Source organism: Salvelinus sp. IW2-2015, linkage group LG4q.1:29, assembly GCF_002910315.2.
Source record: "Salvelinus sp. IW2-2015 linkage group LG4q.1:29, ASM291031v2, whole genome shotgun sequence".
Lineage (NCBI taxonomy): Eukaryota > Metazoa > Chordata > Actinopteri > Salmoniformes > Salmonidae > Salvelinus > Salvelinus sp. IW2-2015.
The window spans coordinates 60,486,056-60,547,003 of record NC_036842.1 but is presented as its reverse complement, the minus strand read 5'-3'; the positions used below and the strand labels follow the sequence as shown (position 1 = coordinate 60,547,003).

At 43.0% G+C, this 60,948-nt stretch overlaps 2 protein-coding genes across 2 annotated transcripts in view; both read left to right on the top strand.

Moving 5' to 3' along the window:
* The first annotated feature begins 7,949 nt into the window (after positions 1–7,949).
* Positions 7,950–38,348, top strand: slc7a5 (solute carrier family 7 member 5). The gene is made up of 10 exons (XM_023985230.2): positions 7,950–8,865; positions 17,289–17,414; positions 31,656–31,761; positions 32,891–32,935; positions 33,172–33,295; positions 33,465–33,568; positions 33,682–33,778; positions 34,002–34,151; positions 35,184–35,361; positions 35,478–38,348. The coding sequence occupies exons 1-10, from the start codon at positions 8,286–8,288 to the stop codon at positions 35,531–35,533; spliced, it is 1,566 nt and encodes a 521-aa protein (XP_023840998.1). The 5' UTR covers positions 7,950–8,285; the 3' UTR covers positions 35,534–38,348.
* A 15,690-nt stretch (positions 38,349–54,038) lies between these two features.
* klhdc4 (kelch domain containing 4) overlaps positions 54,039–60,948 on the top strand; it is a 7,174-nt gene continuing 264 nt past the window's right edge. Inside the window, exons 1-12 of the mRNA XM_023985229.2 lie at positions 54,039–54,259; positions 54,511–54,602; positions 54,929–55,007; positions 56,516–56,614; positions 58,590–58,726; positions 58,846–58,938; positions 59,144–59,306; positions 59,413–59,491; positions 59,629–59,837; positions 59,956–60,370; positions 60,462–60,608; positions 60,946–60,948. The exon at positions 60,946–60,948 is cut by the window's right edge and continues 264 nt beyond it. Of these exons, the coding sequence (XP_023840997.1) occupies positions 54,158–54,259; positions 54,511–54,602; positions 54,929–55,007; positions 56,516–56,614; positions 58,590–58,726; positions 58,846–58,938; positions 59,144–59,306; positions 59,413–59,491; positions 59,629–59,837; positions 59,956–60,370; positions 60,462–60,608; positions 60,946–60,948 (1,618 nt within the window). The 5' untranslated portion in view covers positions 54,039–54,157. The remainder of the gene's footprint in view (positions 54,260–54,510; positions 54,603–54,928; positions 55,008–56,515; positions 56,615–58,589; positions 58,727–58,845; positions 58,939–59,143; positions 59,307–59,412; positions 59,492–59,628; positions 59,838–59,955; positions 60,371–60,461; positions 60,609–60,945) is intronic.

Sequence of the window (60,948 nt, the reverse complement as noted above, 5' to 3'; positions counted from 1 at the left end):
ATAAGGTCCCACAGTTGACAGTGCATGTTAGAGCAAAAACCAAGCCATGAAGTCGAAGGAATTGTCCGTAGAGCTCCGAGACAGGATCGTGTCGAGGCACAGATCTGGGGAAGGTGTACCAAAACATTTCTGAAGCATTGAAGGTTCCTAAGAACACAGTGGCCTCCATCATTCTTAAATGGAAGAAGTTTGGAACCACCAAGACTTCTTGCTAGGGCTGGCCGCCGCCAAACTGAGCAATCGGGGGAGAAGGGCCTTGGTCAGGGAGGTGACCAAGAACCCAATGGTCACTCTGACAGAACTCCAGAGTTTCTCTATGGAGATGGGATAACCTTCCAGAAGGACAACCATCTCTGCAGCACTCCATCAATCAGGCCTTTATGGTAGACTGTCCAGACATAAGCCACTCCTCAGTAAAAGGCACATGACAGGCTGTTTGGAGTTTGCCAAAAGGCACCTAAAGGACTCTCAGACCATGAGAAACAAGATTCTCTAGTCTGATTAAACCAAGATTGAACTCTTTGGCCTGAACAGCAAGCATCACGTCTGGAGGAAACCAGGTAAAGATCAAATCAAATCAAATTTTATTTGTCACATACACATGGTTAGCAGATGTTAATGCGAGTGTAGCGAAATGCTTGTGCTTCTAGTTCCGACAATGCAGTAATAACCAACAGTAATCTAATCTAACAATTCCACAACTACTACCTTATACACACAAGTGTAAAGGGATAAAGAATATGTACATAAGATATATGAATGAGTGATGGTACAGACAGGCATAGGCAAGATGCAGTAGATGGTATAAGTGTACAGTCTATACATATGAGATGAGTAATGTAGGGTATGTAAACATAAAGTGGCATAGTTTAAAGTGGCTAGTGATACATGTATTACATAAAGATGGCAAGATGCAGTGGATGATATACAGTACAGTATATACATATACATATGAGATGAGTAATGTAGGGTATGTAAACATTATATTAAGTGGCATTGTTTAAGTGGCTAGTGATACATTTTTACATAATTTCCATCAATTCCCATTATTAAAGTGGCTGGAGTTGAGTCAGTATGTTGGCAGCGGCCACTAAATGTTAGTGGTGGCTGTTTAACAGTCTGATGGCCTTGAGATAGAAGCTGTTTTTCAGTCTCTCGGTCCCTGCTTTGATGCACCTGTACTGACCTCGCCTTCTGGATGAATGCGGGGTGAACAGGCAGTGGCTCGGGTGGTTGTTGTCCTTGATGATCTTTATGGCCTTCCTGTGAAATCGGGTGGTGTAGGTGTCCTGGAGGGCAGGTAGTTTGCCCCCGGTGATGCGTTGTGCAGACCTCACTACCCTCTGGAGAGCCTTACGGTTGTGGGCGGAGCAGTTGCCGTACCAGGCGGTGATACAGCCCGACAGGATGCTCTCGATTGTGCATCTGTAGAAGTTTGTGAGTGCTTTTGGTGCAAGCCGAATTTCTTCAGCCTCCTGAGGTTGAAGAGGCGCTGCTGCGCCTTCTTCACAACGCTGTCTGTGTGGGTGGACCAATTCAGTTTGTCCGTGATGTGTACACCGAGGAACTTAAAACTTTCCACCTTCTCCACTACTGTCAAGTCGATGTGGATAGGGGGGTGCTCTCTCTGCTGTTTCCTGAAGTTCATCATCTCCTTTGTTTTGTTGACGTTGAGTGTGAGGTTATTTTCCTGACACCACACTCCGAGGGCCCTCACCTCCTCCCTGTAGGCCGTCTCGTCGTTGTTGGTAATCAAGCCTACCACTGTAGTGTCGTCCACAACTTGATGATTGAGTTGGAGGCGTGCATGGCCACGCAGTCGTGGGTGAACAGGGAGTACAGGAGAGGGCTCAGAACGCACCCTTGTGGGGCCCCAGTGTTGAGGATCAGCGGGGTGGAGATGTTGTTACCTACCCTCACCACCTGGGGGTGGCCCGTCAGGAAGTCCAGGCCCCAGTTGCACAGGGCGGGGTCGAGACCCAGGGTCTCGAGCTTGATGACGAGTTTGGAGGGTACTATGGTGTTAAATGCTGAGCTGTAGTCGATGAACAGCATTTCTCACATAGGTATTCCTCTTGTCCAGATGGGTTAGGGCAGTGTACAGTGTGGTTGCGATTGCGTCGTCTGTGGACCTATTGGGTCGGTAAGCAAATTGGAGTGGGTCTAGGGTGTCAGGTAGGGTGGAGGTGATATGGTCCTTGACTAGTCTCTCAAAGCACTTCATGATGACGGAAGTGAGTGCTACGGGGCGGTAGTCGTTTAGCCTTCAGTTTACCTTAGCTTTCTTGGGAACAGGAACAATGTGGTCCTCTTGAAGCATGTGGGAACAGCAGACTGGGATAAGGATTGATTGAATATGTCCGTAAACACACCAGCCAGCTGGTCTGCGCATGCTCTGAGGACGCATGCTCTGAGATCATCACCTGGCCAATACCATCCCTACGGTGAAGCATGGTGGTGGCAGCATCATGCTGTGGGGATGTTTTTCAGGACTGGGGCGAAGGTTCGCCTTCCAACAGGACAACGACCCTAAACACACAGCCAAGACAACGCAGGAGTGGTTTCGGGACAAGTTTCTGAATGTCCTTGAGTGGCCCAGCCAGAGCCCAGACTTGAAGCCAATCGAACATCTCTGGAGAGTGATGAAAATAGCTGTGCAGCGACGTTCCCCATCCAACCTGACATAGCTTGTGAGGATCTGCAGAGAAGAATGGAAGAAACTCCCCAAATACAGGTGTGCCAAGCTTGTAGCGTCATACCCAAGAATACTCGAGGCTGTAATCGCTGCCAAAGGTGCTTCAACAAAGTACTGAGAAAAGGTTCTGGATACTTATGTAAATGTGATATTTCAGTTTTTATTTTTAATACATTTGAAAAAAAATGGAAAAAAACTTTGGGCTTTGTCATTATGGGGTATTGTGTGTAGATTGATAAGGGGAAAAAAACATTTAATCCATTTTAGAATAAGGCTGTAATGTTATAAAATGTGGAAAATGTGAAGGGGTCTGAATACTTTCCAAATGCATTCAATGGATTTATTAAAATAGACTCCCACTAACAACGGAACACCCGACACCGCTACTCCCACTAACAACGGAACACCCGACACCGCTACTCCCACTAACAACGGAACACCCGACACCGTTACTCCCACTAACAACGGAACACCCGACACCGCTACTCCCACTAACAACGGAACACCCGACACCGCTACTCCCACTAACAACGGAACACCCGCTACTCCCACTCACTAACAGTGCTGGCATGCGCACGGATATAGAAAAGCCTTATGCCGGAAAGAATGGGATAAAAAAGGGGGTCATAAAAACATTGCCTTTTTTTACAGGCAACATACTGTAATTCCTGGGTGAATTAGGTGAGAATTAAAAAAACTGGACCTCATGATAGCACAAAAAGAGAAGCGGGCAAGAAATTTGGACAAATGAGTCTTCCCAAAGAATGTGGAATGTCATATTGTGCAATAGGAGATCATAGGTCCTGCCTCTAAAAAAATATGATCTGCAATTACACAAGTAGAGGGCAAACATCAGACTCCAATGTATTTCTTCAACTTTCTGCAGTGACCTGACATGGTATTTAGGAAGGGGAAAACTACTCAGACTATATATGAAATGCTAAGCCTGCATCTGTCTGTCTTTTTGCTGTGTTAAATGAGGAGCCAATAACTTGAAGACCTTAGGGGTAAATCTGGCCACTATTATTTAACTATGTCCTCCTCTTCTGAGGACACAACAGGAAATTGTCTGAGTGGGGCAATATTTGTCTGTCTGAGCTCCAGATGCAATTATGGCAAGGGTCTGTCTGTGGGTCTGTGTGTCTGGGTGAGGGAACTCCAGGGCACATCTCTGCAAAGCCCTCATAGTGGGGCTTGTTTCATCTCATTTTCTTAACCCTTCCTGTTCACTGGTAGGCCGTCATTGTAAATAAGAATTTGTTATTTTCTGACTTGCCTAGTTAATTTTATTAACCCCTATGGGGTAGCGTGGTGGGGCACAGAGATATCAATATAAAAGTATTTCTAGGTAATAATGAAGTACCTTACCATAGGCGGTGCGTGACTTTCAAGTTTGGGGAAGTTAATTTTCTCCATAAAAATGCACCTTTATAATAAAGCATTCCATGCATCATTGTATTTGCAGACTTATGTATGATAGCATACTATTCCTAATGTAATGAGTAGATTGAATAGTAAGAATTTAGGCTAATAATATACATAAACTCAATCACTGTTCACAAAAAAGACTGTTCAATGCATGGCTGAGCGAGTAGAGTAGGCCTAGGCTATAGGCTGCAGTCGCCCTACTGAACTGAGCTGCAGAACAGGAAGGAAACTGCTTAGGGATGTCACCATGAGGCCATTGGTGATTTAAAACAGCTACAGAGTTCAATGGCTGTGATGGGAGAAAACTGAGGATGAATAAACAACACTGTAGGGACTCCACAATAATGAGCTAAATGACAAGAGTGAAAAGAAGAATACAAATATACATAATATGCAACAAGGCACTGAAGTAATACTGGAAAAAAAACAGCAAAGGAATACACTTTTTGGTCTAAATGCAAAGCCTTATATTTGGAGCAAATCCAACACAACACATCACTGAGTAACTGCCTCATTTTCAAGTGGCTGCATCAAATCAAACTTTATTTGTCATATGCGCCGAACACAACGTGTGACCATACCGTGAAAAGCGTACTTACAAGCCCTTAACCAACAGTGCAGTTCTAGAAAGAGTTAAGAAAATATTTACCAAATAAACAAAAGTAAAAAATTATAAAAAGTAACACAATAAAATAACAATAACGAGGCTGTATACAGAGGGTACCGGTACTGAGTAAATTTGCTGGGGTACAGCTTAGTCGAGGGTAAATTTGTACATGTAGGTAAGGGTGAAGTGACTTCCCGTGTGGCTCAGTTGGTAGAGCATGGCGCTTGCAACGCCAGGGTTGTGGGTTCATTCCCCACGGGGGGACCAGGATGAATATGTATGAACTTTCCAAATTGTAAGTCGCTCTGGATAAGAGCGTCAGCTAAATGACTTAAATGTAAAAATGTAAAAAATGTGACTATGCATAGATAATAAACAGCGAGTAGCAGCAGTGTAAAAAACAAATGGGGTGGTGCCAATGTAAATAATCTGGTGGCCATTTGATAAATTGTTCAGCAGTCTTATGGCTTGGGGGTAGAAGCTGTTAAGACGCCTTTGCCGCTCCGGTACCTCTTGCCGTGTGGTAGCAGAGAAAACAGTCTATGACTTCGATGACTGGAGTCTTTGACAATTTTTTGGGCCTTCCTCTGACACTGCCTAGTATATAGGTGCTGGATGGCAGGAAGCTTGGCCCCAGTGACGTACTGGGCCGTACGTACTACCCTCTGTAGTGCCTTACGGTCAGATGCCGAGCAGTTACCATACCAGGCGGTGATGCAACCGGTCAGGATGCTCTCGATGGTGCAGCTGTAGAACTTTTTGAGGATCCGGGGACCCATGCCAAATCTTTTCAGTCTCCTGAGTGGGAATAGGCATTGTCGTACCCTCCTCAAAACTGTCTTGGTGTGTTTGGACCATGATAGTTCGTTGGTGATGTGGACACTGTCACGGCTCCTCCTCTGCAGTGCAGGGGGCGGTTCCTCCTGCAGGCAGAGGAGGGTCGTTAGTGATTGGAGCCACCTGGGCTCAGGGTATAAAACTGCTTCACTAATCACCTCTCTCTCTCTCTGCTCCTCCATGTATGATCATGTTTTGCTTGTTCCTTTGTAGTTTTGCATAGTTTTCACTCAGTCATGTTCACACACACATATTCACGCATCCATGCACTTTACATACACCTTACATTATGATACTTCCACACCTCATTCCTTTTCCTTAGTTTAAAGTTAATAGTTTTGTTTATAATAAAGAACACTTTTAATTGGCCTATACCTGTTGTTGGTGTCCCCTCATTTTTGTCACAGGCTATGAGCCGGCTTGTGACAACACTAAGGAACTTGAAACTCTCGACCCGCTCCACTACAGCCCTGTCGATGTTAATGGAGGCCTGTTCGGCCCACCTTTTCCTGTAGTCCACGATCAGCTCCTTTGTCTTGCTCACATTGAGGGAGAGATTGTTGTCTTGGCACCACACTGCCAGGTCTCTGATCTCCTCCCTATAGGCTGTCTCATCATTAGGTGATCAAGCCTACCACTGTTGTGTCGTCAGCAAACTTAATGATTTACATTTACATTTACATTTAAGTCATTTAGCAGACGCTCTTATCCAGAGCGACTTACATAATGATGGTGTTGGAGTTGTGTTTGGCCACTCAGTCGTGGGTGAACAGAGAGTACAGGAGGGGACTAAGCACACAGTGTTGAGGATCAGTGTAGCAGACGTGTTGTTGCCTACCCTTACCACCTGGGAGCGGCCCGTCAGGAAGTCCAGGATCCAGTTGCAGAGGGAGGTGTTTAGTCCCAGGGTCCTTAGTTTAGTGATGAGCCGTGTGGGCACTATGGTGTTGAACGCTGAGCTCTAGTCAATGAACAGTATTCTCACATAGGTGTTCCTTTTGTCCAGGTGGGAAGTGGGAAAGGGCAGTGTGGAGTGCGATTGAGATTGCGTCATCTGTGGATCGGTTGGGGCGGTATGTGAATTGGAGTGGGTCTAGGGTATCCGGGAGGATGCTGTTGATGTGAGCCATGACCAGCCTTTAAAGGAAATTCATGGCTACCGACGTGTGTACTATGTGGCGGTAATCATTTAGACAGGCTATCTTCGCTTCTTTGGGCACAGGGACTATGGTGGTCTGCTTGAAACATGTAGATATTACAGACTTGGTCAGGGAGAAGTTGAAAATGTCAGTGAAGATACTTGCCAGTTGGTCCGTGCATGCTTTGAGTACACGTCCTGGTAATCTGTCTGGCCCCGCAGATTTGTGAATGTTGACCTGTTTAAAGGTCTTGCTCACATCGGCTACCGAGAGTGTTATCACACAGTCGTCCAGAACCGCTGGTGCTCTCATGCATGCTTCAGTGTTGCTTGCCTCAAAGTGAGCATAAATGGCATTTAGCTCGTCTAGTAGGCTCACATCACTGGGCAGCTCGCGGCTGGGTTTCCCTTTGTAGTCCATAATAGTTTTCAAGCCCTGCCACATCCGACGAGCTTCAGAGCCGGTGTAGTAGGATTCAATCTTAACCCTGTATTGACGCTTTGCTTGTTTGATGGTTCGTAAGAGGGCATAGTGGGATTTCTTATAAGCGTCCGGATTAGTCTCCCGCTCCTTGAAAGCGGCAGCTCTAGCCTAGGTACTTTTATGTGCGCCCGTTCACACATAATGCATAGGCTTACATGAAGCGCTCCAGACAACAGACAATTAAGAAATTGACATAAAACATGTAAATGGAATTTAATGAACCAAAACGAATTCCACATAAGTGTAGGCAGCGCAGTTTGTGAGCTCTTCAAGCTACGTGTCCACTTGTAGAATGAAAGCGGTAGGCTAAATTAATGTATACCCCAATAATATATTGAGTAAACTAACAGGAATTACCATAAACAAACATTCTAGATTATTTGAAATGTCAAGGATTAAAGTTAAATATATCACAAGTAGTCCAGTTAACGTGGCACTGAGAAACAAAGGCCAACATGTCACATTATGAAAGGAATGCGCATGGATTGGCAACTAGTGCGTCTTTACCAAAATTGCATTTTTGTAGTTTGTAATTTCCTTAAAATTCTCAGTTTTCACTCTTCAACTGCCTAACAGAGAATGCCAACAAAAGCATTTCAACTAGTCTGGCAGTTTGGCCCCTTAAACAGATTGTCTCAGCGAAAACATCACTAGAGGGCGTAAAAGCTTCGGTCTCGCATTTAGCAACTCAGCAGCATCATTTTGGGTGGATTTGTGACGCTGTCATGACAGGCAAAAAAGGAAGCTGGCTCATATGACAATTTCAATTGCTTTGTCGTCGCGTCCTCAAACAGTTTGAATGAGAAAGCCAGAGGTCCCGCCCCTCTGACCTTTTCAAATGGGAAGGAGGTGAGGGGAGAGCACGCAACTGGGCACTTGAGATTCTTCCCTTGATGCTTTCTACTCGAGTCCTTTATACACAGAGTTGCGTTGACACAGTACAGAGCAAGCACGTTTTTCCGTGTCAGCCAAGGCAGCATCGTGTCTTTGTGCTACAGGAGCGACTCAGACAGAATCATAGACATTGAATAGAAAAAACAACGCAAGGAGAGACACAGACAACAAGCTAAAATCTGTGTCCCCACAGGATCGAGCAATGTCTAGTTTAAAGAAAAGAAATTCGAATTCGTCAGTCGACCGGGATGTGGAAGACAAGGAGGTTACGGAGAAGATGCTCTCTCCGGCCGGAGGGGAGAATGGAAACTCGAGCCGAACGGGAGGCGCACCAGGAAGCCCGGACAAGGTATCTGTACCCGGCAAAGATAAGGTTGTCCTAGAGAGAACCATTACCCTGGTGAACGGCGTAGCTATCATTGTGGGTACCATTATCGGCTCGGGTATCTTTGTGACCCCGACTGGAGTGGTAAAGGAAGCCGGGTCAGTCGGACTGTCCCTTGTTGTTTGGGCAGTGTGTGGAGTGTTCTCAACCATAGGTGCCCTGTGCTATGCTGAGCTGGGCACCACTATTTCCAAATCAGGTGGAGACTATGCGTACATCCTTGAAGTGTATGGTTCCCTGCCGGCTTTCCTGAAATTGTGGATCGAGTTGCTCATCATCCGGCCATCATCGCAGTACATTGTCGCGTACGTCTTCGCTACCTACCTCCTCAAGCCCATTTTCCCTGACTGCCCAGTGCCCGAGAATGGGGCGAAGCTGATAGCCTGTCTTTGTATCTGTAAGTATCCAAGCCGATGCAATTCACTATTGCCACACTTATCACGATTAGAAGTTGGAACTGTTGTAGCCTACACGTTGCATCCCACTGGGCACACACTGGTTGAATAAACGTTTGTTTAAATGAAATGACGTTGAACCAACTCGGAATAGACGTTGAATTGACGTTTGTGTCCAGTGGGATTGCGCAACATAAGGATATCGTTCTCTGTTCTCTTGGCAGCTGCACGAGACTCACCCAAACGGAAACACTGGGTGTACTAGGATACTGTTGAAAAAATACCGCGTTATTTCATCATCTTTGGTTAGTACGCCTATAGAGCCAGCATCACCCACGCGCCATGTCTCATCAAGCTCAAATGGAAATTGTATTTATCTTTTAGATAAGATAATAAATTATTAATAATGACAATAATAAGAAAAATAATACCCCCAAAAAATAAATTCTACAATAGATTGCAAATTCAATTAATTCAGACTTTTGTCTCATGCACATTGCGTTACACTATTGCGCGTGCAATACACATATCATTTCCATGTAAAAGGACCCATGAGCACCAACGTGAAGTTCTTAGCAGCATGTTAAATTGGGTGTTAAATGAAGCTAAGTCTATATTTTTGGGCAATTAAGCCATAGATACATTTTTCAACAATTTTCCATCATAAAAATTAAGAATAGGTATTGGCTTTGATTTCTGGTCAAACAGATGGAAAAGGGGTCTTAGAAAACATCTAGACTACCAGAAATAGTATTTATGTCAACAATCGTGTTGAAGTAAAGACCCCTGCCATCTCATATCAACACTTGAAATGACTTGCCTTCTGTAAGTTTAAGAAACATTGCCTTGTGCCTTTTAATGCCATTAACAAAAACCCACATATTCAAATTTCTCTCCGATAATGAACGTTCACAGAAGTAACACGTAAAGGGTAGACCTATCAATTAGTTATAGTGTTTTTACTGATATCATTTTTGTTACCAAATTGGTAACAGAATTACAGAAAAATCAGCAATGGAATTACTGCAATTGAATTGGTTACAATGACAAATCACAGTAGTCACAAACCACAGGGTCACCCTCTACTGTCCTCCCTTCCACTGGCACACTTATGTTCAGCTCATAACTGTTTTCTTTCTGTGTCTTGTGGTCAAAGCGAGAGTGTGGAGCAGTCTGGACAACCCCTCCCTCTTTCTCTCTTTCTGTCTCTTCTTTCTCTCTAGTTAAAGATGCAGTCTGGGATCTTAAGCACAAACAAATTCATAACATATTGTATGAATTGGATTCGTAACATAGCATACGAATTGCACCCGAAAAAAAGGACGTAACATATCATACGAATTGGATGATGCAGTACACAAATGTCGGTGCAGTAGCCCTGGTCTGGGGTGTTATATTATTGCGTTAGTATTGCAGTGGTCAAACTTAGGAGAGTTAGCTGGCTAGCACTACAACCAAGAAATCCCAGTTGCTTGTGCTTTAGCTGTCACCTTGATTGGCTACAATGGCAATTTGTCACCTACAAATTGGCTACAATGGCTAGCTAGCTTAGAAGCATCCAGCTGTGATTATGAACGCTGACGGCGCCTGGTCTGCGAAACTCAAAGTGCATAAGCGTGCGTCTTAGATGGTATTTTGCATCTCAGATGGTACTGTATGTGCGCATGCAACCTGTAGATGTTTGTTGGTCGTGTACAATGCTTGAGGCAGTGGCTTTGTTCCAGGGCGTCAAATGAAATCAAATTTTATTGGTCGCATACACATTTAGCAGATGTTATTGCCGGTTTAGCGAAATGCTTGTGTTCCTAGCTCCAACAGTCTGTTTGAGATGACCAGAAATCTCCACAATGTGAAACTGTTTTGGATTTTGTTGGCACTTATGCGTCTGTCTATGATGGCTATCTCTATGAATAAATATTGTTGCACTAATTTTCCCCATTGAATGAAATGTATTCACTTAGGCATCATGTCTTTGATGCGTATCTCTTGGCGTCAATATTAAGGCTTCTCAACAGTTTTTACCCCCAAGCCATTAGACTTCTGAACAGGTAACCAATGGTTACCCGGACTATTTGCATTGTGTGCCCCAACCCCCCCTTTTACTCTACTGCTACTCTCTGTTCATCATATATGCATAGTCACTATAACCATACCTACATGTACATACTACCTCAATAAGCCTGACTAACCAGTGTCTGTATATAGCCTTGCTACTCTTATTTTCAAATGTAATTTTACTGTTGTTTTATTTCTTTACTTACCTACACACCTTTTTTTTCTTCGCACTATTGGTTAGAGCCTGTAAGTAAGCATTTCACTGTATACCTGTTGTATTCGGCGCACGTGACAAATAAACTTTGATTTGATATTGACACTAGTCTTCACCCAATTGAATGCAATGTACTGTATACACATAAGCATCATGTTTCTTGATGTATATCTTTTAGCATTAACGTACCAGATTGAAGCTTTTCAGTTATATTATATTGAAGTACTCACCATCATTGTAAACCCTAGGTATTTTGTTGCTTTGACAAAGTAATTTCTGAATATTATTTAATACATTTTAAGGTTAAAACCGAACAACCAACTGTCCCTCATTTTAAGGTCAACCCTGTTACGTGAACTGAACTCTTGTTTTAATATGGTGAAAATATTCCTTTTTATTTTTTTTACATTGAACATCTAATAGTCAAATCATAGTGTAAAAACAGGTGAGCTGGTTCTACTCTTTTTGGCCATTTTCTGGTGTTTTGTGATGGAAAACTGAGTGTAACATGTCATCCCTGTTACCCATAGATAGCCACGCTAAATACCCTTTTACGATCAACCCTGTTACTTTATTTGGCACTAAATAGGCAGTTACTATAGGATTTGTTATTTATTTAACCTCTTGAGATGGGAGAAAGTGTTTTTTATTAAGTTGAACATTAACCTCTTTATGACAGAATGTCATTTTTTTTTTTTTTATGTTTTTTCCCCCCCAAACACTACTCAAAAGGCAGCTAATTGGTGGAATTACCCATGATGTAATTCCGTTACCAGAATATCTGTTACCTTAACGGATGTAAATCCACTTCACTTACTGTAGTTCAATAACCAAAATAAATTGTTTCAAATTCAAGGTGTCATTATATAGCTGACACCCCATTTTTTCTGCAGACATCTTTGAATCCTCAATTCGGAGTCGATATCTACCAAAGTTTTTGAAGAACGTGGTCGCATGAAAAACTGAGGGAGATTTTACCGTAATTCTGTTTCCAAACTTTGCATCTGCACAGTTCTTCCAATAAATGTGTTTGTGTAAAATGTTCAAAGTAGTCCTTGTGCAGGGTTTGTTCAACTTTAAAATCAATGGTTTTTGTTTGGCATACACATACATATATACACATTTTTTTTTAAATATATTTGCCTTTATTATTCCCTGCAAACCCTACCACCCCTCCCCCAATTGGAGAAAACTAATAAACAATAACAATTAGGCTTCTACTTCCAGCTTATACACACTATATACATTTTACAGACACAATCTATTTTACAATAGTTATATTTTGTTTGTTTTTAGTCCTGGCCTTCCTCTATTTCTGATGTCCATCTGATTTCTATTTGCAACTGTGCTATTTCACAAAAGTTCTGAACCTATATACATTTTACAGACCCCGTATGTTTTACATTTGTTATCTTGTTGTTATTAGTCCCACCCTTCAGCTCCATTCAACCCCTCCCATCTATCTCTTAACACCATCCATATTGGATTTCTATTTGCCATATTTTTCAACTGTGCTGTAATGCTTCACAAAAGTTATGACATTTTCTATTCTCATAGTTTCTACAGATTGTAAATTTAAAGAAACATTTTTGCTAAAATAATTATTATATTATTGATCGATTGACTATGGCTTTTCAAATCACCCAGTATTGCTACAGTATCTGCAGTGTAGCTCTAGGTAAATGTTGCAATTCTTCAGCTATTCCTGGACTTGTGACTAAAAACGAGCTACAAAATAAATTATCTAATGACTGCCTCCTCGCAGCAAAATCTGCAGAGCTGGGAAGATTGTATCCCCCATATATATAACATTCTATTCAAACCTTGCCATGGTTCTCTTTCTGCGTCTAACCCACTGAGGGTTTTGGACATTGTGTGATCAGTGTTCATTACCACTTCCCAGTGGATGCTGAATACCAGACCTAACAGTACCGTCTGTCAATACATTTTGCAATGAGAAATGTGTGGGCAGCGGAAGCAGCAGCGGCATACATTGCAGGGCTGTGGTAGTGTAGAGATTGAATTCAAGCCATGATCATGGCTGCGCCTGCCTGGTGGAAAAAGCTCTCACAGACTCTGTGTGTGTGAATGTTGTACGGTTCAGTACTTGCGCTAGTCTCTAATCCCTATTCTAAGTGTGTAATCGCCAGTGACCACATGATAGAAACTGAGATAAGGCCGCAGCCAGGCCAGGGCGAATGTCTAGATAAAGAGATAGGATTGAAGCCATGATGTTGTTAGTCCAGTCTGCTTATTCTGGTCGTGGTGGTTGACAGGGTCAGTCTGGATAGCCAAGCCACTCTTATCCACATTTGCTAATCTATTGAGTTGTTGTGCTAGGCTACAGGATTTGTCTGACCGACTTTGTGAGTTATTGTTCCAGTGACCTATTTATTTAGTGTTTTGTAGTTATTAGGTCACTGTGCTTTAGTTTAGTGCATACTGTAGGTCCCAGTGGTGAGGTTTTATAGAGTGACCCCCTGGTTGGCTCTGTATGACTTCTTTAGTGGGTTGTGGGGAAACCTCAGTCTCAGTCCATGTGGTGTGTTTAGGAGGCTGAGACTCTGAAGCCTGTCTGCCCTGATCCCACAGGCAACAGGACTGCTCTGCTCTCTCATTCTCACCCTCAGCGGGAGTGTGCGTTTTCGTGTTTATGTACCATTCTTCCCAGTCTATACTGTACTCTCCCACACAGGCCCTCATTGTGTTGTGGGTCCACACAGAGGCTGTTGGGTTCCCTACTGTTACCCGGGCTGATTTACGGCTTATGGTGCTTTGAAGTGTTTGTTAGTTAATCATTTTTAATGGGGAGTCCGGGGGACCGGGAGGGGAGGCTGTGGGACAGGGAGAGGAGGCTGTGGGACAGGGAGAGAGGAGGCTGTGGGACAGGGAGAGAGGAGGCTGTGGGACAGGGAGAGAGGAGCTGGGAACAGGGAGGGGAGGCTGGGGGACAGGGAGGGGAGGCTGGGGGACAGGGAGGGGAGGCTGGGGGACAGGGAGGGAGGGAGGCTGGGGGACAGGGAGGGGAGGCTGGGGGACAGGGAGGGGAGCCTGGGGGACAGGAGGGGAGCTGGGGGACAGGGAGGGAGGCTGGCTGTGGGGGCTTGATTTATTCCCTCAAGAATCTGTTTACTAGGTCTCTGAACAATTCCCCCCTCTGTGCCACATGACACACCACACAGCAGTTTGTCACACTTATCACATACACATTGTCCTGTGTGTGCTGAATGGAATCTACACAAACATTTAGTACCTTTAGTAAATGAATTGAGTTTACAAAAGAGGGAGAATGATAATTTTTTGGGACTCATTCATGTAGGCCAGGTATTCCCAAACTGGGGTAGGCGCAATGAGCCTGGGGTACGCCAAATTAAAAATGTGATTCACTTTTTTTTTTAAACAGTACATTTCCATTTTCCAACGGGGCTATACATTTGGGTGAGTTGTTTTTTGCTTGAGTAGCCTCGTGTCACTGCCAAAAATAAAATTTAACCAGCTAGTGTTCAGCGAAATAACAACACAATGTCAAAAACAGGTAGCCTAGTCAATAATTAGCATCTAATCACATTAACTGTTATTCTCTCACGGGGAACGTTCACTCTTGCGCAACATTTCGAAATGAAACATGACAATTTGAAAAAGAAGCAACAGGAGTTTTTTTGAGTGAGAATAAAGACGACTTTTGAGTAGCAAGACATGTACAGTTGAAGTCGGAGTTTACATACACCTTAGCCAAATACATTTAAACTCAGTTTTTCACAATTCCTTGACATTTAATCCTAGTAAGAATTCTCTGTTTTAGGTCTTAGGATCACCACTTTATTTTAAGAATGTGAAATGTCAGAATATAGTAGAGAGAATGATTTATTTCAGCTTTAATTTATTAATCACATTCCAGTTGGTCAGAAGTTTCACATACACTCAATTAGTATTTGGTAGCATTGCCTTTAAATTGTTTAACTTGGGTGAAACGTTTCAGGTAGCCTTCCACAAGCTTCCACAATAAGTTGGGTGAATTTTGGCCCATTCCTCCTGACAGGAGCTGGTGTAACTGAGTCAGGTTTTGTCGGCTCTTGTGCTCGGCAGACGGCTTTTTCAGTTCTGCCCACACATTTTCTATAGGATTGAGGTGAGGGCTTTGTGATGGCCACTCCAATACCTTGACTTTGTTGTCCTTAAGCCATTTTGCCACGACTTTGGAAGTATACTTGGGGTCATTGTCCATTTGGAAGACCCATTTGCGACAAGCTTTAACTTCCTGACTGATGTCTTGAGATGTTGCTTCAATATATCCACATAATATTCCTTCCCCATGAAGCCATCTATTTTGTGAAGTGCACCAGTCCCTCCTGCAGCAAAGCACCCCCACAACATGATGCTGCCACCCCCGTGCTTCACGGTTGGGATGGTATTCTTCAGCTTGCAAGCCTCCCCCTTTTTTCTCCAAACATAACGATGGTCATTATGGCCAAACAGTTCTATTTCTGTTTCATCAGACCAGAGGAAAGTACGATCTTTGTCCCCATGTGCAGTTGCAAACTGTAGTCTGGCTTTTGTTATGGCGGTTTTGGAGCAGTGGCTTCTTCCTTGCTGAGCTGCCTTTCAGGTTATGTTTCCTCCAGCATCTTCACAAGGTCTTTTACTGTTGTTCTGGGATTGATTTGCACTTTTCGCACCAAGTACGTTCATCTCTAGGAGACAGAGTGGTCGCATGGTGTTTATACTTGCGTACTATTGTTTGTACAGATTAACGTGGTACCTTCAGGCATTTGAAAATTGCTCCCAAGGATGAACCAGACTTGTGGAGGTCTACAATTTTTTTTATCAGGTCTTGGCTGATTTCTTAAGATTTTCCCATGATGTCAAGCAAAGAGACACTGAGTTTGAAGGTAGGGCCTTGAAATATATCTACAGGTACACCTTCAATTGACTCACATGATGTCAATTAGCCTATCAGAAGTTTCTAAAGCCATGCCATAATTTTCTGGAATTTTCCAAGCTATTTTAATGGCACAGTCAACTTCATGTATGTAAACTTCTGACCCACTGGAATTGTGATACAGTGAATTATAAGTGAAATAATCTGTCTGTAAACAATTGTTGAAAAAATTACTTGTGTCATGCACAAAGTAGATGTCCTAACCGACTTGCCAAAACTATAGTTTGTTAACAAGACATTTGTGGAGTGGTTGAAAACGAGTTTTAATAACTAAGTGTATGTAAACTTCCGACTTCAACTGTATAAAAGCAACAGATACCATTAATAAGAAGGGGCTAGAAGCGTCTTATATGGTGAGCTACCAAGTGGCTAGGACAGGCAAGCCCCATACTATTGTGGAGGACTTAATTCTTCCTGCTGCAGCGGATATGGCTGGGACAATGCTGGGGGAAAATGCCAAAAAAACTATACAGACAATGACTTCATTAAACAACACTGTTTCACGATGCATCAGTGACATGGCAGGAGATGTTTTGAAACAATTACTGCTTTGCATACAAGCCAGTGAATTATATGCGTTACTGCTGGATGAGTCAACAGACGTGGCGGGCCTCGCACAGCTCCTGGTATATGTCCATTACGTTTATGGGCGGTCAATTAACCTCTACTTCATCAAAAAAGCTGACTAGCATAGCCTAGCCTAACGGGACAGGGATATCATATAATATAATTTTCATGAAATCACAAGTCCAATACAGCAAATGAAAGATACACATCTTGTGAATCCAGCCATTATTTCCGATTTTTAAAATGTTTTACAGCGAAAACACAATATGTATTTCTATTAGCTAACCACAATAGCCAAACACACAACCGCATATTTTCACCATGTTTCCATCGCATAGGTAGCTTTCACAAAACCGACAAAATAGAGATAAAATTAGTCACTAACCAAGAAACAACTTCATCAGATGACAGTCTTATAACATGTTATACAATACATTTATGTTTTGTTTGAAAATGTGCATATTTGAGGTATAAATCATAGTTTTACATTGCAGCCACCATCAAAAATAGCACCAAAGCAGCCAGAATAATTACAGAGAGCAACGTGAAATAAAAAAAAGTTTGGGAACCACTGATGTAGACAGTAGTCAAAAATAGAAAGGAATAACTCACACACTCTTTGTCTCTCCTCTGTCTCTCTCTTTGCCCAGTGCTGTTGACTGCTATAAACTGCTACAGTGTGAAAGCAGCCACGAGGGTCCAGGATGCCTTCGCTGCTGCCAAGCTCCTTGCCTTGGGCCTCATCATTATTGTGGGCTTTGTGGAGATTGGCAAAGGTAAGATACAGCCATACACTACCACACTCTACAAAATGCTCTTTACAGGAGGAGGTACACAGTGAAAACCAAACAGACAAGACCTAAAGTGCAATGGGACAGGAAAGGAATTCATGGCCGATAACGATGTAGTCTGAGTCACGTGATCAGGAACAGGAAGTGGCGGCGCCTCTTGGCTGTCATGGCCAAAACATTTTTTTTATGATGTCATCTTTTGGTGAAAGATTCAGCAAAACATTTGTTTAATTTAGGATATCTGTTCCCAAGTATTCCCTCAAATAAAAAAAGGGTTGTGACCGTTTCTCAATGTAATCAAGGTATGACATTTTTGTTATACTCTAGTACTATCTCTTTTTGGGCTTAATTGCGGTCAATTTGCAGTGTACAAATTATTATTATTATTATAACTACCATTTTCTGCCTTTTGGCCGAATCTAGTTGCCTACTCCTGCCCTAGAGAGTGATCCCACTGGGCACAGACATCAGTTCAACGTATAGTTTTGATTTGGTTGAGTTGTCAACTAACATGAATTCAACATGAAATCAACAAAACATTTCACCATGTCATTGGATTTAAGTTAAAAGTTGGGTGAAAAAAAGACGAAATTCCCTTACATTGATGACTTTTTACAAATCCATTCAATTTTGAACGTTGATTCAACGTCAACACATACATTTTATTTTAATAGGCGGAGTGGAAATATTTGAGGTGTGTCCTTAAAAACATGATCCAAAGTGCTAGTTTCATGCAACACTGATAGGAATATTTAAGACCAACCAAATGCTAGTTTTAGCGGTAACACGGTTGGTTATGGTATGAATTTTGACAGCGGAAACGTAGCCTTTCCAGCCGTGACTCACAGTGCCCATATCTTGAAGAATCATTTGCACAAAATAATTGACATACAATAAAACATATTCATGGTAAGTACAGCTACCATTTTGTAACATTATACAAACAATACATTTCTTCTTCTCCCCCAGAAGGGGCTTATGGGCCACCTTGAAGTCCCCCAGTTAGACTGATTTTAAAGTTGTGTATAAGTAATTATGTTAGAATTGAAGGTATCGTTGAAGTGCAGCGAATTGCACTTCTTCAGACCTCTGTCCTGGAGACGACTGAGATTTTGTAACCTGATGTTATACTGTAGCAAGTTAGCAACTGAGAATGTCTTTACAGAAGTGTGTGGTCAGTGCATGGGTGAACATTTGTGATTCAAGCTACTAAACAGCTTACTGAGAGATGCCACCCTCCTTCAGTGTACCAAGACTGCAATGTCTAAGGTACATCAATTCGCACCGCTGCTTATCGAATAATTTCTGAAACTGCTAACCTTTCCCAGGTAACTCTGTGCCCTAAGGGGCCAGATCCCCTCTGTTAGGTGAATATGTGTAGTCATGGCCAGCTGTGTAGCCATTGCTGGTCCTGGATCCTTCTTGTTGACCTGGTTGTTATCACAGCTCTTCCCCCTCTCCTTGTTGCCCCCAGTATTTGCCATGTCGGTGGCCTCTCCCATGTGACCTGGGCCATGGAGTGTGACTCTAGTCTAGTTAAGCTGCAGCTGGCCCAGAACAGAGCGGCACGTTTTGCTCTTAATTGTAATCAGTGGGCTGATATAAATACTATGCATGCCAGTCTCTCTTGGAGAGAGACTGACTGCATCACTTCTTTTTATTAGAAACATTAATGTGTTGAAAATCCCAAATGGTTTGCATAGTCAACTTACACACAGCTCTGACACACACACTTATGCCACCCGGGGTCTTTTCATAGTCCCCAAATCCAGAACAAATTTAAGAAAGCGTATAGTATTATATAGAGCCATTATTGCATGGAACTTCTTTCCATCTCATATTGCTAAAATAAACAGCAAACCTGGTTTCAAAAAACAGATAAAGCAACACCTCGCGGCACAATGCCTCTCCCCTATTTGACCTACATTGTTTGTGTGTATGTATTGATATGTAGGCTACGTGTGCCTTTTTATGTATGTAGTTGTATGTAGTTCTGTCCTTGAGCTGTTCTTGTCTTATAATGTTCCGTATTATGTCATTCTGTATTATGTTTTGTGTGGACCCCAGGAAGAGTAGCTGCTGCTTTTGCAACAGCTAATGGGGATCCTAATAAAAGGCCAAATACCAAATACATATTGAATTTGGGCTGGCTGGGGCTGAAGCTATGGCCTGGTGGATGCGATTGGCCAGATTGGCTCAGGCTGAGCTGTTCCGCAGTCAGAACTGCTGACTGTGGTATGGCGTGCCCAGAACACTGCCTGGGATTGTTCTCCATTCAGAACTGGAGCACATACAAAGGGAGAGATGGAGAGACTATGAAAAGAGAGCAGGAGGGAGAACGAGACACCAAGATTTGCATTAACTCCTGGCAGGCTTTACTGGTGGAAGTTGGAGTTAACCAGACCAGCAACGGCCATTCTTCTGGAAGAGCCAGTGACTTAGTGAAGCGTAAGCTTGCCTGAATGAATCAGTCAGCCGATGGAGGTTTCCCCCAGGGTCAATCAGGGCAAAATGTAGACAATTTGATGATATTGATTGTTGAGTGAGGCATTGAGAGCTTTGAGTCAATGTTTGTAGAATATGATTGTGTCTGATTTGGGTGCTTTACCATCATGTGAAATCATGTGTTTTTGGTGGAGTACATCTAATTACTATGTTTTACGTGGTAGTAAGGAGTATATTTGGATACATCTGAAGTCGAGCTGGCACATGAGAGTTTCTTAGCATGCCAGAGAGTAACGAGTCCCCTTTTGAAGCAACAGACTAGATTCAATATACCATAACATTGGTAGTGTACTTACATATATTTTTGTTAAACATTCTAAGATGGATAGGTGGATTTAAGACTAGCAATAATTCAGAGATAAATACAATATATAACTCTGTATTCCTGTCTTCAATACAGCAGTCGCACTCTCCTCCCCTCCATCCACATGGTTCTTCCAGTGGTCACATACAGACGGATGGTAGGTTCTGTGAGAGGGGGAAATACATTTTAATAAAGAAGAGCTATGTGTCAGGAAGATCGATATGGTATTGTGCGTTTTCTATCGATGGATTTGTCAATTAATCTCTTGCATGCCCCAATGAGCATGGGACAACAGTGCTTACTGTCAGCCAAGTTCTCACAAAAATATAATATTGTACTTTTTTTCCCGAGGACAGATCTTTCAGATAGAGGCTCGTTTTTCTGAAGGTTGATCATGGTAGTGGTTGTCTTTAGTTGAATGCACAAACTGTAAGTCACTCTGTGTAAAGCATCTGCTAAATGATTTAAGTGTGTTTGTCTGTCTATATCTGTCTGTGGGTGATAGTAGTTTTATTGCCCTGTGACTGACTCAGTGTTGTGAAATATCCCTATATTGAGTTATTAGAGTCCTCCTGCTGCCAGTTCAGGGCTGTTGTATGGAGGAGGCTCTTCCAGAGCTGGTCTGGTCTGTTTGGGACTCCGCTGGGTGGGAGAGAGGAATCTAACCACTGAGATCAAATGAACGCTCCACTTGTCTTTGTCTTCTCTTCTTGACTGAGAGACATCCTCACTTCAGTGCATTTTAAAATGCCTGTTATCTACACCAGACTGTCGTCTAGGGTTAACGGATGAAGTGTACGATTCTGGGTCATTCCTTCATTTGGTAATAGGCTCTACCAGGTTAATGACAACAGGATTGTTACAAAAATAATCTCATTAGGCTACTCCAATGATCCAGTTCCTTTTCAATCAAAAGCATTTTTGTTTGTCTTTGGGAGCCAGTCCTGAGTCTTCTGTAGGGACGTTCCTTGTCTGCGTGTGTGTCGCGTGTACATCTCTATGTCTCTGTTTGAAAACAAGTTTCTCCCCTTGGCTGCTTATGAAAGAGGCAGCCCAGCCTTGGTTTCGCCATCACATGTTATCTGCTGGTTCAGTTGAAGGTACGGTAGTCAGTAGTGTAACGGGATCTCTCAATGGTTTATTTACAACCTGACCCAGCTGCTCACCGTGCTGCTGTGACTGACTTTAACCCCTCCCCAAACACAACACAGCCGCCCCCAGGTGGCTAATCATATAAGGCGTACCTGTTTCTACCTTTCAAGCACTTGATTTAAAGGTTAGACCAGATATGTGCCATGCAGTCCACCAGTTGCTGTTTATACACTGATATTGTATTAAGAAGTTTTAAACTACCGGGCCATTGTTTTGTTATCTTGACCAAATAAGGAAGTTGGTCCAAACTAGGAGAACCTAGAGCGGGAGACTGCTTGCTTGTAGGCCAAGCCAGTATCTCTTGAGAAAGAAACGGGAAGAGGTGAATTTAGAGCTTAGCCTTACTTGAGGGGCGGCTGTTAATGTAAATGCACTAGTGATAAAGATGGGGGTAAATACACTGCTCAAAAAAATAAAGGGAACACTTAAACAACACAATGTAACTCCAAGTCAATCACACTTCTGTGAAATCAAACTGTCCACTTAGGAAGCAACACTGATTGACAATAAATTTCACATGCTGTTGTGCAAATGGAATAGACAAAAGGTGGAAATTATAGGCAATTACCAAGACACCCCAAAAAAAGAGTGCTTCTGCAGGTGGTGACCACAGATCACTTCAGTTCCTATGCTTCCTGGCTGATGTTTTGTCACTTTTGAATGCTGGCGGTGCTCTCACTCTAGTGGTAGCATGAGACAGTCTACAACCCACACAAGTGGCTCAGGTAGTGCAGTTCATCCAGGATGGCACATCAATGCGAGCTGTGGCAAAAAGGTTTGCTGTGTCTGTCAGCGTAGTGTCCAGAGCATGGAGGCGCTACCAGGAGACAGGCCAGTACATCAGGAGACGTGGAGGAGGCCGTAGGAGGACAACAACCCAGCAGCAGGACCGCTACCTCCACCTTTGTGCAAGGGGGAGCACTGCCAGCGCCCTGCAAAATGACCTCCAGCAGGCCACAAATGTGCATGTGTCTGCTCAAACGGTCATAAACAGACTCCATGAGGGTGGTATGAGGCCCGACGTCCACAGGTGGGGTTGTGCTTACAGCCCAACACCGTGCAGGACGTTTGGCATTTGCCAGAGAACACCAAGATTGGCAAATTCGCCACTGGCGCCCTGTGCTCTTCACAGATGAAAGCAGGTTCACACTGAGCACATGAGCACATGTGACAGACGTGACAGAGTCTGGAGACGCCGTGGAGAACGTTCTGCTGCCTGCAACATCCTCCAGCATGACCGGTTTGGTGATGGTCAGTCATGGTGTGGGTGGCATTTCTTTGTGGGCCGCAAGCCCTCCATGTGCTCGCCAGAGGTAGCCTGACTGCCATTAGGTACCGAGATGAGATCCTCAGACCCCTTGAGACCATATGCTGACACATGCACATTTGTGGCCTGCTGGAGGTCATTTTGCAGGGCGCTGGCAGTGCTTCTCCTTGCACAAAGGTGGAGGTAGCGGTCCTGCTGCTGGGTTGTTGCCCTCCTACGGCCTCCTCCACGTCTCCTGATGTACTGGCCTGTCTCCTGGTAGCGCCTCCATGCTCTGGACACTACGCTGACAGACACAGCAAACCTTTTTGCCACAGCTCGCATTGATGTGCCATCCTGGATGAACTGCACTACCTGAGCCACTTTGTGGGTTGTAGACTCCGTCTCATGCTACCACTAGAGTGAGAGCACCGCCAGCATTCAAAAGTGACCAAAACATCAGCCAGGAAGCATAGGAACTGAGAAGTTGTCTGTGGTCACCACCTGCAGAATCACTCCTTTTTGGGGGGTGTCTTGCTAATTGCCTATAATTTCCACCTTTTGTCTATTCCATTTGCACAACAGCATGTGAAATTTATTGTCAATCAGTGTTGCCTCCTAAGTGGACAGTTTGATTTCATAAAAGTGTGATTGACTTGGAGTTACATTGTGTTGTTTAAGTGTTCCCTTTATTTTTTTGAGCAGTGTAGTAAAATGTCATTGATTCTTCCTATGCAGCCCTCGTGTCAAATAGACAACTACTGTACCTGTTTCTTTATGCAAATCAGAATTAAACTGAAGTGTCAAATGAGGGTTGACAGATAGCTGTTTATATTCCAGACAGATTAGCAGAGAACAGAGCGACGGGGGCCATTGCTCAGTGACATGGGAGTGATTTAATCTATGTGATCTGACAGGACAACGTGGCAGCCCTGTTAGTATTTGTTTAACCGTACAACTCAGAAATACAGGTTAGGCAGCAGTTACGACCCACCTTCACTATATCACAACAACCCTGTGTCTCCCCTTGGCTGGCGTGACAGAATATTCAGTGCCTGAAGAAAGTATTCTCACCCCTTGAAGTTTTCCACATTTTGTTGTCTTACAGCCTGAATTTTAAAATGATTACATTGAGATGTTGTGTCACTGGCCTACACACAATACCCCATAATGTCAAAGTGGAATTATGTTTTTAGAAGATTTACAAATTAAATCAAAAACTGAAATGTCTTGCGTCAATAAGTATTTAATCCCTTTGTTATGGCGAGCCTAAATACATTTCAGGAGTGAAAATGTGCTTAACAAGTCTCATAATAAGTTGCATGGATCACTCTGTGTGCAATAATAGTGTTTAACATGATTTTTGAATGGCTACCTCATCTCTCATCTCAATTATCTGTAAGGTCCCTCAGTCGAGCAGTCAATTTCAAACACAAAGATCAGGGAGGTTTTCCAATGCCTCGCAAAGAAGTGTACCTATTGTTAGTTGGGTAAGAATAAAACTATGGAATATCCTTTTGAGCATGGTGAAGTTATTAATTACACTGTGGATGGTGTATCAATACACCCAGTCACTACAAAGATACAGGCGTCCATCCTAACTCCGTTGCCAGAGAGGAAGGAAACCACTCAGGGATTTCACCATGAGGCCAATGGTGACTTTAAAACAGTTACACAGTATAATGGCTATGATAAGAGATCTGAGGATGGACGTTGTTTAACATTGTAGTTACTCCACAATACTAATCTAATTGACAGAGTGAAAAGAAGGAAGCCTGTACAGATATAAATATGACAAAACATGCATCCTATTTGCAACAAGGCACTAAAGTAATATTGCAAAAAATGTGGCGAATCAATTCACTTTTTGTCCTGAATACAAAGTGTTATGTTTGGGGCAAATGCAAAACAACACATTATTAAATATTTTCAAGCTTAGTGGTGGCTGCATCATGTTATGGGTATGCTTGTAATCGTTAAGGACTGGTTCGTTTTTCAGGATAAAAAAGAAATGGAATGGAGCTAACCACAGGCAAAATCCTAGAGGAAAACCTGGTTCAGTCATCTTGAAACCTTGTTCAGTCTGATCAATTCACCTTTCAGCTGGACAATAACATAAAACACAAGGCCAAATCTACACTGAAGTTGTTTACTAAGAAGACATTCAATGTTCCTGAGTGGCCTAGTTACAGTTTTGTCTTAAACTGGCTATGGCAAGACTTGAATATGGCTGTCTAGCAATGATCAATAACCAATTTGAAGAATTTTTGAAAGTAATAATATGCAAATATTGTACAATCCAGGTTTACAAAGCTCTTAGAGACTTACCCAGAAAGACTCACAGCTGTAATTGCTGCCAAAGGTGATTCTAACTTGTATTGACTCAGGGGTGCGAATACTTATGTAAATGAGATATTTCTGTATTTCATTTTCAATACATTTGTTGTTTTCATCTTGTCATTATGGGGTATTGTGTGTAGATGGGTGAGAAACATATTGAATACATTTTGAATTCAGACTGCAACACCACAAAATGTGGAATAAGTCAAGGGTTATGAATACTTTCTTAAGGCACTGTATGTACTAGAGGTCGACCGATTAATCGGAATGGCCGATTTCAAGTTTTCATAACAATCGGAAATCGGTATTTTTGGGTGCCGATTTGCCTAATTTATTTATTTATTCTTCTTTTTTTTACACCGTAATTTAATCTTTATTTAACTAGGCAAGTCAGTTAAGAACACATTCTTATTTTCAATGACGGCCTAGGAACGTCATGACAGATTTTTAACCTTGTCAGCTCGGGGGATCCAATTTTGCAACCTTACAGTTAACTAGTCCAATGCTCTAACACCTGATTACATTGCACTCCACGAGGAGCCTGCCTGTTAGCGAATGCAGTAAGCTAAGGTAAGTTGCTAGCTAGCATTAAACTTATCTTATAAAAAACAATCAATCAATGACTGTCATTGCTCCAATGTGTACTTAACCATAAACATCAATGCCTTTCTTAAAATCAATACACAAGTATATATTTTTAAACCTGCATATTTAGCTAAAAGAAATCCAGGTTAGCAGGCAATATTAACCAGGTGAAATGTTGTCATTCTCTTGCGTCATTGCACGCAGAGTCAGGTTATATGCAACAGTTTGGGCGCCTGGCTCTTTGCGAACTAATTTGCCAGAATTTTACGTAATTATGACAACATTGAAGGTTGTGCAATGTAACAGGAATATTTAGACTCATGGATGCCACCCGTTATATAAAATACGGAACGGAATAAAAGTTTTGTTTCGAGGTGATAGTTTCCAGATTAGTCAAAGGTATTGGTTTAGAGAAATAGTCGACGCGTTATAATTCCTGTGATAACTGCGCTGAATTGAAAGGGGTCTTCATTATTTTACCGTTCATGTCTTCCATAGAGAATGTCTTGATCTACTTCAAATAAGGTCTGTGTTTCGTGCAGGCTTAAACCGCCTCACGTTTTGATACCCGTGTAAATCTCACTAGGATAAGGTAACGTTTGTCAACATATTTCATAAATCCACTCTACAAAAAAATGTATCTTCGCTTATATTTAGCCTATATTGATCAGAGTAACTTGTCCTATGGATATCTACACAGTTATAAAATTGGCACGGTGATGTAAGAAGCCTACACGAAACACAGACCTTATTTTAAGTGAATCTAAAATATTCCTATGGAATAATGAAGGAACGCTTTTCAGATTTTGCTAGAAGGTGTCATGGGAATTATGACTTGCACTTTGGTTGTCAATTCTTACCATGCCCATTATTAAAATAGCATTTTCCTGCATATAGAAATTAAAGTTTTTGTTTTCAAATTCATCACAGGTAACTTAAACTCTATTTTTATTCAAACAAGTTGACAGTATTTGTCTCCTAAGCAGACTCTTCAGTATATTGTCACTTCAGAGCTGTGTGCGTGTGTTGTATTTATGTATTATATTAAAATAAGTGTTCATTGTTCATTCAGTATTGTTGCAATTGTCATTATTACAAAAAATTGTGTGTGTGTGTGTGTATGATATTACAGTGGGGAGAACAAGTATTTGATACACTGCCGATTTTGCAGGTTTTCCTACTTACAAAGCATGTAGAGGTCTGTAATTTTTTCATAGGTAACTTCAACTGTGAGAGGCGGAATCTAAAACAAAAATCCGAAAAATCACATTGTATGATTTTTAAGTAATTAATAGCATTTTATTGCATGACATAAGTATTTGATACATCAGAAAAGCAGAACTTAATATTTGGTACAGAAACCTTTGTTTGCAATTACAGAGATCATACGTTTCCTGTAGTTCTTGACCTGGTTTGCACACACTGCAACAGGGATTTTCGCCCACTCCTCCATACAGACCTTCTCCAGATCCTTCAGGTTTCGGGCTGTCGCTGGGCAATACGGACTTTCAGCTCCCTCCAAAGATTTCTATTGGGTTCAGGTCTGGAGACTGGCTAGGCCACTCCAGGACCTTGAGATGCTTCTTACGGAGCCACTCCTTAGTTGCCCTGCTGTGTTTCGGGTCATTGTCATGCTGGAGACCCAGCCACGACCCATCTTCAATGCTCTCACTGAGGGAAGGAGGTTGTTGGCCAAGATCTCGCGATACATGGCCCCACCATCCTCCCCTCAATACGGTGCAGTCGTCCTGTCCCCTTTGCAGAAAAGCATCCCCAAAGAATGATGTTTCCACCTCCAGTTTCATGGTTGGGATGGTTTTCTTGGGGTTGTACTCATTCTTCTTCTTCCTCCAAACACGGCGAGTGGAGTTTAGACCAAAAAGCTCTATTTTTGTCTTATCAGACCACATGACCTTCTCCCATTCCTCTCTGGATCATCCAGATGGTCATTGCAAACTTCAGACGGGCCTGGACATGCGCTGGCTTGAGCAGGGGGACCTGTGTCGCGGCTGCAGGATTTTAATCCATGACGGCATAGTATGTTACTAATGGTTTTCTTTGAGACTGTGGTCCCAGCTCTCTTCAGGTCATTGACCAGGCCCTGCCGTGTAGTTCTGGGCTGATCCCTCACCTTCCTCATGATCATTGATGCCCCACGAGGTGAGATCTTGCATGGAGCCCCAGACCGAGGGTGATTGACCGTCATCTTTAACTTCTTCCATTTTCTAATAATTGCGCCAACAGTTGTTGCCTTCTCACCAAGCTGCTTGCCTATTGTCCTGTAGCCCATCCCAGCCTTGTGCAGGTCTACAATTTCATCCCTGATGTCCTTACACAGCTCTCTGGTCTTGGCCATTGTGGAGAGGTTGGAGTCTGTTTGATTGAGTGTGTGGACAGGTGTCTTCTATACAGGTAAAGAGTTCAAACAGGTGCAGTTAATACAGGTAATGAGTGGAGAACAGGAGGGCTTCTTAAAGAAAAACGAACAGGTCTGTGAGAGCCGGAATTCTTACTGGTTGGTAGGTKWTCAAATACTTATGTCATGCAATAAAATGCAAATTAATTACTTAAAAATTATACAATGTGATTTTCTGGATTTTTGTTTTAGATTCCGTCTCTCACAGTTGAAGTGTACCTATGATAAAAAATTACAGACCTCTACATGCTTTGTAAGTAGGAAAACCTGCAAAATCGGCAGTGTATCAAATACTTGTTCTCCCCACTGTATATAGATATTAATTTTATTTTTATTTTTAAAAATAAATCGGCCGATTAATCGGTATCGGCTTTTTTTGTCCTTCAATAATCGGTATCGGTATCGGCATTGAAAAATCATAATCGGTCGACCTCTAGTATGTACACTGTACTGGCCATCAGTGGTTGCGTTGAAACAGGCAGCCCAATTCTGATATATTTTTCATTAATTGTCTTTTGACCAATCAGATCAGCTCTGAAAAAGATCTGATGTGATTGGTCAGATTAGTGGGAAAAAGATTAGAATTGGGCTGCCTGTGTAAACTCAGTCCTTGTGTCATCTTACTGGTACTATTCCACAGTCATCTACTACTCAGTAGGAGTTCCTGAAAATATTAGGTTTGGGGTTCGGGGGCATGCATCTCTGTGCCCACCGCCCTGGACATGATGATATAATCCATTTCTGATCTGATGTGGCAGCCATCTTTGTTTATATTTCCCTGTACAAACTCAGGAATACAGGCAGCATACCAGCTACTGTATGACCCCATTTTATTATGTCAACCCTTCACTGCTCCTCTTTGGCAGCATGTGTGTGTGAAAGAACTAGCTGTCTTTGTGTCTGCCAGCTATCCCAAAGCTATAGAGAACACTCTATTGGAGTGATTCAGAGATCTAATCTCTCAGGCAGAAGGGTACAGGTAAAGTTTACAAGAGGAGAGCTCTTTTAGGGTCATCTAATGTTTCACAGGTATGAATTAATGAACCTTTATTCATCAAACAAGGATAGACTTGTTTGATGTAGTGATGTGTTCACCTGAAATTGCTCGAGAAACTTGAGATAAATGACACACACACACACACACATATCACCGAGGGCGTGACATGGACCAACAACACCACCACTATTGTGAAGAGGGGGCAACAGTGTCTCTACTTCCTAAGGCGGCTGAAGAAATTCAGCATGCCGCCCCGGGTCCTCTACAAATACTACCGCTGCACCATCGAGAGCATCCAGACCGGTTGCATCATGGCCTGGTATGGTAAGGCCCAGTACATCACTGGGACCGTGCTCACACCCATCCAGGACATCTACTCGAAACGGTGCCTGAGGAAGGCCTGCAGCATCATCAAGGACCCCACATACCTCAGCCACGAGCTGTTCACTCTTACCATCAGGCAGACGGTATCGGCGCATGAAGTCTGATACCAACAGGCTCAGAGACAGTTTTTATCTACCAGCCATCAGACTGCTGAACACTTGAACTGGACTGACTACCTGCTGATTCTCTGCACCTTAGCTCACATGCACTCACACACAGACACACACACACACACGCTACACACACATCACAACTGCTGCTACCAGACTCTTATTATGATTGCTAAATACGGCACAATTTAAACACTTGCCCCCCAATGCCCCGTTCCCCAAAACACGTGTAAACATTGGACTATAAATTATACTCATGATAAAATGTTTATTCTACTGAGCCATTTACTTCATGTTCCTATTCTTATCTTTTATTATTTATTATTGTTATTGCATTATCGAGAAGGAAGTTGCAAGTACGCATTTCACTGGACGGTGTACACCATGTGTATCCTGTACATATGACTAATACAACTTGAAACTTGAAAGGTACAGATGACCCATACTGTACATACAGTACACTGTGTGTTTGAAAGATGTGGTGTGTTCACAGCGGTAGCTCCCATTCAGACAAACTGCCTCGAGGCTCTGACACTTATCTGCATTCTGCAGAGTCATGTCTGAACTGGTAATACTCAGGGCTATTTTGCCTCTGGGGCCCGTCTGGCCCATTGTCTGCCTGCCTGCTTTTCTGCCATGCCTGACCCTAAGGCCACTGCATCCCTCCCTCTGCCTGGTACTGCAGTCATGTGAATAACTGTTGGCAGGCTCCTGAGGCCTGTCCCTGGCGTGCGGTGGGTCACATGAGCTGAGGCCAACACGGCCTCTCATGACTCTTTTCAGTCAGTCATATACCCCGACACCACGCACTGCCTCTCACCTTTCCATCACCACCAATCTCAAGGCATTCAGAAATCTGTGTGTATGTTGTGTGTGTGTGTGGAGAGCAGCCAATACGCTGTTGGGATGTTCGATGATTGACAAAGCAGTTCCTAGCAGAGCCACAGATAGATCTACACTGAGTGTACAAAACATTAGGAACACCTGCTCTTTCCATGACATAGACTGACCAGGTGAATCCAGGTGAAGGCTATGATCCCTTATTGATGTCACTTGTTAAATCCACTTCAATCAGTGTAGATTAAGGGGAGGAGACAGGTTAAAGAAGTTTTAAGCCTTGAGACAATTGAGACATGGATTGTGTGTGTGTGCCATTCAGAGGTTGAATGCGCAAGGCAAAATATTTAAGAGCCTTTGAATGGGGTATGGTAGTAGGTGCCAGGTGTACCGGTTTGTTTCAAGAACCACAATGCTGCTGGGTTTTTCAAGCTCAACAGTTTCCTGTGTGTATCAAGAATGGTCCACCACCCAAAGGACACCCAGCCAACTTGACACAACTGTGGGAAGCATTGGAGTCAACATGGCCCAGCATACCTGTGGAATACTTTTAACACTTTGTAGATTCCATGCCCCGACGAATTGAGGCTGTTCTGAGGGCAAAAGGGGGTGCAACTCAATATTAGGAAAGTGTTCCTAGTGTTTTGTACACTCCGTGTATATAGGACTGTGGTTACTATGTATTTGTGTCATAGAGTTTCAGTGTACTAGCTGACGTTGCACAACCCTGGAAAGACCCTTTCCATGTTGGGATGTCATGCAGGCTTTAGGGTTGGAGTTGGGGGACAGTAAAGGTGGAAGGTCATGGTCCTACATGAAGACGGACACGGCCCAGTGCTGGTCCTGGTTAAGCATGGGTCTCTGTCTGAAACAACACTCTGGGAGTTGTTTGTTCAGAGGATGTCTGGCTCTTTTGGCCGGCTGGTACTCCTGGAATGTCCATCCCTTGTGTCCCCCCTCAGGCATACGTTCCACATTTGTCTTGTTTTTCATTTAATAAAACAGGTAACCCCATCGCCATTCTACCCCCCTGAGTGGTGGATTTAGTGAAACCCCCATAACTGTTTATTATAGGGGATTTAGGTTGAACCCATGCATGCTCACAGCCTTTTAATCTAGCTCTGGTATTAATGCTGGTATTTTGTCTGGGTTTATTTGTCTAGTCTTCCACTATTTTAACTTTCTCATGTTGATCTTAGTTTTCATGGTGCATTTATGTTATCTTGTGTTTCATTATTCCAGGGCCCTGCTCTGACAATTCACAGGGCTGCTGATTCTGTCCACTTTGTGGTCAATAATTCAGTGTCAACTTTGGACTTACCTTTCCAACTCTTTCTTCCCTTCTTCCAGGTGACACAGTCAACCTCCTACCAGAAAATTCTTTCAAGAATTCAAATTACGATTTTGGGAACATTGGTCTGGCCCTGTACAGTGGTCTGTTTGCCTATGGGGGCTGGTAAGTACAGAGAACTAGAACTTGACGGACACATCCAGGAGTATTTAACACTAGAGCAGCATTTTGTCCTCTATATAATCCCATTGTAAACCCCCTTTTAGGAGGGCTGACCAATTAAGAACTCTACTAAGTGAATTGAAAACTGCTCAGACTAATCCTCCCAATGCATGGTGCTCAGGTTTCAACCTCAAACAGTCCCTCTTCCCCCTGGTCTTTTTAGCACTGTTTTGTTGCTCTATGGGACATGAACATTACTGTATGATTGAATACTTTATCCTCACTCACACTTAATGAAATCACAGCCTGTCTACAATAGATTTGCACACAGTGTTCTGTTCTGTCTGTCTGTAACCACGTTTCCATCCACAGTTTTTATGCGAGTAAAATCACGCAGCTGTGATGGAAACAGGAAGTTTCTGTATCATTTTATAAATGCGGACAGATCATTTGTTTGTTCGACATGGTGGGATCTTTTTGTGTCTGTAAAATGTATTATGCGAGAAATTACGGTGGAAACGTATTTATGTGCAAATATTTATATAATAACCATTGTATCGAAGTAAACTTGGAGTCACACGATGATATGGTGTGTGGTCCTCCCACCACGACTCGGGGAAACCACGCAATTTATTAGGCTACAGATGAAATACGTTATGATGAACTTCACAGGATCTAGATGCTCCTTTTTTTCAATAAATATCAAGAGTCTTAGTCTTTGGTGGCATGATGATCGATGCTTGACTGCCGTTTTTGACAAATACAAATATTCTCTCTCTTATCCATAATAATCTCATCATGTAGACTAGCCTACCCGCACTGTATCTGTGAGCTGTTGGCTAGAGCACACGTGCCATGCCCAGTGTAGGCACATTTGCTATTTAACGCAACCGTTTTTGTGACAAAACTATCGGTAGTGTTTTCCATGCGATGGAAACAAATTGAGCTTTAGATTTTATTCAGTACATTACATTTTTTATCAGCAACAAGTCCATTTGGTGGAAACCCACCAATGGTGGAAAAATGTACATATTTTCTTTATGCGGATTCTAGAATATTTGCATGAAAATCTGTTGCCAATTGGATGGAAACCTAGCTAGTGTCTCTAAACCATGTCATCCTCATCTTGCAGGAATTACTTGAACTTTGTTACAGAAGAAATGATTGAACCTTACAAGTGAGTGTCAACTCTATTCTATGTTCCCTGTAACATGCTATAGGTCAAGAATGACTCTATGAATTTAGAAGAATTACTGGTGCATGCATGTTTTATGTTAGCACGTTCCCTTTCTCAGTCCGTATTAAATGTAGAATTACATGAGATTTTCTTCAGACGTAGGTAAACATAGGAAGTATAATGTCACAGCTGAAGAGTTTAACTGTGCGTAACGCTCACTGCCCCCTCTCCCACAGGAACCTGCCTCGTGCAATCATCATCTCCCTTCCCATCGTCACTGTGGTGTACGTACTAACTAACCTGGCCTACTTCACTACTCTGAGCCCAGATGAGATGCTCAGCTCTGAGGCAGTGGCTGTGGTGAGTTCTCCCCCATACCACACCATGCAGCCTGCACATACTGTACTCTCTATGTTCCCTTAAGCACACACAATCTCTGGCTATAAATACATCGCTCTATGTCCCTGTACACACAGCCCCAGTGACTGGTAGATGGACAGTTTGCTGAAATTGTTTGTCTGTCTTTCAGGACTTTGGAAACTACCACCTGGGCCCCATGGCTTGGATCATCCCTGTGTTTGTGGGACTGTCCTGTTTCGGCTCCGTCAATGGCTCTCTCTTTACATCATCCAGGTAACACACACACATACTTTTTCATTCACACACACCAACTACGAGTATGCTCCTTTATGGACTACTTTGGTTTGTGTGTATGTAGAATTACTATAACCCCTGTCCTCTGTCAGGTTGTTCTTTGTGGGCTCAAGAGAGGGCCACCTCCCCAGTCTGCTGTCCATGATCCACCCCAACCTGCTGACCCCTCTGCCGTCACTCATCTTCACAGTACGTACACAAACTTCCCTCTAACCAGGGGCTTCTCAAAACCACCCCAACACCAAGGGCTCTCATCATTCAACAAGTAAAACATATTGGAAGTCAAACATTAATCCCGAGAATTGAGGCTCAGTATTATTGTCATATTAGCTTTTTTCCATGGCTGTCGTTGATAGTCACTGCTGTCTGCTGCATTCCAAACCTCTCTCACACTTCCCTCTCTCCTTCACAGTGCCTGATGACGCTGCTATACGCCTTCTCCAACGACATCTTCTCCGTCATCAACTTCTTCAGTTTCTTCAACTGGCTCTGTATTGCCATGGCGATCATTGGCATGATGTGGCTGCGCTACAAGAAACCTGAGCTGGAACGACCAATCAAGGTGAGAATATGTGTAATGTCTCTAACCTGTTATCAACTGATCAGGCACCAGAGAGGGAGAGGGAGAAAGAGAGTGATAAAAGGAACTGGAACTGGTTACTTGGAAGCGTAGGCTGCAATGTGACCTGCCATTGGCATGAGCTGCTGGCTAGTGAGGGTAGAGCAGCATGTGCACTGATACAGTCGCCCTAGGACTGTTGGGCACAAAGAGCCCCTTTGTGCAACTGTGGGACTGTGGGTCCTCTGCCTGCCCTCAAAATGGACCCCTAATTCCTGGTTGACATAGCGATGTGTTAATGAGGGGAGTGGCCGAGAAAGGCAGTGAAGTGAAAGAGGCCATCGCTGCACAGTGCTGGTTGTTCAGATGGATCTATCTTATCTATTGACCACATAAATATGTCCTGTGTGTTTGGGACAGAGGACCATACAGTGGCCTGCTCTGTGCCACCATAGAGGAGGGGGTGGAGGGTTTTTGCAACACTGTTCATTCAATTGTCGGCCTTTGAATATCTCTCTCATATACGCACTCGCTGGTACTCATTAAGTTTGTGTGGCTTAACATCACACACAGCCTTTGTCAGCCTCTGAAAAGATTACAGTTGATTACTGGTCTTATGCTCCACATTCAGCTGGATGTGAGTTAGTGTTCTGATCACTGTGTGACCAAGAGCACCAACACTCTCCCTCTCTCTCTGGTCCTCTGGATGAATGCCATTTGGTTAGTCAGAATTTCACCTCTAACCCTCGTCAGAACTTTAACCTTAGGCATGTACCTCAGTAAAGCTGATGAAAAGGAGTATTTGCTGATGAAAGGATTCCCTATTTTCAAAATATTGCATTTAAAATATCATATTTGGTATATAAAGATGCTTTGCCAATTACGGTAACACAATTTCACATTATTTTCCTATTTCAATTTCCTCTGAGTTTAGTTTGAATCCAGTCGATCTCTGTGTATTTTGTTAGCGGGAGTTTCAATGTGTTTGTCTGTGTTTGTAATATATTCAGTATCCCATTGAACCGTTTCCCCCAGGTGAATATCCTGCTGCCTATCAGCTTCGTCCTGGCTTGTATGTTCCTTATCGTGGTGTCCATCTGGAAAACACCTGTGGAGTGTGCCATCGGCTTTGGCATCATTGCCACGGGAGTGCCAGTCTACTTTATTGGCGTTTGGTGGCAAAACAAGCCCAAATGGCTCCTTCAATTAATCTGTAAGTTTTACTTATGAATTGCTTCACTGTACTTTTGATCTGTCTTCATGATGTAGTCTGTTTCCGATTATATAATGATTATAAATGACGGTGTGTATTTGTGTCTCTCTCTCCAGTCTCTTCCACGGCGCTGTGCCAGAAGATGATGGAGGTGGTACCACAGGAGTCCTAAAGTGGAGATAAATCGATGAAGCCCTCGACACGGAAAACCCAGTAACTGCTCATTTACCCTACCCCCCTGCACCCCTGCCCCCAGTGTACACCCTAAATCAGCCCCTATCAATGTGTTCTTCAAGCACACTCCAATCATTCCCCCTGATCTGCTGTAGTGAAGGAGAGCCATGCTGCAGACTGGTTTACATGTCAGAGCCCCTCCTTCATTCCTCCGCACCAGGCAGGGGCACGGCCACCTCCACGCTACTCATAGGCCGTTTGATAAGTGCTGGGATATATTCAGACAGGTTTTCACTGCATAGTATCCGTTTAAAAGGGCCAATACAGTCAAAACATGGTGATCCTGTGTTTTATAATTCCATACTACGAGGTTGGAATAATACTGTGAAATTGTGAAAATGATCATAATGCCCTTTTCGTGAAGAGCTATTTGAAAAGACTACCTGAAATGTCTGCTTGTTTTGGTGGGATGGAACTTTGGCCTGGCTAGTGACATCACCAGGCGGTAATTTAGTTAATAGACCAATAAGAAAGAGTTCCAAAAATCTCTGCCAACAGCTAGTTGTCAGTTTTCCCCACCCCACTCAGAACATTCCTAGTCAGTCCTAGCAAAAGTCTTGATTGAGAAATTGTTCTTTGCTAAGAAGCAATTATTATTATTTTTGACAATTTTCATTGAAAACAATCACTGTAAGGTACTTAATTTTTACCCTGAAATGATTTGCTATTGAGATAAGAAACAAACTGCTGCATTGGACCTTTACATTTTTTGTTGATTTGTATTTTTGAATATCTTTGTACTCTTATCCCACCATGCCCCACAAGTGTTGTTTTTATAAGAATGATGTTACTTTTATTTTTCATATTTGAGTTGCAGAGAAATGTCCTCTCGTTCAAACTATTATTTCACTGAGGGTTTAGCATCCGTGTGTTCATGTAATTACAATCTGTGCTTTCATGGAGTTGTGATGGATACTTGTGGCCTGGCTTTTTGCCAATTCCTTGTAGGCTAAAGCTAGAACTTTTGTTCAGATTTTCATGGTAGACTCACTGTTTCTCAGTAGTTCTGCCATTACCCAGTCAGGGAGTCAACTGCTTCCCAGTAGGGTATCATCTCTGTGTTGCCATGGCTTCTATTTCAGCACCTTACAGGCTGTATAATGCAGCCATTATGTGTTGTCATCTGGATGTGTCTAAATATCTGTGTATATTTGTGTTTTCTGAATGCTTTTATGTTTTCAGCTTTTGGGCGGGAAGTATTAATGTATTTGTAAAGAGTAGCCAAACATGAAGGCCCCACAAATAACATTTGCTTAAACTAGTGCCTCTGATGAAGCCAAAGGCTATTCAGTTCCCCGACTACAGACACAGTACAACTCATCTGACCCCAGAGAAGCTGAAGACAGAGGTAGACAGGTAAATGCACGTGTAACAGCGATTGGAGGAGTGTCAGTGGTATACTTCTTATGTGATAGCACCCCTCCCCTCGGCATCTATGGCAGACCAGACTGGTTCACTGCGCCTAGACTGTACACGATGGAAATCCCTGCTTTGGCAGTTATTTTTTAAATTCTTTGTAGATATGAATTTCTACTTGAATTAGTTTATTTTTATAGGTAGATGCAGTGGAGCTTTTTTTAATGCTGTCAATTAACAATTTTGTAAATCCAGGCAATTCGTAAATTCCTATGGGATTGCTGGTTCACAATTATACCATGGAGGGGACATTTTAATTATAGTTATGATAACAAGTATTTCTCGTATACAAGTTGCTTGTGTCCTGTGAAGGTCACAACGTCATGGTTTTTTAATACTGGCATTAACACCAGCTTATGAACATAATAGTTGCCTGCTTGAGGACTCTTAATTTGTTCTTAGATCACGGTTATCTTGTGGGTATCTGATACACATTGGTGTTGTTGCTATAATACTACTGTTAAGATAGTGTTTTTATAACAGAGCAGGTCGTAACAAAGGCCCCCGATAGGAGCACTGATGTCACAGCCACTGTTTTTACCTACGACGGCAAGGGTGGCTAATAACCTTAGATATTGGGTTAGAATGGGCCGTTGTGAGTGTGTGAGATCATGTGTCTAAGAATAGGTTCATAGCTGTGAATATTCTTTCAGTGTTTTAGTGCTTATGTGTGTCTTGGTATCCTACATTAGAAAAGGTCTATTGTATGTTGTCACTACTGTCAGCTACCAACTTCATAGAAGGATTTCATTATTTTAGGGTGATGAGATTTGTGCTGTAAAGGTTTGATGAGGTATGGACCATGGTAGTGGGAGATGGGTAGTTGCCCAGTCAAAAGGGGGAGGCAGGCAGAGCATTCAGAGTAGAGGTTAAAACCACATAGTCTCTGGATACAGATGCCTCAGGGGGAAGGACAGGAGGTGGAAAGGGGGTTGGGAAGGTTGACAAGATTAATTCATTGTTCTTATTATTTTTGCTGAAAGGAACTGTGTTGTGTACTCTATTAACTGAACTCATCCTCCAGAAGCTTGTTCCTCCACGTTGTATCGTTACCATGGTAAAGCGTATGATGTGTTGTGCTATAGACCACGTGGTTGCTATGGTAACGTATAGTTCATGAGTCTGGTCTCCCATCAGTTTCTCAGAGGATCTGTCATTGTATGTAGAACAGCTGCATAGCAAGCTAACACTCCAGCCATCAGAAGTCATTTAAATAGTACAGTAGGTTTATTTATTTATTGTAGGAACTGTTAGCCTTCTAATTTTTTGGGGTCCTTAATTTTTTACAGGGCATTTGTGAAAGTGCTTTATGAATAAATCTTACGTTTTATTCCGTCCATTTTGTTTCGTTTTTCAGTGTTCTTATGTGTAAAATGTTTCAATACAATCCTCTCCGTAACAGATATGTTATGTTGATTGTACGTAGCCCATATGCTATACCAGGTGATTTGCTGAAGGGATGAAGCAGAAGACAATAAGTAGCCTACACCAATGACTTGGTCCATCCTTTCAACTTTGATCCTTGACCTCCCAGGATACATTACACACATCTTTATGCACTACAGGCTGGTTTCCCAGACATAGATTAAGCCTAGTCCTGGACTAAGAAGCACGGTCAATGGAGAATCTTTATTGAAACAGCTTGGTAGTCCAGGACTAAGATTGATCTATGTCTGGGAAACCAGCCCTATATGTTATACAGTGGTTCGTGCTGATTATCATTAAGTTGCTCAAGCCTTTATGTGTAATTACAGACCTGCTACTCAGAGGATAACAGGTTTCCTGATTCTGCCTTGAGGGCAGAAGCCAGGATGGAACGGAATACTGTTCTTTCTCAGCAAGGTGTGTCCTGACAAACTTCTAAATCTGGCTGTAATACACTTTATTCCATACACATGCTTCAAATCAAATTGTATTTGTCACATACATGTGTTTAGCAGATGTTATTGCAGGTGTAAAAAAAAATGCTTGTGCTTCTAGTTCCACCAGTGCAGTAATATCTAACAACTTCACAAATCTAAAGGAATGAAATTAAGAATATATAAATATTTGGAAAAGCAATGTCAGAGCAGCATAGACAAAGATACAGTATATACATATGAGATGAGTAATGCAAAATATGTAAACATTATTAAAGTGTCTAGTGTTCCATTAAAGTGGCCAGTGATTTCAAGTCTGTATGTAGGCAGCAGCCTCTTTTTGCTAGTGATGGCTATTTAACAGTCTGATGGCCTTGAGATATAAGATCTTTTTCAGTCTCTCGCTCTCAGCTTTGATGCATCTGTACTGACCTCGCCTTCTGGATGATAGCGGGGTTAACAGGCAGTGGTTTGGGTGGTTGTTGTCCTTGATGATCTTTTTGGCCTTCCTGTGACATCGGTGTCTTTTAAGACAAACTCCCAGCTCAGAGTAGGTTTTAGGATAAGACATTGCACAGACAAACTCTGAGCCAGGAGTAAAATCAAATAATAAAAGTTTCTCAGCTGTAATCACGACAGTTTGAGGTTCCGCAAAGAAAAGATGGTGATAACGCTCATTGACATTGTTGCAAATTTAGGATGATTGTAATGGAGACGTAGGGAGTAGGTGAGTTTAATAGGCACAAACATTGCGTGAATATAAAAACAGGAGTAGCGTCTAAACATGAAAACAGGAAACAATACTACCTAATGGGTGATACAACGGAGCGCTAGATAAAGGGGAAATAATCAAGGAGTGATGAAGTCCAGATGTGTCTCATGATGGGGCGCAGGTGTGGGTAAAGATGGTTGCCAGATGTGCATGATGATAGGTTGCCAGGACCGGTGGTTAGTAGACCGGCTATGTCAAGCGTGGGATAGCAGGAGAAGACTTGACAATTATAAACTGGGTGGTTCGAGCACTGAATGCTGATTGGCTGACAGCCATGGTATATCAGACTGTATACCACAGGTATGACAAAACATTTATTTGTACTGCTCTATTTACATTGGTAACACGTTTATATAAGAAATAAGGCAACTCTGGGTTTGTGGTCTATGGCCATTAAACCACAGCTAAGGGCTCTATCCAGGCACTCTGCCTGACTAAGAACAGCCCTTAGCCTTGGTATATATGTATATATATATATATATATATTTACCTTTATTTAACTAGGCAAACCAGTTAAGAATACATTCTTATATACCACACGCCCTCCTGCTTTATTGCTTAAATAACCAATCCGACCAGACCTTGCCATCTGTCAACAAGCATCGCTTCAGAAAAGCATGGTGAATCATATGTAACTACTTCAAATGTTGCAATGGTACAACTTTTGATCAATTCCGCTTGCCACGATCACTTTCCCTAATATACATAACCTTTTTTATTTTCAATTCTGATGGTTGTTAAATTCGTAATTTTGACAATAATTACCATTATATCAACACACTCGTCACTCCGGTTTAACAACTCTATCGCATCAAGTCACTTGCCAATAATGATTCATACAACGTTGCATACAACGTTTGAAAGGTCTATATCATTTTCATCGAACAAAATCAAAGTTAACCTATGCCCTAGAAGCCTTCATTTTCCCAATTTAGAGTCAGGCCCAATTAAGATTTTTTTTAACAACGTGTTGCGCTCCAAATATTGAAAGAAAAACGTGTTTACGAGTGTTTTAACGATGCATCTTTCCTACAATGACGTTTTCCAAAACATGACGCAGAAAGAACAGACGCGTTGGAGCATGTGTCGATACTGATGCGGCGTTCAAAAGAACTGGGAACTCGGGAAAAATACGTGATCAAATCATGACTTCAGTGATCTTCAGGCAGAAAGTTTGCGCTCTAGAAAGAGGCCCAAGTTCTCGAATTGGAATTCCAAGTTGGATGACCGTTCGGAGATAATTATTTTACGAGTTCCCAGTCTGGAACGCACTGAAGTCGGGGATTACCCAAGTCTCAGTTCTCAGTTGTTTTGAAAGTGGCATGATAGTATCGAAAGAAAGGGAGCGCTGCTCCCGGGTAAGCTTTCTCCATTCAAATTTTAACATAATTATTTCACAATACTGGCGATGGATTAGCTGCCACCTATGGCTGCAAATATTGAGGCGGCTTGTTGTAATGTAATGCTTACCAAATAAAAATGCACTAAATAATCGATTCAGCACATCATTGCACACGTGTTAGGCTACACATCATTAAATATATTGAGACAAATTACACACAGTAGCAAAATATAACTAAATTGATTGAACATAAAATGTATTTCAATATGATTGAAATAGGCATACTGTATAGCCTACTGTTTAAATGTTTATGCAGTCATCTCGGGTTTCATTTGAAGGATATTTTTATATGCCCCTTGTTTGTATCAAAGACATTGGCAACTTTTTAATTGTAGTCAACTTTGTTCTGCAGTTATAGGAGGTCACAGAGAGAGTTTAGCGGAGATCTTCTGTCTATAAAGTGATGCAGCAGGGCAAAAAAAGCATCTAACAACGCACTTAGCTGTTCTACAAGTGGTCTGGGGCATTTTCAAGTGGAACCTCGAGTGTTTTCTAGTGTTTTTCTCAAATTGTCTTAGTCAGTTTGTTTCATGCATTACTACATACACCCGGGTAGAACTACTGGAATACGAATCACTGGGTACTTACAGTCCACCAGACCTCCTCGAATTCCCTGAGACAGCGTAAAAATGGACTCGCTATTTTCAGCCAGGTGCCAATGTAACGGATGTGAAATGGCTAGCTAGTTAGCGGTGTTTGCGCGCTAATAGCGTTTCAATCGGTTACGTCACTCGCTTTGAGACCTTGAAGTAGTGGTTCCCCTTGCTCTGCAGGAGCCGTGCCTTTGTGGAGCGATGGGTAACGATGCTTTGATGTGTGCAGAGGGTCCCCGGGACGGGGCGAGGGAATGGACGTAAAGTTATACTGTTACATTGATGCTGTTGACCCGGATCACTGGTTGCTGCGGAAAAGGAGGAGGTTGAAGGGGGGTGAGTGTAACGGATGTGAAATGGCTAGCTAGTTAGCGGTGGTGAGCGCTAATAGCGTTTCAATCGGTTACGTCACTCGCTTTGAGACCTTGAAGTAGTGGTTCCCCTTGCTCTGCAAGAGCCGCGGCTTTTGTGAGCGTATGGGTAACGATGCTTCGTGGGTGACTGTTGTTGATGTGTGCAGAGGGTCCCTGGTTCGCGCCCGGGTCAGGGCGAGGGGACGGACTAAAGTAATACTGTTACACCAAGTTGCTTGGGAGTCCTACAGTACCTGAGGGTAGGAAGTGATGATGCTGATGGAGAGGCAAATGTGGTGAGGTCTTAGTGAGATTAAGATGCCGGGGGATTCTTCCTCCGTTACCGAGTATACTACTCGCCAATTGTTATTCAATCATTAATGAACAAACTTGACGAGCTCCTCCGACTTGGAATACTTGGCCATCAAATGTCGCCCTTTTTACCTTCGAGAAAGTTCTCAGGGATTATCACCATGTCTGTGTACTCCCCGCCTCAAGCCGACACCAAAAAGGCCCTCAAAGTTCTTCATTGGACCTGGAACAAACTGGAGACCGCATTCCCGGAGATCAGCTGCTTCATCTATTGTCATTCCCTCCCAACCTCTCAACAGTCTTTACTCTGCCTCCAGCCCAATGGACATTATTTATTTATTCATCACTACTACAGTTGTTATGATGTATATAGTGCTATTTCTATTGTTGTTTTTTTATTACCATTTTCATGATTTTATTTCACTAGTCCTGCATGTTGGAGCTAGGTGCCTAAGATTTTCACTGTACCCTACAATCACACCTGCAACCCATGTACATGTGACTATTAAACACTCTGAATCTCAGAATTAAACACTGATGGTTTTGTGAAACAGCTCAGAGATTTAACGATGGTCCTCCGAAGGTTCTAATGATGAACTTAGCCTCAAGATGCTTTTTGGAAACCGTGCCCAGGACTGTTTTCTTCCTCCCACCATAGCCTCTGTTCTTCTGTTTCCCTCCCTCTCTCCTGTCACAATGCTTTGCGAAAAGCTCTATTGTAAGTTTTCTTTATTACTCTTAGTGCTTAAGTCTCTGTAAAGCTCTTGTGCTTTGTACCTTTGTCTGTCCTCTGGACTGTATTCGGCACTGAGCTCTCTCTGAGAGTAAAGTAAAGTACTCTGCATTACAGAGCTTACTGTGTGTAGCCTCTTTGTTTGGATGACAACATCAGCAAGCAACATACTGTAGACTCACAAGTTAGTAAGTAATTATTACATTCATTTGACCTGTTCCTGTTTGGAAGAACCAAATAAAGATGATTAACCATTGTGTATTTCTCTTACAAGACTCATAGTGGGTGGTGTTTTGTAAATGCTTTACGCATTAAAAAAGTAGATTAGTGCTCTAGAATCATTGGAAATTGAGAGGAGTAGTTTATTTGTTCTTGCAAATCATTAATGATTAAACATGGTTGGTGTATTCTGTCATTGTGTTTGATGCTTCAGTCTTTACAATGGTCTGGATGTGTTATATGACGTGATAGATGTTAGTGTGAATGTTCAGAGGATGGCCTTTGACACACTTCCTTTAGGGAAGAGAATTCTTCATTTATAATAAGCTGACAATGTGCACATGGGGAACTGGGCTTGTTGGAAATGGGATGGTGGAGTTATGTAGGCATGAAGTCGGTCCATGTACTCCCAAACTTACACTTGAAGTTGAGTGTAGTGTGGTGCATGAAACTACTTGGGAATCTGTAGTATGGCGTTTGGGGTTGCTGCCACATTTCACACACAGGCCCTAATTGACCTAACTGACCATTGGTCTCTGAGGCTGCTGAAGACACCTCCAGTTTACCATCATTGTCACCCATTGAAGTGACAATGAACATGATGCTAAGCCTGTAGGACAGAAAATAGCCAAAAATATGAGGTTGTGCACGTATATTCCATTCAAGTAATTGTGGCATAGGAGTGAATGTAATCTTGCGAAGCATTCACGTGACATCGGATCAATGTGTTTGCATACCTGGTAGTTCTAGAACATTTGGTAAACAGGATTAAATATGTTGCAGTTAATTATGACAGTTCAATGAGACTGAGCAAAGAAGACAGGGCAAAAAGGTAAAAACATGGAAGCATTTCCCATTAGAGTGCTCAGAGTGAATTCACTAAAGTGCATTGGAGGTTATTCCATGTGTCCACTGATGGTGCCTAATTTTTTGTTTAAACTGATAGTTTGTAGATACCCTCTTTCAGAGTTACATGCAGAGTGGGCAGGTGTTCATTGCTAACCACATTAGATTGATTTGTCTTCTCGATAACCCACCACAAAGACAGAGTTGGGAAGGGGGAAACAAGTGCAGGATCAAGCTCCTTCCCACACTGTGAGCCTGCTGGTGAAACGTTGTCTGCTGTATGTGAGGGGGACATGAGATAGGCCTCAACAACAGGCACCCAATATTGATTCTGCAGGAAGGGGATTGTCACAGGTGTGAGGGGCAGACAATGTCACCCTGATTTACACTTCCCTGTGTCAAACACAAACGGAGGGGGGGGGGGGGGGGTTTAAACACTGTCTGTTTACTGTGCTTGTTACAGTTTGTTGTTGAGCTGGTTTGTTGGGGAGATAGAGGATGCCAGTCACAATGCACCGGGAGGCTTCCTGAAGTCTGGGGTGGAACTGGAAGTTACTGACACAGAGTGATTTATTGTTGTTTTACTTTCTCTCCTCCTGTCCTGTGTGTTTATATACTGTTCTGTACTCACTGTGTATGAATATACTGTATTCCCAACATAGCTCATCCTGGTATACCTACTACTGTATGTATATCAGGGGGGGTGAGGGGGGGTCTAAGTTGAATTATTCACCTAATGTTCTATTATTCAATTATTTTCATTGTATTCACAGGAATGTCCCTGTATTGATGTCATTTTTTTTATTGCAATAATAATAACAATATCAACAACAAAAAAATGAAAAATAAATGACATGTCTCAAAAATACAAAAATTATTTTAAAAAAAGAGATAATAAAGCTCAGGAAAAAATATTTGATTACTATTTTTTACACATATTGAACCCTTTTTTGGGTAGGTACGGAGACCCCCATCATGTTTGTGAGAGTCTCCCGTTTCCATAGTGGTCCTAATTGTTTTGTAGGTCAAACCGTTTGGATGCTAAAGATGTTTTCTTGAGAAGATCGATTTTTCGGGATGTCTCATGGTCTGACAAACACAACTCTAGCTCTGCCACCTTTCACCACAGATAAGGAAAGGCAACTTCGGTGGATGCGGTGGCTTGAGACGCATCCAATACAATATCTTAAACTGACGGATTTTGATGGGGATCTATTATGTACTTAGATTGAAACACCTGTGCTTCAATCAACTCTAGGGGATTATAAAACCTGCAAATCGGTGTACGCGACCAAAACATTTTATTTATATGTTACCTCCAGTACAACATTTCCCAACATGTCACTGAGGAACACCCATTGGGCAGAATTGGCAGGTGCTACGGCCTGGTATCATCACCATGGAGATGCCTTCACTTTATATCCCACGTCTACTCTCCCTCAATAACCAGTCTTACTCATCATACAAGGACAGGGCAATCTGGACGCAATTAATGTCCACCATTAGATTTGAAAGCGGTGGCTGTCATCGTAAAATGAGTGTGTGTGCTTATCTGTGGGAGAGAGAGAAAGGGATATTGTTTAGATGAGTAATTGAGCGTGACCACGGCTTGCCTTGTCTCTGGGCAACAAGGAAATAGCAGGTTATTTCTCCTGTGTGTATGGGTCTATATGCGATAACATTCATATTTAAGAAATGGAACACCTATCAAGTCAGATAACACTATTACTCCTGATCTCCCCTCTTTCTTGCAGCCCCATTCATCACGGTCAGATAGATTAGCCTTTCAGCTCAGAGGACAGATACCAGGCACCTGCACCCAGCTAGAATAATTTGGTGGGTGCTTACATTTGTCCTATTTCACACATGTACACGTGTGTATTAATACACGTGTGAATTGGAAATGTGTTTCATTGCATATCCCAACTCCCCCTGAGAGTGGGTTCATGGCCAGGATCTGCCATTATCAACAGCTACCCTGGAGAAATGAGGATTAAGTGCCTTGCTCAAGGGCAAATCAACATATTTTTACCTTGTCGGCTTGGGGATTCAAACTAGCATCCTTTCAGTTACTGGCCCTGTGCTCTAACTGCTATGCTATTATTGACACAGGTTGTGCTGATTCACATGTGCGTGTGAGCACACACACTTTAAACGATTCTCAACCATCGCCACTTTTGCTCCTTGCAAACAAACAATCAAAGAGAGGAAACAAGCTCTCTAAATTTGAAACAATAAGTTAAAGGAAGCGCTCATAGTTTGCAAAGCAGATTTCTGTCCATCTTCATTAAAGGGAACAGAGGAGGCATGGAGGAGAGTGTCCCCCCCGAGGGCAGCCACAGGGCAGCGTGAGGGGGGCTTGTGATAAAGTCTGTGACTACCCTCTGAGCTACCAACATCCACGCTCGAGCACAAATCTCACAATGCCGCCTTCACAGAAAAAGGTTAGTAGTCGGTCAGGAGGTAGGAGTAGAGGGCAGGGAGCAGTCATGTGGTCTATGGGGCAGGAAAGGGGAAAGAACATACACTTTCCTTCTTGTAATATTACAATACGCCTACCCTTGAAAAAAGGGGTTTACAAGTTCTTGGAAATACAATAAAGGAAAAGTGTGAATGTGTGTAAATTTTTACCTCCATAAATCATGATTTACAGCATGTTTTCAAATCTATTAATTGAATGATTTCAAACAATTATTGTGCAAAAGTGCTCTACCTACCTAGCCCCAGCTATCATTGCAGTCAGTTTCTCATTCCCCTACCATTATTCACAGTTTCATTATTAGTGCTGCCACACTGTGCCAGTTTAGTGTATTGCATCATATATGACAGGCTAACACAGGTAGTGTGATGATGTTATTACATATCATGTTATTTTATCACATAACATTATCATACAGATATCACCACTTCCTTATCACATAACAGAGAGATACAGACATAGACACAGACACGTGCATGCAAGACACAGTGGCAGTAGATGGATGGCACTGTATTGTAGGCAGAGTTTAGAACTTAAATCATTTTCCAATCATTTCTTTCGGAACAGAATCATAATTTGTTTCGTTCCATTCCACTGTTCCGAACAGCAAAATAATGTTCGGAACCGGTTCGACACCCCAAAAAGTTACGGTGTCTATTGTTTCTTTCTGTTCGTTTTTAAACCTCTGAAATCTACATTTCTTTAACATTTAGCTCAACATTAAATTACTTCAGCAATCAGTGCGGATAGAGCAGCTTGCTATGGAGCTGGCAATGTAGGGGGCGAAATGCGACTGAAAGTTTGCAGGTGGGGAGAGCTGAGAGAGGGTGGAGGAGGAGGCTTGACTTGGGCATCTTGTTATGACATGCATTACCTGAATCAGGCCCACAGAATTATACCTACGGAGGACCAGATTCTATTTGCATTGTGTGTCCCCCAACCCCTCTTTACACTGCTGCTACTCTCTGTTTACCATACATGCATAGTCACTTTAACTATACATTCATGTACATACTACCTCAATTAGCCCGACTAACCAGTGCCCCCGCACATTGGCTACCTGGACTATCTGCTTTGTGTTCCACCACCCGCCAACCCCTCTTTTACAATACTGCTACGCTCTGTTTATCATATATGCATAGTCACTTTAACCATACCTACATGTACATACTACCTCAATCAGCCCGACTAACCGGTGCCTGTATATAGCCTCGCTACTGTTATAGCTTCGCTACTGTTATAGCCTCGCTACTGTATATAGCCTCACTACTGTTATTATTCATTGTCTTTTTACTGTTGTTTTTTATTTCCTTACTTATCTATTGTTCACCTAATACCTATTTTTTACTTAAAAATTGCACTGTTGGTTAGGGCCTGTAAGTAAGCATTTCACTGTAAGGTCAACCAACACCTGTTGTATTCGGCGCACGTGACAAATACACTTTGATTTGATGAAGGAACTTTAAATGTCTTTGACCTTCATAGAGTTAGCTTAATGTTAGACTAGCTAACAAGCTTGTGTGTTTAAAATAAAAACACGTCTTACCTTTTTGTAGTTAATAAAGCTAATGCGATAGTATCCTTAACTAGCAAAAATCTCTCACTGTAATTTCAGAATCACGCTTGTAACGTCAGTAGGCAGTAGCCTATGCTTCCGCGGGGGAAGGGCAGGTTGCCCACACACACACTGGCAAAGATTTTCAGCTGGCAGATACTGGAATACGTTTCTGAGTGACAAATTAAGGGTTTTGCATAGACGCCTTGTGGCATTTTTTGTGGGACTGGAAATGCCTGGGACATAAAATAACTTATTAACCATTCCCATGCTTTTAAAATAACGGTTCTGTTCCAGAACAGTATAGATCTCTTTTGTTCCCGATTCTGATTCTGTTCCTCAAAATGTTTTGTTATTTTCAGGTTTTCGGTTCTACAGTATTCCCTAAATCGGTTCCAACCCCTGATTTGTAGGGGTCTAATAAGGACACATCTCCTGCATTCAGACTGTCACAGAGGAAATTCCAAGTAGTTTTATTTCCACTGGGCCCTGGAAGACAGCTTTATGTCCTCCACACAGACATTGGATCTACAGTATTTTTGTGTGTATCTCTCTGTGTTTTGTTCAGAAGGGTGACAGAAGGGTGACAGATATATCACAAGTGCGGCTGACCGGCTGTGTCCATAACCTTGACCTTGTCGCCTGCTCTCCTCCACTAGTGATAAACTTGCTAGTGGTTACTGTGGTGCTAGATGTGCTGATGTCCCATATTACTGGGATCTCCAAGTGTCATGCATGGTGATTCTATTTATATGTATAGGCACTTTGCTTAGGGCCACGAGTTAGTCTTGACCATGTGACCTCACCAGGAGTTTTTCCTGACCATGTGACCTGACCAGCAGGGGTTCACGGGATCAGGAAGAACTGGGCATTAATATGGAGTTGGTCCCCCCATTTGCTGCTATAACAGCCTCCACTCTTCTGGGAAGGCTTTGGGTGAAGACCGCTTTCTTCGTCTCTCAAGTCTCTATGTCTCCCTGCCTCCAGGACGGGGGAGCTGTTCTCCCCAACTTGAAGTTTGGGCTCTTCAGTGTTTTAAAAGTGAACCGCGGCCAGACTCTGCATCGAGTGGCCGGCTCCCTTGGTGGGTGTCAAGATCTCGTAAGGAACCTGTACGATGGGAAAAGACTCCCATCCCGTATGGCCACTGTTAAACAACTGCTTCCCACTGTCCCAGCTTTCCTCAGGGCACGTGGGAAAAGTTCCTTACTAGTGAGATCCTTGCTAGGGGCTCCCTTAGCCTGGACATGCAAAATATGGAGGAATCCGGGTTTTGCAACCCCCCACGGTGGAGCCATCACTGTCTGACCACGTCCACCCCACGCGTCGTGTTACTAACAACACGCTTTTCTGCCTCCATTTTTCAGAAGATGTACAAATCCTCAGCCCAGGTAATTCAGAGCACTCAACGTGACCTCTTTGTTGATGGCTTAGTTAGATTGTTGGCTTAGTTAGATTGTTAGGTTACTTGTTAGATATTACTGCATTGTCGGGACTAGAAGCACAAGCATTTCGCTACACTCGCATTAACACCTGCTAACCATGTGTATGTGACAAATACAATTTGATTTGATTTGAGTTACTGGAGGAGGTGGGGAATCAACTGGATTCAGACACCCTGAATCCAGATGCTTGGGATGAGCTCTGTATAATTACAGACCTAAACCTCAGCACCTCTCGTAATGCCATCCAAGGCTGTAATCGTACCATGAGCCTGGCTGTGGTGGGAGAGCGGGCACTTTGGTTAAGTTTGTCCAGGTTGACAGACAAAGAAAAAGTGGACCTCCTGGAAGAAATGTTCGGGCCCAATGTCACTGCCGTATGGCAGTAGTGTTTTCCCCCCACATTTTGTTAGGTTACAGCCTTATTCTGAAATTGATTAAATAAAACATTTTCCTCATCAATCTACACACCCCATAATGACAAAGCGAAAACAGATTTTTTTTCTTCATTTTAGCAAATTTATAAAAGATTAAAAAACAAAATACCTTGATTTCAGTATTCAGCCCATTTGCTATGAGACTCGAAATTGAGCTCAGGTGCATCCTGTTTCCATTGATCATCCTTGAGATGTTTCTACAACTTGATTGGAGTGTTAAATTCAATAGTCAGGTTTCAGCCAGGGGCGAAAGTCAGCATATCCTCTTTCCCTCCGGTCTGATCTTATCGGTTGCCATCACTCTAGGTGAACAAGGCATGGAATGTAACCTGATTAACACTTCCCCATTCTCTCTGTGGATTCCTGTCACTCATTAGCTCAGTTTTAATTTATTTAACAGGGGAACAGGTTTTTGTTGGCTCACCCATGAAACTCCCTTACAGATGTAGGATCTAAATTTGATCACATTTGCAGGAGAACTTTCCTGCTGTAGCAAACTGGCTCAGATCCTACATCTGTAGCCCACTTAGTTTTGGGGATTTTTTGGCAAGCCAATGGCAACTCAGCTCTATTGATGGAGAACCCTATCTATCGAGCTAAAGAACAGTCAGTACAGTTGCTTATACTTTCTGGTTAAAAAGAAGAGAAGACGTCAGAGCCCCAGACAGCTATCGGTTATTTGCGAGTCCCCAACGCTCAGGTCTTTTCCTCGTCCTGTTTTTACACTTGCGCTTGGTACATGCAGTCAAGGCACACTCTACTTCCACAATATTTTAGAGCCAAGACAGACCAGACACATACTGTAGCTGCTCTACTGCTCAGGATTAGGACATCTGGGAAAAAAGTATGTTTCCTTCTTTCTTTTAGCTACAACGTCTGACGTCTTACGTCATTCCATTCTTACGTCATTTCTCTCTTGCACATAGCCCAGCATGGTGACACGGTATGGCCATACCTGTCGCCACTCACTAGGGCACAATAGTAGTAAACAGAGTGAGGGAACAGGGCTTATCCCTCATCTTCGAGACCCCTCGGTGACCAGGGAAGCTCTGGTTGGCAGAGATCACTCTCCTGCTTTACAACCAGCCCAGGCAGCTATCTTTACGCAGGCATCTTTTGACCCAAGTGAAGGAGGAGATTTGCCATCCTCACCAAGAAGCCATGACCCTCTGGCCCTGGCCTGTGAGAGGCTGAATCTGAATGTGACAGACTTGCCACTCAAGGCCATTGAGTATCCAATGCCTGAGCCCCTTCTACACGCTCAATGTATGGAAAAACAAGTGGTGTGTCCTAAAAAAGACAATTCCTTACCAATGCTCTGTATCCAAGATTTTATTAGGAGTGAGTGTTTGTGTGTGTGTTGGAGTGACAGTGTTGTGTGAGTGTGTAGGGCCCTGTGAGTGGGCATAGAGACAGTGCAAATATTGAAATAGAAGGTCAGTAAAGACACAAGGTAAACTCAGTCCGTGTAGCTATTTTGTTAGTTATTTATCACTCGTATTGCTTGGGGATAGAAGCTGTTGATGTCAGACTTGATGCACCAGTACTACTTGCCTGATGTGACTAACCTTATCTGACCAACCATCCTATCAGCTAACTTCCACTGACATACTGACCATGTTCCTTAATAAGGTGATGTTCCCAGAATACATTTGTTATACCTCAATGCTAGAACTGTAGATCAGGGCAGGACTCAAAGAGAACCCAAAAACAGCATCAAGATTAGACACTTTGTGTGAGAGCCATACATGAAGCCTGCCGGGTGCACATGGTCTATGCCTGTCACAGGGTTTCAACAGTAAACTGAAGCTCGTTTCATCAATTTGAAGGTGATGTTAAATTATACACCACCAGGAGGAATATTTTTTTATTATTATTTTTTTACATTTCACCTTTATTTAACCAGGTAGGCTAGTTGAGAACAAGTTCTCATTTGCAACTGCGACCTGGCCAAGATAAAGCATAGCAATTCGACACATACAACAACACAAAGTTACACATGGAATAAACAAAACATACAGTCAATAATACAGCAGAGAAAAGAAGACAAGAAGTCTATATACAGTGAGTGCAAATGAGGTAAGATAAGGGAGTTAAGGCAATAAATAGGCCATGGTGGCGAAGTAATTACAATATAGCAATTAAACACTGGAATGGTAGATGTGCAGAAGATGAATGTGCAAGTATAGATACTGGGGTGCAAAGGAGCAAGATAAATAAATAAATACAGTATGGGGATGAGGTAGATAGATGGGCTGTTTACAGATGGGCTATGTACAGGTGCAGTGATCTGTGAGCTGCTCTTACAGCTGGTGCTTAAAGCTAGTGAGGGAGATATGAGTCTCCAGCTTCAGTGATTTTTGCAGTTCATTCCAGTCATTGGCAGCAGAGAACTGGAAGGAAAGGCGACCAAAAGAGGAATTGGCTTTGGGGGTGACCAGTGAGATATACCTGCTGGAGCGCATGCTACGAGTGGGTACTGCTATGGTGACCAGTGAGCTGAGATAAGGCGGGGCTTTATCTAGCAGAGACTTGTAGGTAACCTATAGCCAGTGGGTTTGGCGACGAGTATGAAGCGAGGGCCAACCAACGAGAGCGTACAGGTCGCAGTGGTGGGTAGTATATGGGGCTTTGGTGACAAAACGGATGGCACTGTGATAGACTGCATCCAATTTGTTGAGTAGAGTGTTGGAGGCTATTTTATAGATGACATCGCCGAAGTCGAGGATCGGTAGGATGGTCAGTTTTACGAGGGTATGTTTGGCAGCATGAGTGAAGGATGCTTTGTTGCGATATAGGATGCCGATTCTAGATTTAATTTTGGATTGGAGATGCTTAATGTGAGTCTGGAAGGAGAGTTTACAGTCTAACCAGACACCTAGGTATTTGTAGTTGTCCACGTATTCTAAGTCAGAGCCGTTCCAGAGTAGTGATGCTGGACGGGCGGGCAGGTGCGGGCAGTGATCAGTTGAATAGCATGCATTTAGTTTTACTTGCATTTAAGAGCAGTTGGAGGCCAGGGAAGGAGTGTTGTATGGCATTGAAGTTCGTCTGGAGGTTAGTTAACACAGTGTCCAAAGAGGGGCCAGAAGTATACAGAATGGTGTTGTCTGCGTAGAGGTGTATCAGAGAATCACCAGCAGCAAGAGCGACATCATTGATGTATACAGAGAAGAGAGTCGGCCCGAGAATTTAACCCTGTGGCACCCCCATAGAGACTGCCAGAGGTCCGTACAACAGGCCCTCCGATTTGACACACTGAACTCTATCAGAGAAGTAGTTGGTAAACCAGGCGAGGCAATCATTTGAGAAACCAAGGCTGTCGAGTCTGCCAATAAGAATGTGGTGATTGACAGAGTCGAAAGACTTGGCCAGGTCGATGAGTACGGCTGCACAGTAATGTCTCTTATCGATGGTTATGATATCGTTTAGGACCTTGGGCGTGGCTGAGGTGCACCCATGACCAGCTCTGAATCCAGATTGCATAGCAGAGAAGGTATGGTGGGATTCGAAATGGTCGGTAATCTGTTTGTTAACTTGGCTTTCGAAGACCTTGGAAAGACAGGGTAGGATAGATATAGGTCTGAGTGATTGGGACTCTCCTGACCAACTCAATTAATTATGTTACAACATGCAACAGGCTTGTCCTCTCTAAAAAGAATGAGCTTAATCTTTTTACGTGCCCTTTAACATACTTCTTTACAATACCAGGCATTATGTCTTACATGATACAAATATGAGTTGAAACATAATTTCTTTAAATGTAGCATAATCTACTGAACTCATTGTGTGAAATAACATCTGCAATGCTTCCCAGATCACTGGTCCACAGAACTAGCCTACACTTTCCAAGTTGATATTCCTTTAGATTTACAGTTTTTCACGAACTAACTATTTCTAGAGTCTAAACCTGCTTCTCATTTTACTAGGAGTGAGCTAGTACTACATCCAGTCCAACGGGTGGCACTATTTCATATTGTATAGACAATAGACATGTTTCTATGTCACTTCGCTGTTGTTGCCGGAAGTGAACCGCGCTTGTCTGTGGAAGTACATGTGAGTTTATTTAGCTAGACAATTTCCATGTGGTTCTGATTCCACAACTGATTCAAAGCTAAACTGTAGCTAGTACTGTCCTGTAAAAATGGGCAAAAAGGGTAAAAAAGAGCAAAAGAAAGTGAAAGGAGCAGAGAAGACAGCAGCCAAAATGGATAAAAAGATTTCAAAGCGGTCTAAACGAGAAGAGGTAACATGTCTGTCTCCCTTTCAACTGCTAGCTACTAACATTAGCTAGCTAGATAGTTCTACAGTACATTACAATGTCTTTATAGCATAACATCTTATTGCATAAAATTGTGTGTGTGTGTGTGTAAAATTCCAAGTCAATTAACTTCTACTCAATCACATTACATTAATGTCGTTGTCTGACAGACATTGTACAGAGTGAATAGTTTCAGCTGTTCACTGCTGTGTTGTTTTCCTTTGGCATTGGTACAGGAGGACCTGGCTGCGCTGATAGCTGAGTTTCAGTCCTTGGATGCAAAGAAGACAACAGTTGTGGAGACCGCCTGCCCGCCCCCCTCACCCAGGTGACCCACTACTCTGTCCTAGATGTTGATAGGTGTTGACCTGGCTCGTGTTCAATGGGCACAAAACGGGAGAAAATGTGTTGAAACCAGGGAGTTACTATGGCTGATCTTGTACAATAAGAATTGTCTCGTTTTAGATGTTTTAAATTTCAAAACCTTTGCTGTTTCGTGCCTACTGAACATGAGCCTGGTGTTAGGTGATTTCACAGCCAGGTGTCACAAGCATTTTGCTACACCTGCAATAACATCTGCTAAATATTTGTATGCGACCAATAAAATGTGATTTGATTTGATAGTAGTGGTATCCTGTTTGTATCATCACTCAGGTTGAACGCCTCTCTGTCAGCACACCCCGACAAGGATGAGCTGATCTTGTTTGGAGGCGAGTTCTTCAATGGTAAAAAGGTACGATTCATATACACTACATGACCAAAAGCATGTGGACACCTGCTCGTCGAACATCTCATTCCAAAATCATGGGCTTTAATATGGAGTTGGTCCCACCTTTGCTACTATAACAGCCTCCACTCTTCTGGGAAGGCTTTCCACTAGATGTTGGAACATTGCTGCAGGTATGTGCTTCCATTCAGCCACAAGCATTAGTGAAGTCTGATGTTGGGCGATTAGGCCTGGCTCGTAGTCGTCATTCCAATTAATCCCAAAGGTGTTCGATGGGGTTGAGATCAGGGCTTTGAGCAGGCCAGTCAAGTTCTTCCACACCGATCTCGACAAACCATTTCTGTATGGACCTTGCTTTGTGCACGGGGACATTGTCATGCTGAACCAGGAAAGGGCCTTCCCCAAACTGTTCCCATAAAGTTGGAAGCACAGAATCGTCTAGAATGTCATTGTATGCTGTAGCATTAAGATTTCCCATCACTGGAACTAAGGGGCCATGAAAAACAGCCCCAGACCATTTTTCCTCCTCCACCAAACTTTACAGTTTGCACTATGCATTCATCTGTCAGACTATCAGATGGTGAAGACTGATTCATCACTCCGGAGAACACGTTTCCACTGCTCCAGAGTCCAATGGCGGCGAGCTTTACACCACTTGCGCATGGTGATCTTAGGCTTGTTTGCGGCTGCTCGGCCATGGAAACCCATTTCATGAAACTCCCGACAAACAGTTCTTGTGCTGATGTTGCTTCCCGAGGCAGTTTGGAACTCGGTAGTGAGTGTTGCAACTGAGGACAGACGATTTTTACACGCTTCAGCACTGAAGCTTACAGTCTCGTTCTGTGAGCTTGTCTGCCCTAGCACTTCGCGGCTGAGCCGTTGTTGGTCCTGGATGTTTTCACTTCACAATAACAGCACAGCATTTTGATGAACTGACTTGTTGGAAAGGTGGAATCCTATGAAGGGGCCACACTGAAAGTCACTGAGCTCTTCAGTAAGGCCATTCTACTGCCAGTGTTTGTCTATGGAGATTGCATGGCGGTGTGCTCGATTTTATACACCTGTCAGCATAGCCAAATCCACTAATTTGAAGGGGTGTCCAAATACTTTTGTATATATAGTGTATGTTGAACACCTTTTTTTTATTTGACCTTTATTTAATCAGGCAAGTCAGTTAAGAACAAATTCTTATTTACAAAGGCGGCCTACACCGGCCAAACCCTAACCAGGACGACGCTGGGCCAATTGTGTGCCGCCCTATGGGACTCCCAATCATGGCTGGTTGTGATACAGCCTGGAATCGAACCAGGGTCTGTAGTGACGCCTCTAGCACTGAGAAGCAGTGCCTTAGACCGCTGCGCCACTCGGGAGCCTTTATATTCATATATTTATTAATGTATTCATATATTTATTAATGTATTCATATATTTATATTCACCATTTTTTGTCTGTTATTAATCCTTTTTGACTTTGGATGAATAGGGTTGACAGTGGGTTAATTTTCTTCCTTTCAGACGTACCTCTACAATGACCTGTTCTTCTATAACATAAAGAAGAACACCTGGGTGAAGTCAGACATCCCCAACCCTCCTCCACGACGCTGTGCTCACCAGGTAACTATGTACCTCCTTTCAACCTCCAACCACCATCTCTACAACCACCCCCATTTTCTTTCAGGGATGCAAACATGTCTCTTCAATGATATTCGCCGTTTAGATCTCAAAATAGATCATCCACGTGAAATGTGTAGATCCTTTAAAGGAAGGTGTTGGGCGGATCTGACGCAAAGTGCCCAGACGTAGAGTGTATCACACATTAAAGCTATAAAAGAGAACGCAAACAGATCTTCTCCCTCTGCGATTACTGCCTTCTCTCTCTAAATTAACGAGTACAGGATGCATCCCTACCCTACGCGTCCTACAAATTGAATATCAAACGGAGTTCAGAGCGTGATGTCAGATATATTATATCAGAATGAGTGCTTCATCCAATATCACGTGTGACAGATGTGAGCAGTCAGCCGCATCCCCCTAACCAGCCATTAGCCTACTCAGCTGCTTCTCGCCGTCCGTTCTTTATGCGCATCTCCATCAGTTTTGAAAATGTTATTTAGCCGTGATGGCGAGTTGGGGTGTGCAGACAGTCATGGGGTTTCTGTTGTTACATTTGTTTAATTATTAGAGCAGCTCCCAGGGTGAGCAAAGTGGATAGGTATCTTTTCATTTCGCCTGTAAGAACAAGCAGGCCATTTTGCGAGTTTTTGGTTTCATAACAAACGACCTTGTTTAGTCATGTTACCTGGCTAGCTAGCGAACACCATGGTACCTTGGCTATGCGCACATTTGGATGGCGCAGGGAAAAGGGATAGATAGCCTAGTCAAAGAGATGCTTCAAAGGTAGGATGCATATGTCTAATCAATATAATTCTAAGCTCAATCTGAGGGGGTGGATCACCATACTACTAGGTATTGTGGTAGTTGGCCTGGTATCACATTGTTAGTAAAATCAGAATCCCCTTTATTCGACAAGTACATTTACACATACTCAGAATATTACTTAGTGATATGGTGCTGCTAGTGATAGACAATATTTAGAGACAGAATACAGACAGCGGCGTTTAAACAAAGTTTACATACATGATATACAACTAGGTAGAGTGAGCATAGAGCTATAAGAGAATGAGCAGTTATACAAATATACAGTGGGTGTACGGTTGATATACAGTGGGTATACGGTTGATATACAGTGGGTATACAGTTGATATACAGTGGGTATACAGTTGATATACAGTGGGTATACGGTTGATATACAGTGGCTATACGGTTGATATACAGTGTGTATACGGTTGATATACAGTGGATATACAGTGGATATACGGTTGATATACAGTGGGTGTAAAAATGTACAGTATCAGTATGAATATACCTAAATGTAGAGAGACAAACAGAACATTTCCATCGATTTCTCGTGTGTTTCCGTGAAACATTTTTTTCAACTTTTTGAGCCCTCACCAGTTTGCATCCCTGTACTTTACAGAGCTCACCAGATCCCCCCTGCCTTCTTCAAGGAGTCTATCTTTACTCTTTATAGTCACTTAGACAGCTCAGGGTAACGTTTTCACACCTTTGTTCTACTTCTGGGGAACTCAAAGGCATGTCACACCTTTACTGACATGTTTTATTTAATTTTTTACTTTTTCTCTGTTGTGGATGAGTGATTCCTCTCACTGCGGGTCTCAGGTGGCAGCCTGCCCATTGTTCTGTCATTCTCCCTTTTGGACACCAGGGGACAGACTCTGCTTGATACAGCTATGAAGAGATTTGAGAGATTGCCAAAGTAGATGGTATCTATCTGATAACTCTCTCTCTCCCTTCCAACTTTCTCCATCTTTCTCTCTCTCTCTCTCTCTCTCTCTCTCTCTCTCTCTCTCTCTCTCTCTCTCTCTCTCTCTCTCTCCTNCTTTCTCTCTCTCTCTCTCTCTCTCTCCTTTCTCTCTCTCTCTCTCCTTTCTCTCTCTCTCTCCTTTCTCTCTCCTTTCTCTCTCTCTCTCTCTCTCCTTTCTCTCTCTCTCTTTCTCCCTCTCTGCAGGCGGTGGTAGTTCCCCAGGCAGGGGGGCAGCTGTGGTTGTTTGGCGGGGAGTTTGCGTCTCCTGACGGGGAGCAGTTTTACCACTATAAAGACCTCTGGGTTCTTCACCTCTCCACAAACACCTGGGAGCAGATCAAGTGAGGGAGCCATATTGCTATTGTAGTAATAGTGGGTTAAACGTATGTTTGAGATGCTACTAGATTAACCTGTTTGTGTCAGTGTGTGTGTGAATTCAAGTGTTGTGTCTGTAACCCAGGGTTCCAGGTGCACCCTCTGGTAGGAGTGGACATCGTATGGTCCTGAGTAAGAGGCAGTTGCTGGTGTTCGGAGGCTTCCACGAAAGTGCTAGGTAAGGAGAGATGATGGGAGGAGCTATCGTGTCAGTTAAGGAGAGGTGATAGGCGGAGTAATTGTTGGAAATAAGAGGAGAGGAAAGAGAACCTTCTGGCTAGCTTCATGGAGGTCAAACTATCACAATATTAGATAGAGCCGCTGCATGAAATATGCAAAATGAACTACATTATTTTGTTGATAGTGTACTTCTTATCTTGCAGGGATTTTATCTACTACAACGATGTACACGCCTTCAGTCTGGACTCCTTCACCTGGAGTCGCCTCTCCCCCTCCGGCAACGGCCCCTCCCCTCGCTCAGCCTGCCAGATGACCTCTACCCCCGATTGCTCCGGGGTCATCATCTACGGAGGATACTCCAAAGTGGTGTGTTGCTCATGTTAATTCGATATGATATTGAGAGATATGCAGCAAGTCTTTGAATAACTCCATGACATTTTAATCAAAGTTGTGTTTTATTGTTCCCTATTAGAAAGCTAAGAAAGATGTGGAAAAGGGAACCATCCACTCTGACATGTTTCTTCTCAAGAGAGATGGCAAAGAAGAACAAGGTACAGTGATGCTCAGGCTTATACTTACTATTGGCTACAGACTAGCCTGGACATATAAAACGCAGGGCAGAGAGGCAATGGGATTTCTATTCACATAACATTGCTCCTCATGTTTATTTTCTCCCTGTCCCTTTCAGAGAAGTGGTTGTGGTCCCGGGTGAGTCCCTCAGGCTCCAAGCCACCCGCCCGGTCGGGCTTCTCCCTGGCTGTGGGGCCCACGGGCCGGGCGCTGCTCTTCGGAGGGGTGTGTGACGAGGAGGAAGATGAGACTCTGGAGGGGGACTTCTACAACGACCTTTACCTGTATGACATCAACAAGCACCGCTGGTTCCCTGCTCAGCTCAAGGTAACTGCTGGAAACCTGCATTTTGGCACATACAGTAAATATAATGTTTACTTGGACATTTATAAGCAACTGTGTTAATATTATTGTTGTTGACCTGTTTTTCCCTCCCCTTGTCCAGGGCTGTAAGTCGGAGAAGAAGAAGCGTCGACGGGGGAAGAAGGGAGGGGAGACAGGGGAGGGTTCAGGGCAGGGTCAGGAGGAGGAAGGAGCAGCAGCACAGGGACCTGTGGAGGTCATCAAGGAGATTGTCACTGAAGACGGAACGGTCATGACCATCAAGGAAATAATCCCCGGGACACAGGCGGAGGAAGAGAGTGAGGAAGAGGAGGAGGAGGAAGGTGAGGAAGGTGCCTCGGCCATCCTTGTCGAGCCTTGTGCTCGCTCCAGCGCCATGGCAACAGTGAAATATGGGAAGCTGTATTTGTACGGGGGCATGTTTGAGGTGGGCGACCGCCAGTTCACCCTCAACGACCTGTACTGTCTGGACCTCCACAAGATGGACCAGTGGGAGGTGCTGGTCGAGATGGACCCCAGTAAGTAAGAGGGAAACTGGGATTTTCTGTCTGTGTGTTTCTGTGGGATGGAGGTTGTCTTCCTGATCACACTGACCCCTTCTCTCTGCAGAGACCCAAGAGTGGCTGGACGACTGGTCTGACTCAGAGGACGATGAGGAGGGGGACGAAGAGGAGGCTAAAGGAGGTGATGACGAAGAGAAGGCTAAAGGAGGTGATGACGAAGAGGAGGAATCTGAAGAAGAAAGTGACGAACAAGGTAAATGAGAAATATCCCTCTATTCTTTTCAGTGTATGTTTCTAACCCTACTTTATTCTGCTCTTCATGTATTCAATGGTGCTGATTGGCTGAAAGCTGTGTTATATCAGACAATATAAACTGGATGGTTCGAGACCTGAATGCTGATTGGCTGAAAGCCGTAGTATATCAGAGAATGTACTTCTCCACTAGAGCAGTGAACAGGTTGCATCAAAGCCGAAGCCAAAAGCCTCTTATAGAAAGCCTCAAGGGACAGTGCTGTCTAAACACAATGTCAGTCGCAGTAGTGTTGACACCAGCAGTAACACTCTCTTCTGTGTGGTGTATGCGTTTACAGATG

Coding starts and splice junctions, on each gene's coding strand:
- slc7a5 (XM_023985230.2), top strand. CDS start 8,286: ATGTCTAGTTTAAAGAAAAGAAATTCGAATTCGTCAGTCGACCGGGAT. Junction 32,936..33,171: donor GAAATGATTGAACCTTACAA/GTGAGTGTCAAC, acceptor CCTCTCCCACAG/GAACCTGCCTCGTGCAATCA. Junction 35,362..35,477: donor ATGGCTCCTTCAATTAATCT/GTAAGTTTTACT, acceptor CTCTCTCTCCAG/TCTCTTCCACGGCGCTGTGC.